The sequence below is a fragment of the Elephas maximus genome, chromosome 17 (assembly GCF_024166365.1).
Source record: "Elephas maximus indicus isolate mEleMax1 chromosome 17, mEleMax1 primary haplotype, whole genome shotgun sequence".
NCBI lineage: Eukaryota > Metazoa > Chordata > Mammalia > Proboscidea > Elephantidae > Elephas > Elephas maximus.
Window position 1 is genome coordinate 18,585,360 of NC_064835.1, and position 72,089 is coordinate 18,657,448.

Genomic DNA, 72,089 nt, shown 5'->3' on the forward strand with positions numbered 1-72,089 from the left:
ACTTTATCATGACAGTGAAAAGGAGAGTAACCAAAGGAAATTTGTGGAAGAAACCGTTACCATCTTTTCTGTCCACTGAGGGAGCAAGCAAAGAGAATGCAGACAGATGATGCTCAAGTTACAACTAAGCAGGGAAGTTTGTTCAAAAGAACATAGGGTCCACCCCTGCTCTAATCGGTATGCTGGCAGAGAGGAAGAATTCCATGGAAATGGAACTGGAGGAAATTGTGTGTATAAGAGAATTAGTTAGGACCATCTTCTAAGACCACATTCATGGTCTCAGTATCCTGAGATTCAGCAGAATAAATCTATTTTTCATGATGTTGAACTTTTGAAAGCAAGAATCAATAGTTGCCTATAAGTTTTGCAAGAAGGATGAAGTTTCAATTCAGAAAATAGCTTCCCCGTCCTACCATGAGCAAGACATTTTCCTATTAATGATTTCCTCATTCATTTTTGTGAAGATTCACTAGTAGGAATTATATTTTTAAGGAAAAAGACATGATATGGTAGAGCAAAAACAGAGAAGGACCCATGGCGGGGAGGGGAGGAAGTTGCTCAATTAGACAAGTATACATTATTTTTTGAACTCAGTCCTTGACCAAAAGTCAAGATTATTATTTTCTGTAACAGCCAAGTCTTACACCACTTACCCATGCTGTCATTCAGCTAGGTAAACATAAAGAAGGGAATGTCTGTCAATTTGCTCTGATTAAAAGAAAAAAAAATATTCTACTTCACTGTTTCTCAAAAGGTAGGAAGTAGTACTATGCAGATTCATCTGGGACAGATTTTTAAAAAAATAAACCTGGCTGATCCTCATCAAGAAACCCTGGTGGTGCAGTCATTAAGAGCTCAGCTGCTAACCAAAAGGTTGGCAGTTTGAATCTACCAGCAGCTCCTTGGAAACCCTATGGGGCAGTTCTATTTTGTCCTATAGGGCAGCTATAAGTCAGAATCAACTTGACAGCAATGGGTTTGTTTGGTTTTGGGTATCCTTACCAAAAAGGATCTACTAAATCTTAATATCATAAAATTTCTTGATCAAAGAATAGATGTATGCATGTCTGTGTGTATACAGTGGTGTGTATGAATGCACAGATTTCAGTAAAAGGGAAACATCTGATAAGTGTAGTGAAAGAAATGAGAAGTGGGTGTTAATTGTAGGAAACAGAAAAAGAAGTTCGCTTTAAGAAAAATAAAGAGGTAGGCTATTTTCATGGCCTTTAGTGGTTCTGATTACTACCCTGGAGTGGGCCATACCTCATACCCATGATTTTGCTGAACACATCCTTTACATCCTTATTCCTCAAGCTATAGATCAAAGGGTTCAACATAGGGATCACTGTGGTATAGAACACAGAGGCCACCTTATCCTGGGCCATGTTGCTGCTGGATGATGGCTTAAAATACATGAATATGATGGATCCATAAAAAACCCCAACAGCTGTAAGATGAGAACCACAGGTACTAAAGGCTTTGGATTTGCCCTCAGCTAAAGGTATTCGAAGAATGTTACACAATATGAAGGCGTAAGAGATTATTATGGCCATAGTTGTTGCAAGCACATTGAATCCGCCTACAAGTATCACCAGAAGTTCATTGATGTAGGTAGTGGAGCATGAGAGCTTTAGGAGAGGAAGTATGTCACAGAAGTAATGGTGGATGACATTGTCCTTACAGAAGAAAAGCATAATCATGGAGATCATGTGGGGCATAGCTCCAATAGATGCCATAATATAGACTCCAGTCACAAGCACATTGCAGACCTTTTGGGACATGGTGACATTGTAGAGCAGTGGACTACAGATAGCTGCACATCTATCATAAGCCATGGCAGTTAGAATATAGGACTCAGCAGTAGCAAAAAAGCAAAAGAAAAAAAGTTGTGTCATACATCCAGGGTAGGAAATAACATTTTTCTCCCTTACAAAGTTTTCCAGGAGTTTGGGAGTAATAACTGAGGAGTAAAAGAGATCTACGGCTGACAAATTGCCAAGAAAAAAATACATGGGAGCTTGGAGCTTGAAACTGCAAGTGATTAGGAAGATCATACCCATATTTCCCACAACGGTGACCCCATAGATCCCTAGAAATAGGAGGAAGAGAGGCAGCTGGAGTTCTGGTTTTTCTGTCAATCCCTCAAGGACAAATTCAGTCACTGTGGAATCATTTTGTCTGGCCATTTCCTTCAGGAAGCAGTGGATATGAAACTAAGAAAAAGAAAATCAAAGGAAGTAAGAAATCTATTTGCCTATGATTAATAATAGTGTTCGGTCTGGGTAATAATAGTGTTATTTGTGTTGTGGCAGAAGAAACAAAATGATCATCAAATTAAGAGTTTAAGGTTGGTCATTATTAAGGTGGTTTATTACCTTAATCATGTCAGGATTGTGTTATTTTTAGTCAAACAACTTCATTCGCTATAGAGAAAAAAAGAATAAATACATTGTGTTCTTTTTCATAATAGGGAGTTTTCTCAATAGGAGAAAGCTGCCAATAATTTTGTACCGTCTGAGATGTTACTAGTGTCTGGAACAAACAGGAACTCAGCTGTTACGGATTGAACCGTGACTACATCTTACTACGCTGGAACTGTTGGTGCCATGGATATCAAGGTTTTATTAGCTTAAGAAAGTTTTAAGAAATCATTTCAGTGTTAATGTTGGGCCTTTCATGCACTGTAGATTGCTGTTGCCCACAGAATACAAAGCCCTCCTCAAGGAGATGCTGGTTAGTAAATGCGTATCTTAGGGTCAAGATTTATAATTTTTAAGGGAAGTGCAGAGGGCAAGCTGCTCCAAATTAAGCAGTTCTTCAACCTAATCCTGGAGTTCTCTGATTCAAATGATTGAATACTCCATTTTATTCGTTTCTTTCTAGGAAGAGCTTTGGAAGCTCTTGTGGGTGCATCTTAGGAAAGCAAGGAAATAGGAAGGAAGAGGAGAAGCTTTTCTGTTGCTCCACTGTGCACACTCACAGGCAACAGAAATTTCTTTTTCTTCAGGTTCAGTTGTATTGGCTTATGTAATAGCTGCATATATTTGTGTCAACAATTGTCTTATTAGATTATATATTGTAATTCCCCTAAGTAATTCCTTTTAAAATAAATGCTTTAGTAAAAGTATACCCAGACTTTGTGTACTTACTTGAATGTTGTCAGGAGTCTCTCTTGTATTTTGAGATAAACTCTCATAGCTTCATGGCAAAATTTATCTGTCCAGAACCTTGTTGATTTGTTTTGAATGAGATGCTATTGGCCCTTAACATCAAAAAATCAAATGGCTTCTACTGGAAAGGAAGAAGAAATATGGACTCTTCTCACAAATTCTAAAACTGTGTTTCTGTTCCAGATGTGTCAGTAATTCCCTGCAAGACTGGGAAATCCATTTCACCTTTCCACTTCTGTTTTTTACAGAAGGATGGAACTGGGCTGAAAATCTCTAACATCTGCAATATAACCTGTAACTCTAATATTTAAAAGTTGACTATGACTGAGCCATAATAAGATCCCATTCTAACTCCAGATCCTCAGATAACTTTTACAAACAAGGGAGTTTTTTTTTATCTTTTATTTTAAGTTCTTTGAACTCCAAGGATGTGTATGAGTATTCCCCTAGGAACACAATTCCTGGGAAGGCTCTCTGAGGTGAAATTCTCCTAAGAAGACAAGCAATTACTGAATTATGCTTGTACTGAGTCATAATGACACTCTCAGACCACTGACATTTCCAATGTCCTGAATTAAATTTTTTGATATTGCCTCTTGGAAGGAGAAAAATTTATGCAATAGAGGAGAATGGTTCCCATATAGAATGATTGTAGGATTATCATAAGCAGATTTTCAGCAGTTTGGCGAGTGTCCTCATTTCAAAAAGCAGAGGTCTAGGCTCTCATCTCTGTGTGTGGTCCTGAAGGAGAACATAATAACTCCTACTTTTAGATTTTTTTAACTCTTTGTACTGTAATTAAGATAAGTTAATAATTATTCTCCTGGGACTCTGAATAAATATCCTGCAGTATCAATGATGACCTAAGTAGGAAGACCAACTTTCCTCCCAAATATACTCCTTACTGGTTTTGATGCAATTATACAGGGGAAAGTACTCATCAGAGCTTAAAACACTCTCCTGTTGACTCCTCCAAAAGCAGAGTCATACACTTGAGATATTGTCATAGGTTCTTAGAGTTAATCTGGAGTTTGCACACTTAGGCCTTGGGACTCCAAGACAGAGTGGTTTCCAACTCAATTCTAGATGCTTTATTTCCTTGGGGAAGATTAGGTACTTCTTTCTTTTGGAAAGATTGTGTACTCTTTAAGATACATAAAGAACATTCTCTGAGATATCAGTTATATATTTTTGATATGTCTCCACAACAACTTCCTCTATTAAATCTCAAAATACTCAAGGCAAGAATGATTTGCAGATAAGTAAGTCTAAAAATGATTTTTTTTTTCAATTTCCAAAGTCACTCATGTTTTAAACAAGAATTACCTTATATTAACTGACTTGGCTTCTATGTATATTAATGGTCCTTTCTACAATTCCAGTGCTGTACTAATGACATTTATATATTTAATTTTATTATTGTTTTGAAAGAAGAAGATTTTTTTTGTAGATCTAGATAGTATTTTCCAGGTAAGCCATGTTGACTAGTTAATAAGGGGACAACTAAACTGAAGTGATAATTATTGACAGCCCATATCCCTTTTTTAACCAGCCATTTAGTGCTACTTTTACTTATCTAATTTTTCTCATAAACCATGGGACATATAGAATCCAATCACTGATTTAAATTTGTTTGCCAAGGGAAATGGTGGCTTTTAAACTCTTTAAAAAATAAATCAATTATTTATTTTTAAACTAAGTATCCTGAACATAGGACTCAATATCCTGAAAATCATTTCAATGTTTTCCTTGACCTACTTATACAAATGTTTTAGCCTTGAATTCAGTAAAACTCATAATGTGAGCTTCGTGCCAAATATCTTCTCAGGACGACTTCAGCATTCACTAGTGGAAGAAATGTGTTGAGCTCTTATATGTGCAGGCCACTATGTTAGTGTCATATCACATCTGCTAACACCTTAAGAGGAGCCCTGGTGGCACAGTGGTTAAGAGCTCAGCTGTGTCAGCAATACAGATCCACCAACCACTCCTTGGAAACCCCATGGGATAGTTCTACTGTGTCCTGTAGGGTCATTATGAGTCAGGATCAACTTGAAGGCAATGGGTAACACCTAAAGAACTGTATTAAATGGTATTCATAAACATTCATAAATAACCTACACTTTTCTTCCTGTATGTAGTGGAAATCTTAACAGGTTTGATTTTTTTTTTTTTTAATTTTTATTCTGCTTTAAGTGAAAGTTTGCAAATCAATTTAGTCTCTCACACAAAAATTTGTATACACCTTGCATACACCTTGCTACGTACTCCCAATTGCTCTCCCTCTAATAAGATAGACCATTCCCTCTCTCCACTCTCTCTTTTTGTGTCCATTTTGCCAGCTTCTAACCCCTCTACCCTCTCATCTCCCCTGCAGGCAGGAGATGCCAACATAGTCTCAAGTGTCCACCTGATGCAAGAAGCTCACTTCTCACCAGCATCAATCTCCAACCAATGTCCAGTCCAATCCATGTCTGAAGAGTTGGCTTCAGGAATGGTTCCTGTCCTGGGGCAACAGAAGGTCTGGGGGCCATGACCACTGGGGTCCTTCCAGTCTCAGACCATTGAGTCTGGTCTTATGAGAATTTGGGTTCTGCATCCCAGTGCTCTCCTGCTCCCTCAGGGGTTCTCTGTCAGGGAAGTCATCGGATGTAGCCGGGCACCATCTAGTTCTTCTGGTCACAGGATGGTGTAGGCTCTGGTTCATGTGGCCCTTTCTGTCTCTTGGGCTCATAATCGCCTTGTGTCCTTGGTGTTCTTCATTCTCCTTTGATCCAGATGGGTTGAGACCAGTTGATGCATCTTAGATGGCTGCTTGCTAGCGTTTAAGACCCCAGAAGCCACTCTTCAAAGTGGGATGCAGAATGTTTTCTTAATAGCTTTTGTTATGCCAATTAACTTAGATGTCCCCTGAAACCATGGCCTGCAGACACCTGCCCCTGCTACGCTGGCCTTTAAAGCATTCAGTTTATTCAGGAAACTTCTTTGCTTTTGGTTTAGTCCAGTTGTGCTGACCTCCCCTGTATTGTGTGCTGTCTTTCCCTTCACTTAAAGTAGTTCTTATCTACTATCTAATTAGTGAATGCCCCTCTCCCACCCTCCCTCCCTCCCCCCTCTCGTAACCACAAAAGAATGCGTTCTTCTCAGTTTAAACTATTTCTCAAGTTCTTGTAATAGTGGTCTTATACAATATTTGTCCTTTTGCAACTAACTTCACTCAGCATAATGCCTTCCAGGTTCCTCCATGTTATGAAATGTTTCATAGATTCCTCACTGTTCTTTATCGATGCGTAGTATTCCATTGAGTGAATATGCCATAATTTATTTATCCCTTCATCCATTGATGGGCATACTGGTTGCTTCCATCTTTTTGCTATTGTAAAAAGTGCTGCAATGAACATGGGTGTGCATATGTCTGTTCATATAAAGGCTCTTATTTTTCTAGGATATATTCCAAGGTGTGGGATTGCTGGATCATATGGTAGTTCTATTTCTAGCTTTTTAAGGAAGCGCCAAATCGATTTCCAAACTGGTTGAACCATTTTACTTTCCCGTCAGCAGTGTAGAAGTATTCCAATCTCTCCACAGCCTCTCCAACAATTATCGTTTTGTGTTTTTTGGATTAATGCCAGCCTTATTGGAGTGAGATGAAATCCCATTGTAATTTTGATTTGCATTTCTCTAATGGCTAATGATAGTGAGCATTTCCTTATGTATCTGTTAGCTACCTGAATGTCTTCTTTAGTAAAGTGTCTGTTCATAACTTGCCCATTTTTTAATTGGGTTATTTATCTTTCTGTAGTTGAGTTTTTGCAGTATCATGTAGATTTTAGAGATCAGGGGCTGATCAGAAATGTCACAGCTGAAAACTTTTTCCCAGTCTGTAGGTAGTCTTTTTACTCTTTTGGTGTTGTCTTTGGATGAGCATAGGTGTTTGATTTTTAGGAGCTCCCAGTTATCTACTTTTTCTTCTGTGTTGTTTGTAATGTTTTGTATAAAGGTTTGATATTAAACGTGTTGTTTTCATTAAGTGTAGCTTTTGTGTAAATTTTTAATATGACTGTCTCCTAAGGTTAAAAATTGGATGTTGAATTTATATTAAATTACTTTTCAATGTTCACTAGTGCAGTAATTCCCACGACGTGTCGTAAGTTTGTCATACTCTGGTGACTAGTGGGTTGCTCTGATACTCGAAGCTTTGCTACCTATGTTTCACTTACCAGCAGGGTCACCCTTGATGGACAGGTTTCAGTGGAGCTTCCAGGCTAAGACAGACTAGGAAGAAGAGCCTGGTAGCCAGCTTCTGATAAAATAAGCCAGTGGAAGCCTTATGAATAGCAGTGAAGAATTGTCTGATGCAGTGACGGAAGATGAGCCTCTCAGGTTGGAAGGCATTCAAAAGATGAAGGGGGAAGAGCTGCCTCCTCAAAGTTGAATTGACCTTAACGACATGAATGGAGTCAAGTTTTTGGGACCTTCATCTGATTATGGTTCAACTCAAAATGGGAAGAAACAGCTGCAAATATCCGTTAATAAATTCAACCTGAAATGTAGGAAGTATGATTCTAGGAAAATTGGAAGTCATCAAAAATGAGATGGAATGCATAAACATCAATATCCTCAGCATTAGCAAGCTTAAGTGTACTGGTATTGGCCATTTTGAATCAGACAATCATATGGTCTACTATGCCAGGAAGGCCAAATTGAAGACTAATAGTGTTGCATTCACTGTCAAAAAGAACACTTTAAGATCTATCCTGAAGTAAAGCACCGTCAGTGATAAGATAATATCCATACACCTACAAGGAAAACCAGTTAATGTGACAATAGTCAGATTTATGAAACAAGCACTAAGGCCAAAGATGAAGAAATTGAAGATTTTTCCAAATAGAAAATGAAATGGAAGAAAGTGCTTGGCATTTCTTAAGCTGAAAGCAATGAAGAAAATCTCAAGCCTCAAGTTGCAATAGCGAAGGGTTCTACAGGGAAAATATTAAATGATGCAGGAAGCATCAAAAGAAGATGGAAGGAAAACGCAGAGTTGGTATACCAAAAAACTGGCCGACATTCAACAATTTCAGGAGGTAGGATATGATCAAGAACAAACAGTACTGAAGGAAGAGGTCCAGGTTGCACTGAAAATATTAGCAAATAACAGGGCTCCAGGAATTGATGGAATATAAATTCAGATGTTTCAACAAATGGATACAGCTCTGGAAGCACTCACTTATCTATGCCAAGAAATTTGGAAGACCTAACTGGCCCACCAACTTGAAGACATCCATATTTGAACCCATTCCAAAGAAAGGTGATCCAACTGAATGCAGAAATCATTGAACAATATCATTAATATCACACATAAGTAAAATTTTGCTGAAGATTATTCAAAAGTGCTTGGAGCAGCACATCAGCAGGGAACAGCCAGAAATTCAAGCCAGATTCAAAAGAGGATGTAGAAGAAGGAATATCATTGCTGATGTCAGATAGATCAAGGCTGAAAGCAGAGAGCACCAGAAAAATGTTTACCTGTCTTTTCTTGACTGTGCAAAGACATTCAACTGTGTGAATCACAAAAAAAAAAAAAAAAAGTAGATAACATTGCAAAGAATGGGAATCCCAGAACACTTAACTGCGTTCATGATGAATCTGTACTTAGACCAAGAAGGAGTCATTCAAACAGAGCAAGGGAATACTTCCTAGTTTCAAGTCAAGAAAGGTGTGTGTCAGGGTTGTATCCTCTCACCATTCTTATTTGATCTGTATGCTGAGCAAAGAATCCGAGAAGCTGGACTGTATGAAGAAGGCAGCATCAGGATTGGAGGAAGACTTATTAGCAATCTGTGATATGCATATGACACAACATGCTTGCTGAAAATGAAGGTGGCTTGAAGCTCTTACTGATGGATCCAGATAGTCTTCAGCATGGATTACACCTCGACACAAAGAAAACAAAATTCCTCACAACTGGACCAATAAGCAACACCATGATAAACACAGAAAATACTGAAGTTTTCAAGGATTTCGTTTTGCTAGGATCCACAATCAACATTCATGGAAGCAGCAGCCAAGAAATCTGATGCAAAAGACCTCTTTAAAGTGTTAAAAAGCAAAGATGTCACTTTAAGGACTAAGGTGTGCCTGAGCCAAGCCAGGGTGTTTTTAATTGCCTCATATGCATGAGAAAGTTGGATAATGAATAGGGAAGACCAAAGAAGAATTGATACCTTTGAATTATGATGTTGGTGAAGAATATTGAATACAGCATGGACTGCCAGAAGAACAAACAGATTCATCTTGGAAGAAGTACACCCAGACGCTCTTCAGAAGTGAAGATGGAGAGACTTCCTCTCTTATACTGTAGACATGTTACCAGGAGGGATCAGTCCCTGGAGAAGGACATCATGCTTGGAAAATAGAGGATCAGGGAGAAAGAGGAAGACCCTCAATGAGATGGACTGACCCAGTGTCTACAACAATGAGTTCAAGCATAACAACGATCATGAAAATGGCTCAGGACAAGGCAGTGTTTCATTTTGTTGTACATAGGGTGGTCATGAGTCAGAAGCCACTAGATGGCTCCTAACAACAACAGCAACAGTGCAGTGACTTATGCTGATAGATTTTTTCAATTTTGAAACTCCTTTGCATTCACAGAATAAATGTATTGCATGGTGATTTAATATATAACATTATGCTTTTTTTTTATGCTTAGTATTAGATTTAGGAGTCATATTGATAACTCTTTGTTCTTTCTTTTCTTTGTTCTTTGACCTATATCCATTTTTACTGTGTTATGACGCTATCATTGTACTGAGTTAAGAAATTTCCACTTTTTTTTTTTTTCCTTGCTCAGGAAAGATGTAAATAATGAAGGAATTATCTGTTCCCTGAAGTTTGCTAGATCTCATTTATAAATGATCCAAACCTTCTGCCTTTTCTAAAGATGTAAATCTGATTAGAGTTCTTATTTCTTTAATAAAAAAAATCATACCAGTTATTTCAGGTATTCCTTATTTTTGTCATATTTGTAAATTTATATTTGTATTCAAAATCATCCATTTCAAGTTTATCTCTGTATGTAATATTCCCTCATACATTTTGTATTCTTAAACATATTTGTGACATTGCCTTCCTGTTTTCTGATCTTATGTACTTGCATTTTTCCTTTGTAATTATTAATTTTTAAAAGATCAATTTATATATGCCATTTTCTAAGGCTATTGCATTTTAATTTAATGATCCGTTCCTGATTTTGTCTTTATTTAGTTATCTTCTTTTTTGTTTGCTTATTTTATCTTGCTCATTTTCTCCCTTCTTAAGCTGAAAGCTTATTTATATTCAACCTTTGTATAGTATAATAAAAGTTTTAAGACCATGACTGTATCTGTGGCCTTATTACATATGTTTTAAAATACTTTATCATACCCTTCTCAATAGCTTTTTTTTTTTTCTTTTTCCTTTTTTTCCTGTCTTTCATTTTGTTTTCCTGTTATTCTCAGTAGTTGTTCAGAAGATTCTCTTTTTTGGTATATTTTCCAACTAATTTTACACTTTAATGTGTTATAGTTACACAATATGGCCTGTGATTTTACTGTTTGTTTTTAATTCCTACTTTTCTTGAATCTTAAAGCTTCTACCTCTCAAACACTATTTTTCTGAATTATATTCTTGCACCCCTGAGTAACATGTTTAAAAAAAGAGTATGCATAATTTGCATACTTTCAAGAATGAAAATACCTTGATTTTGCTTTCACACATATATAATAGCTGGGCTGGACATGTGGTTCTGGATTTAGCACATTTCATACAGTACCCTGTAGTCATTGTCACATTGGCAGGCATAGTATTGCTATGATAAGAAGTTTGATGTCAGTCTTATTCTCATTTCTTTGTAGATAATATGGAGTTGTTCTCTGAAGATTTGGAGAATATTCTCCATGTCTTGGAGTTCATAACTACATGTCATACTTTTTGATGAATTATTTCTTCTCTGCACTTGATGACCCCTTCCAAACTTAAGATTCATGTTTTCAGTCCAGGAAGTTTACTTCTATCATTTTTGTTTCATTTCTTGTTTATTGCTTCTCCTCTGCATTCCTCTTCCAATGTTTCTGGAATTTCTATTAGAAAGCTATTACATTTCTTGTATTTCATCCTTTACTCAATTTTCTTAGCCATGATTATCATTATTTTTTTTAGTGTAATGAAAGGGAATTCCAAAAGTCAGTTTCCAAGCCACCAATTTAGTCTTCTGACACACTCACTGTGCTATTAAATTCTTTTGTATATCCCTATGCAATTTTATTAACACACGTAGATTTGTGTAACCACCACTATAATCAAGATACAACAGTTCTTCCCCACAAATACAATATCTTGTTCTACCTCTTTATACAATACACATCCATCTTTCAGCCTCTACTCTACATTATTTCAAACATATTTATGATTGCTCCTGCCTTCTGCCTGCCCCTGGGTTGGTGCGCTCATTTAGTCTCATTTTATTTTACGGGCCTGTCTAATCTTTGGCTGAAAGGTGAACCTCAGGAGTGACTTCAATGTGGAGTTAAAAGGGAGTCCAGGCCCCATACTCGCAGGGTTTCTCCATTCTGTATCAGACCAGTAAGTCTGGTCTTTGTGTGTGTGTGTGTGTGTGTGTGTGTGTGTATGAGTTAGAAATTCTTCTACATTTTTCTCTAGCTCTGTCCAGGAACTTCTGTTATAATTCCTGTCAGAGCAGTCAGTGGTGGTACCTGGGCACCATCTACTTATGCTGGACTCAGTCTGGTAGAGGCTGTGGTACTTGGGGTCCATTAGTCCTTTGGATTAATCTTTCCCTTGTTTCTTTGGTTTTCTTCATTCTCTGTTGCTCCAGATGGGGTGACACCAGTGGAGTATCTTAGATGGCTGCTCACAAGCTTTTATGATCCCAGACTTTACTCACCAAAGTAGGATGTAGAGGATTTTCTTTATGAACTATGTTATGCTAATTGAGCTGTATGTTCCCCCAAGACCATGGTTCCCAGCGCTCAGCCCAGTAATTCAGTCCCTCTTGAAGTTTTGATGTATAAACCCTGGTGGCATAGTTGTTGTTTTATGGCTGTTAACTGAAGTTCAGCAGTTTGAATCCACCATGGACTCCTTGGAAACTCTGTGGGGCAGTTCTACTCTGTCCTATAGGGTCACTATGAGTTGAAATCGACTCAACGGCAATGGGTTTGGGTTTTTTTGGTAAGGAGCTTCCGTGACCTTGCCTTGGTCAAGTTGTGCTGGTTTTCCCAGTATTGTGTACTGTCTTACCCTTCACCAAAGTTACCACTTACCTATTGTCTAGTTAGTGTTTTTCCCTCCCCATCATTTCCTTCCCTCTTAAGCATCAAAAATTGTTTCTTTTTGTGTGTAAACCTTTTCATTAGTTTTTATAATAGTGGTCTCGTACAATATTTGTCCTTTTGTGATTGACTTATTTCACTCAGCATAATGACCTCCAGATTCATCCATGTTGTGAGAGGTTTTGCACATTCATTATTGTTCTTTGTCATTACATAGTATTCCATTTTGTGTATGTCTCATAGTTTATTTATCCAATCATCTATTGATGGGCACTTGGGTTGTTTCCATCTTTTTGGTATTGAGAATAATACTGCAATGAACATGAGTGTGCATATGTCTATTTGTGTGATGGCTCTTATTTCTCTAGGATACATTCCTAGAAGCCGTATTTCTGGATCATCTGATATGTCTGTTTCTAGCTTTAAAGAAGCACTATATCATTTTCCAAAATTGTGCCATTTTGTATTTCCACCAGCAGGGCATAAGAGTTCCAATCTCCCCATAGCCTCTCCAAAATTTATTATTTTCTTTTTGTTTGTTTTGTGCTAGTAATGTTGGGGTGAGATGGTATCTCACTGTGGCTCCGACTTGCATTTCTCTAATGGCTAGTGGTCATGAGCATTTCACTATATGTCTGTTAGCAACCTGAATGTTTTCTTTGGTGAAGTGTCTGTTCATATCTTTACCAATTTTTTTTTTAACTGGATTATTTTTCTTTTTATTGTAGAAGTGTTGGATTTTCTGGTATATTTCAGTACGGTAGATTTCAGAGATTAAAGCTTTGTCGGATATGCCATAGCCAATTTTTTTTTTTTTTTTTCCCAGTCGGTAGGTTCTCTTTTACTTATTTGGTAGAGTCTTTTGATGAGCATAAATGTTTAATTTTTAGAAAATCACAGTTATCTAGTTTATCTTCTGGTGTTTGTGTATTTTTAATTATGGTTTGTATCCTTTTCATGCTGTGTATTGGGGCCTCTAACATTGGCCTTAATTTTTATTCTATGATCTTTATAGTTTTGGGTTTTATATTTAGGTCTTTGATCACTTTTGAATTAGTTTTTGTGTATAGTGTGAGGTATGGGTCCTGTTTCATTTTTTTGCAAATGAACATCAAGTTTTGCCAGCACCATTTGTTAAAAAGACTGTCTTTTCCCCATTCGATGGACTTTGGGCCCTCATTGAAGATCAGGTGACCATAGGTGGATGCATTTACATCTGGGTTCTTAATTCTGTTCCATGGGTTAATGTATCTGTCCTTGTGCCAGTACCAGGTTGTTTTGACAGATCATCTTATTCTTGGTGTATACTGGGTAATCTTTCTCATTCAAATTAAGAGTTTCCTGGTTCTTGGTGTGATGAGTGATTTTTTTTTATTGTATCCCACACATTAGTGTTTCTTACTATTAGAATCTGCATCTTATTTAAATCTATCTTACATTTATACTGAAACTGAACAAGTCTGGACTTCTGCTGGCAGACATTTTCTACCAGTGGGTGGAGCAAATGGCACCTCATTATTGCTAGGCACAGACAGAGGTCCAGACTCACGACTTGAGGATTGGAGAGAGGGAGAGAGTAACTCATTACATCCAAATGAGGAGGTAGACTCTCCACTCACTTTCCACCTACACCAGATATACAGGAGGGCACCTTGTAAATACTGGGTGGAGTGGAAGACCATGGTCCGCACTTGGTCTCTACTTATTCGGTGGAAGAGAAAAAGGGGATAAAGTCTTTACTTTTAAGTAGAGCTTGACTTTTATAACTCAACTCTGTCTCCACTAATACTATGGAGAGAGTAAGGGGGACCTTACTATGAGGCATGGATGGAAGTCCAGGGTTCCCAGTTGGCCTTTACTGACAATGCAGGACAAGACCAAGGGACTCTGTTACTGCTAGCTGTGGTTTGGAATTCAGACTTGCCATTCAGCTCCTGGCATTGAAGGAAGGGAAGAAGATAATTTTATCCATGATGTTTAGCTGAGTAAAATGAAAATTTCAAAAAAAAAAAAAAATTTCTGACTTTGTATGCAGCTCTTCTAGGTTTTTTGATGAAGTTCAGGCCTTTATTTGGGATTATTTATTTATTTATATTTATCTCTGCCCATTGGTGTTTCCACATTGTTACCTTCTCTACTGCCTAGTCCAAGATATAGAAGGCAAAACAAAACACAGAAAACTCACCACCATGTCATTCCTCTAATTCCATGTTCCTTAATTAGTCTCCTTCTCTCCACCTCACATAAATCAGACTACATCAGCCCGAGGCCAGAAGAACTAGATGGTACCTGGCTACAACTGATGACTGCTGACAGGGAACGGAACAGAGAATCCCTGATGGAGCAGGACAGCAGTGGGAAGCAGACCTCAAATTCTCATAAAAAGAATGGTGCTCCAATAAAAAAAATCCTAATGAGGCCAAAAGGTCAATATTTACCCTAAAACAAAGATGAGAAGATAAAAGGGGCAGGAAACTAGTACACTGGAAGTGGACTAACCAGAACATAATTAAACAGAATGTTGACACATTGTGAAAAATGTAACTAATGTCATTCATCAATTTGTGTGGAAACTGTCAAATGAAAACTAGCAGCTGTGTAAACTTTCACCAAAAAAAAGCAATAAAATACTATTTTCAAAACTCCTTTTGCATTAAAAAAATAAATAAAGATAAATGAAGAGAAAAAAAGAAAAGGTCAAAATGTGCAATGCGGATGCTTGCAGAATACTGGTAATTTTTCCACCTCTGCTTGCCACACTGGTACTAAGAAAGATAATAGTTTACGATGGGCCAGTTCCAGATATTAGAGTGTTGCCAACAATGCCTACTTCCCCTACAGTAATTAATACAGAAAGTATCAAAAGTAGATGACTAAACTGGTAAATGTATGGAGCTGCTACATATTTTATGGTCTGATTTCTGTGTGTCCATGTCTGAGTGTGTTTGCATATATGTATGTACATAACCCATTGCCATCAAGTCAATTCCAACTCATAGCAACCCTATAGGACAAAGTAGAACTGCCCTATAGGATTTTCAAGGAGCACCTGCTGGATTTGAACTGCCAGCCTTTTGGTTAGCCACCCTAGCTCTTAACCACTAAACCACCAGTGTTTCCATGTATTTGCATAGATACAATAAAGCCTTACATAATTTGTTACTGTATCAATCAGTTAATTCCACATAATACCTTATAACAAACAACCACAGAATCTCTGAGGCATACCATAATATTCATTTATTTCTCTCTTGTCTGTGGGTTAGCTGTGGTTTGGCTGGTCTAGGTTGGGCTCGACTGGGTTTGACTTAAAGCTGTGTTTTAGTGTTTTAGGCCTAGTTGACTTCAGTCTCTAAACTGTGGGTTAGGCTCTGGTCTTCACCTTTTTATTTTTTGGCTCCCATTTCTCTCTCACCTCTCTCTTCTTTCCCATACCCAACTTAGCTCCACATATCACAACCCCCCCCCTTCCCTCCTGCCTATCTGCACCATGCCCTGAACATCACACCCTAGAGCAGCACAGGCACAGCCTAAAATACCTGCCCTTCACTGCCCACCATTTTATCTCCAGTGTGTGTCACAAACAACACAGCCCAGCCCTACACTTTCAGCTGAACCTGTTCTGCTGAACCATAGCTGAGTGACTGTCCCTGCACATTGGATAAGGAGGTGAAAAGTATCATGCCCACAGATAAGCAAACAATAAAGAATGCATAGCCTGCCTGATCAGATGTAACCAAATGAAACAAAACAGCAGGAAAAAACAAAGCTACAATCAATAAATGAAGAAAATAAATAATAAATGTCCCAAAGACAGCAGAAAATATCAAAACATATAAACAACAGGACAGGATGGTTTCAGTAGGCAACCAAAATAAAACACTAGATGAGTTTTCAGTAAAAAAAAAAAAAAAAAAAAAAGGCATGGGAACTACCTGATAGGGAATTCATTTCTAATATTTATGGCTATGCAAGAGTTGAAACAAAAAACAGACAAAAATGAGGGGAAACATAGACAAATTCAGGGAAAAGGCAGAAAATTTCATGGAAAAGACAGACAAAATAAAGGAGCAAATCAGACACATAACACAGGAACAAAATGCCAAAATAAATTCGCAACAAGATATCATTAAAAAAAATTAGAAACCCAAAAGATAAACGACAAGGCTTCAGAAATGAACAATGTCATAGAAGAGCTGAGGAGCAGGTTTGAAACGATGGAAAATAGGATCAGCAAAATTGAAGATAAATCTTTGTATACAACTTTGTTTGAGGAAAAATTAGAAAAAAGAACAAAGAAAAATGAAAGCATGAGAATTATGTGGGATACAATCAAATGCAAAAATTTGTTAGTGATTGGGGTTCCAGAAGAGGGAGAGAAAATGGAAAAACTAGAGAGTATCATTGAAGAATTGCTGACAGAAAACTTCCCTAATATCACAAAAGATGAAAAGGTAAGCATCCAAGAAGCTCAATGAACCTCATATAGGAAAGATCCCAAAAGAAAATCACCAAGGCATATCATAATCACACTCACTAAAACCAAAGACAAAGAAAGAATCCTGAGAGCAGCTCAAGAAAAATGAGAAATCACTTACAGAGGGCAAACAATAAGACTAAGCTCTAATTACTAGGCAGAAACCATGCAAGCAAGAAGGCAATGGGATGACATGTATAAAACCTTGAAAGAAAAAATTCCCAATGAAGAATAATATACCCTGCAAAACTCTTCTTCAAATATGATGGTGAAATTAGGACAGTTAAAGATAAACAGAAATTCAGAGAATATGTAAAAACTAAATCAAACAAACAAGAATTATTAAAAAGAGTCCTTCAGTTTGAGAACAAACAACATCAGACAACAGCCTAAATCTAGGATGCAAAATCTCACCAGCCAGATACCAACCTAGGAAATGAATTCTCAAGGACTATTCTTTTTTATTCAAAACCAAAAGATTTACAACGGGGAATCAGAGAGGTTAATTTGTAAATGACAACAATATCAGAACAATAAAAGGGAATAAATGGCGTAGGTATAGAGCTTTCTAATGGAGAGGAAGGCAAATAGAGCTTTCTAATGGAGAGGAAGGCAAGGCAATACCAAGTAATAATAGACTGGCTCAAACCTAGGAAGTTGGTCTCTATTCATCTGGAGTAAAAGAGAAAAAAGGAAACCTAAGAATCAGAGAACGAACTGGACTACGGGACTAATTGTCTCAATTAACCAAAGCTGCTTCTACCTTGAGACCAGAAGAGCTAGATAGTGCCCGGCTACTACTACCAAACATTCTGATCAGTGACACAATTGATGGATCCTGATAGAAAGGGAGAAAAATATGGAACAGAACTTCAAACTCTTAAAGATTCCAGACTTTCTGGACTCATTGAGTCTGGAGGAATCCCTGACTATTGCCCTGAGATACACTTTAACCCTTGAAGCAAAACTATCCCTTGAAGTCATCTTTAAAATAAATAGCCATTAGCTGAAAAAGTGAAAAAAATCACCCTTGCGTACTACACTCTTTAAAAAAAATAACCTATATGAGACCAAACAGACAACTGTTGTTCTAAGTCATCAATGAGAAGTTTAGGGTGTAGTGAGTCTAAGTTAAAGTGTGTAAAACAACTGGAATAGAAATAGTGAGAACGTGGATGCAATGTGGATAATGTAACCAATGTCGCTGAATATCATGTTTAGAACTTATTGAATGGGAGTGTATTTTGCTGTACATATATTAAAAAAAAAAAAGCTTGGCCACATCAACTGTTGTAGAAGCAGTGAACAAATTGGTAACCTTGTAAACTTCTAATAAGAATGTAAGTGGTGCAACCAGTTTGGAAAATAATATAACAGCTTTGAAAAAGTTAAATGTATGCATACTCTGATTCAGTCTTTTCAGTCTCATGTAATTATCCAGAAGGAGTAAAACCATACGCTCAAACACTTGTACATAAATGCTCATAAAACCAAAAAACCAAACACATTGCGTTCAGTCAATTCCAACTCATAGCGACCCTATAGGACAGAGTAGAACTGCCCCCTAGGGTTTCCTGGGAGCTCCTGGTGGATTTGAACTGTCAACATTTTGGTTAGCAGCGGTAGCTCTTAACCACTACACCACCGGGGCTAGCAACTTTTAATTTTAGTTTCAAACTGAAAACAACCCCAATGTCCATTGCTAGGTTAATGTATAAACCTTCTGTGCCATATACATACAATGGAATACTACTTCAACAACAAAAAGGAGTGAACTATTCGTACATGTAACACTGTGGATGAATCTCCAAATAATTCTGATGAATGAAATAAACTCCATACAAAGAAGTACCTACCGTATGATTTAGCTTTTATAAACTACTTGAAAATAAAAACTAGTCTACAGTGACAGAAAGCAGTTCAGTAGTGCCTGGGAGACAGATGAACTGCATGGGAATGTGGGAGGAAGTGTTTCCAAGAGGCGTGAGGAAACATTTAGGGGTGATGGATATATTCATTATACTGATGGTGGTGATGTTTTCATGAATGTATACATATGCCAATACTCATCAAATTGTTCGCTTTGCAAGTTTTTGTATGCCAATTATATCTCAGCAAATCTATTAAAATATGAAATGGAGGGAGGGAGGAACGAAGGGAGGATAGAAGGAAGAAAAGAAGGAAGGAAGAAAGTAAGTGGAAGCACAGAAATTGAGCATATCGATTCCGCCTATCAAACTCGGTTTTCAAATAGTAACTCTTGTTTTTACGGGGATTATTGAGAATTTGGAAACCCTGGTGGCGTAGTGGTTAAGTGCTACAGTTGCTAGCCAAGAGGTCAGCAGTTTGAACCTGCCAGGCGCTCCTTGGAAACTCTATCGGGCAGTTCTAGCCTGTCCTATAGAGTCACCATGAGTTGGAATTGACTGGATGGCAGCGGGTTTTGTTTTTTTTGAATTGAGAATTTAGAGGCATGAATGGAGGTAGATTTATCTTTTTAGCCACTCCACAGGTAAACATGTGACTCTAGAAATGGAGTTCCCATTTTTGATGGTGGAAGTTGGGAAATGAACAGTTGGGAGTTTATGCCTTCAGTGGGTGAGATTTTTGATAAAATCATTAAGTCTTCTGTAAATAATTCCTGGAGACATTAGCCTTTAGACAGGAAGGCCATCTCCTGTAAGCTATTTTTTCTTATGTGGTGTTTGTAAGGGAAATCTAGGTTTCCATTGCACGCATTTTTCCAAGGTTTGAATCTTTTTCATTTATTCTTTCTCCCACAGGAAAATATATTTTTTTGTCAATTCCTGTAATAATAGACACTCTTTAAGAATATAAAAATGTAGGTGGGCTTATGCATGCATGCATGTATAATATATACAGTTTCTTTGTATAGAAAAAGTGTCTTAGGTTGTACTCCCTAGAGAAGCAAAACCAGTGAAGTATATATATAGAGAGAGAGGTTTATCTCAAGAAAATGGCTCACATTGTTATAGAGGCTGGCAAGTCCCCAGTCTGTGGGTTAGGTGTTAGCCTGGAGGCTTCTCCTGACCCAAGTAGCTGGAAGGAGTGACAAACTCAAGATTGCCAGGTCAGATGATGGCAGGCTGCTGACTCAGGGGCTGCAGAAGCTGACAAATCCAAGACAGGAAGGTAAGATGGCAAGATGTGCCTCACAGGCTGCAGAGTCCGATGAATCTCAAGATCAGCAGGAAATACGGCAGGCCACTGGCTTAAGTTACGAGAGTTGGAGGTCAGATGATGACAAGCTGGATTCAGGATGCAGAGTGAGCAAATGTCAGCCAGCTTTGCCAGAATATTCACATATGTTGGATGCAGGCCACACTCCCAGGGAAACTCCCCTTACAGAAGATTGGCTGATCACATCATGGAGGTGATTACATTATATTACAAAATGAAGGATAACTCCATCATACATAACAGCCCATTTACATCATGACATAACTGTTAAACTAGATCATTACGTAACTGCCAAACTATATCAGCACATAACTCCCAAACCACTGAGAATCGTGGCCCAGCCAAGCTGATACAAAATTTTAACCATCATACCAAGTAATAAACAAAAATTTGCAGTTTACTTTTTGTTCTTATAAATACGTTCTTATACCGTAAGTTTTAAAGTAATTTTTTTCATTCCCATTTTTATTTCACTTGTGTTATGACAACTCACAATGAGGGATGACAACTGCCCATCATTTTCCTATTAAATAAAGTTTCTTTTTAAGATAATGCTATAATTCCCATTCTTTTGGTTTTTCCTGAAGTCCCTCTTTGCTTTCAACTACATGTAATTCAAATATTAGCATAAATATCCCTCTTTTATACCAATTATCTATCTTCCTTAGTTAAGATTGCTCTGAATCACCGAAATATTAACATAACTTTTCTTGGTCTACAACAAAAGGTCTTGTGTCATCAGATCCTTGAGAATCTAGAATCCCATCAGGAGAGAAAGAAAAAATGAATGGAATTGCAGAAGCTCAATCCATCTGTCCATTTCAATACCAAACGTGAATAAAATGTACACTACAGATCTTTGTCACTGGAATTCTGCATATATTTCTCATGTTGGGAAACCAAGTAGTTGAATCTCAGAGATAGCTGGCACATTGGGAAAGACACTTGTATCTGCACTTGTACTTGTCTGGGTGGTAGAATGACAATTCTTGATCAGCCTGGTTAGCTGATGTAATAATACAGCTCTGAACTGTATTTAGGAGGCTTGGTGGAGACAGAAGTAAATCTTATGCTGTTTCCTTTGAAATTCACTTTACATTTTTAGATTAGTAACCAGCAAGTTTTTAATGACAGTGAAAAAGAGAATAACTAATAGTACTTTGTGGTACTAAACGCCACCATCTCTTTTGCCCCCTGAGGAATCAGGCAAAAAGAACACCAAATAATAGAAAGGAGACAGACGATGTTCAAGTCAGAATTGGGTGGGGGTTGGGGTTGGGCTTGGGCTTGGGGTGGAACTTAAGATCCATCACAGCTCTAACTGGTATATTTAGAGGAGGAAGAATTCCATGGGAAGTACATTCTGAAAATGGAACAGGAGAAGTGGTTTGCAGAACAGAATTAGTTAGGCCCATCTCCTGGGAACATGTACATGGTCTCAGTGTCCTGAGGTTTCCAAGAGAAAACTATCATTTATGAAGCTTTATTTCTGAATGGAGGGCCCCTGGTGACGCTGTGGTTAAGCATTTGGCTGATAACTGAATTGTTGGCAGTTTGAATCCACTAGCCACTCAGCACGAAATAGATGTGGCAGTCTGCTTCCATAACCGTTACAGCCTTGAAAACCCTAAGGGGCAGGTCTACTCCTACCTATAGTGTCACTAAGTGTCGGAACTGACTTAACAGTAATGGGTGCTTTTGAAAGGCTAATCATAAGTTAAGGAGCCCTGACAGTTCAGTGATTAAAACAATGGAATGTTCAAAACCACCAGTGGCTCCATGGGAGAAATATGTGGCAGTCTGCTTCCATAGAGATTTATAGCCTCGGAAAACCTATGAGGTCACCATGAGTCGGAATTCACTTGATGGCAGTGGATATTGTTTTTTGGTTAATCATAAGCTGCCTTTGAGTTTTACAAGAAGGATAAAGCTTCCTTTCAGAAAATAGCTTCACTGGGCAATGGTTTTACTAAGGGTTCCACTATTAATGATTTCTTCATTGATTTTTATGAAGGCTCATTAATTAGGGAATTATAATTTTAAGGAGAAAGATATATGGTAGAACAAAACCGAATAGCACCCATCAAGGGAACATTAGCCAAGTATACAGTTGTGTTTTGAATTCAGACCAATATCAAGGGTTACTATTATTATTTTCTGCCACTGCCTACACTGATGTCATTTACCCTTAATTTTATCTAAGTAGTTATGAAAGGCATAAGGGAATGACTGTGAATTTACCCAACTGAACGAAAACATATTCTACCTCATTTTTTTTTTTAATATGGAAGGATATAATACTTTCCAGATTCAATTGAGATAGATTTTTTAAAATAACCATGCCTGTTCATCATTAAGTGCCTCCTGAATCATCATAAAGGAGATAGAGGTGTGTGTGTGTGTAACAGAATTCAATCAAAAGGATAACATCTCACAGTTGCAGTGAAAGAGCTGAGATCAGCGTATTAATTTAAGCAATAAAAAGACAAGCTGGTTTTAAGAAAAAAGAAGAAGCAGACTACTATCATGACCTTTAGCGGTTCAGACTACTACCCTGGGGTGGTCCATCACTCTGCTCAACACATTCTTTATATACTTATTCCTCAAGCAGTAGATGAAAGGATTCAGCATAGGGATTACTTGTAGTTTAGAGCACAGAGGCCACAGTCTCCTGAGGCATGTTGCTGCTAGATGCTGGCTTAAAATATATGAATATGGTGGATCTATTAAAAAAAAAAAAGAAACAGTTGTAAATTAAGAGCCACTGGTACTAAATGCTTTAGAAAAGCTCTCTAGTGTGTGTATTTGAAAAATGTTGAAAAGTATGAAGAGTTAAGAGATCATGATGGCCACAGACATTCCTAACACATTGAATCCACCTACAACTATCAACAGAAGCTCATTGATGTAGGTACTGGACCATGAGAGCTTTGGGAGAGGAGGTATGTCACAGAAGTAATGTGGATGACATTGACTCTACAGAAGAAAAGCCTGATCAGGGAGGCAGTGTATGATATAGCTCCAAAAGTCGTCATGATATAGATCTCAGTCACCAACATGTTGCAAACCTTTTAGGACCTGGTGATGTTGTACAGCAATGGACTACAGATAGCTACATATCTGTCATATGCATGGCAGTTAGCGTAGAGCACTTAGCAACAGCAAAAAGACAAAAGAAAAAAAAAAGCTGTGTCATACATTCAGCATAGGAAATAACATTTTGCTTCCCAGGAATTTGGTGGTAACAATGGAGGAATAAAAGAGATCCATGACTGACAGACTACTAAGAAAAAATACATGCGAGATTAGACCTTAGAATTGAAAGTGATGAAGAGGATCATCCCCATGTTTTCCACTACAGTGACCCCATAGATTCCTAAGAGCAAGAGGAAGAGAGGTAGCTGCAGTTCTGGTTTGTCTGTTCGTCCCATAAGGATAAACTCAGTCACTGTGAAATCATTTCGTTTGGCTATTTCCTTCAGGAAACAATGTGAAGCTATGAAAAAGAAAATTACAGGAAGTAAGAAAGCTATTTGCATATTATTAGCAATAGTTTTATTAGTGTTACGACAGAAGAAAAACAACGATCATCAAATTAAAAGAGTTTAAAGGTGGTAAATAATAAGTATATGGTTTTCACCATTTTGATTCAGACAATCATATGATCTACTGTATTAGGAATGACAAAGTGAAGTGGAATGGTGTCACATTTAGAGTCTAAAAGAACAATTCAAGGTTTATTCTCAAGTACAACACTGTCAGTGATAGACTAACATGCATATGTCAACAAGGAAGACTGCTAATCCATAGGTCCGCAGTTCAAATCCACCAGCCACTCCTTAGGAACCTTATGGGGCAGTTCTACTCTGCCCTATAGGGCTGCTATGAGTTGAAATCATCTTGATGGCATCAGCTTTGGTTTTGGGTTATAGATACATAAATGAAATGTAGTCTAGTACATACATATTAGAAAAAAAGACCTAATAAGTATATATGAAATGTGGTCTAATACATACATACATTCCGACTCAGCGACTCCATACGACAGAGTAGAACTGCCCCAAAGAGTTTTCAAGTTGTAATCTTTATGGAAGCAGACTACCACATCTTTCTCCCAAGGATCGACTGATGGGTTTGACCCACCAACCTTTTGGTTAACAGCTGAACGGTTAACCACTGTGCCACCAGGGCTCCATAGTAGTATGTTAACAAGACTGTGGGTAAAAAGACATTTACATACATATCTGGTGGGAATATAAATTTTTAATATCCAAAACATAGGAAATTTTCAATGTCTAACAATATTGCATGTTTGCTTTTTGATCCAGCAATTCCACTAATCCGAATGACCCAGAAGACACATCTCCATTAATATGAAAACATATCACAGAGTATTTTTTACCAATATTGTTTGAAAGGTAAAACATTAGAACAAAATATAGTTTTGCATATTACAAATTATTTGAATATACTATACCTACAAAAAAATTTTGACATTTGGAAAAACTTTATTTTAAAAAAAATCTAAAACACTCAAATGGAAAATAAGCAGAAAACGAATTAATTTAGTTGTATTTTAAATTATTACTGTAAACAAAATGATAACAAAAAACTTTGGATTGTAACTTTGGACAAATTATTTTGACTTTATACCTTCAGAAAAAAAATTATAAAATTGAAAAAATTTGTAAGCCAATATTGAGCTCTACATAGGTTTGTTTTGTGTCATGTTATGGGCTATCAAAAGTCTCAAACTGGTCTCTAATTAATGATCTAAGCCTCCATCTTAAAATAGAAAAATTATCATTAGGGAAATACAAACCTAACCACAATGACATACCACTGGATACCTTTTAAAATGACTAGTGTATGTGCCCCTTTCCGTCTCTTGGGCTCATAATTACGGTGTCTCTTTGGTATTCTTCATTCTCCTTTGCTCCTGGTGGGTTGAGACCAACTGATACATTTAGATGGCTGCTTGCTAGCGTTTAAGACCTCAGACGCCACTCTCCAAAGTGGGATGCAGAATGCTTTCTTAATAAATTTTATTATGCCAATTGACTTAGATGTGCCCTGAAACCATGTTCCCCAAACTCTCGCCCCTGCTACGCTGGCCTTTGAAGCATTCAGTTTATTCAGGAAAATTCTTTGCTTTTGGTTTAGTCCAGTGGTGCTGACCTCTCCTGTATTGTGTGTTGTCTTTCCCTTCACCTGAAATAGTTCTTATCTAATAGCTAATTAGTGAATACTTCTCTCTCTCCCTCTATTCCTCCCCCCTCTCATAACCATCAAAGAATATTTTCTTCTCTATTTAAACTATTTCTCAAGTTCTTTTTTCTTTAATGATTTTTATTGAGCTTTAAGTGAACATTTACAAATCAAGTCAGTCTGTCACATATAAGTTTATAGACACCTTACTCCATACTCCCACTTAATCTCCCCCTAATGAGTCAGCCCTTCCAGTCTCTCCTTTTGTGACAATTTTCCCAGTTTCTAACCCTCTCTACCCTCCTATCTCCCCTCCAGACAGGAGATGCCAACACAGTCTCAAGTGTCCACCTGATACAAGTAGCTCACTCTTCATCACCATCTCTCTCCAAACCATTGTCCAGTCCCGTCCATGTCTGATGAGCTGTCTTCGGGAATGGTTCCTGTCCTGGGCCAACAGAAGTTTTGGGGACCATGACCGCCGGGATTCCTCTAGTCTAGTCCGATCATTAAGTCTGGTCTTTTTATGAGAATTTGGGGTCTGCATCCCACTGATCTCCTGCTCCCTCAGGGGTTCTCTGTTGTGCTCCCTGTCAGAGCAGTCATTGGTTGTGCCGGGCATCATCTAGTTCTTCTGGTCTCAGGATGATGTAAGTCTCTGGTTCAGGTGGCCTTTTCTGTCTCTTGGGCTCATAGTTATTGTGTGACCTTGGTGTTCTTCATTCTCCTTTGATCCAGGTGGGTTGAGACCAACTGATGCATCTTAGATGGCCGCTTGTTAGCATTTAAGACCCCAGACGCCACATTTCAAAGTGAGATGCAGAATGTTTTCATAATAGAATTATTTTCCCAATTGACTTAGAAGTCCCCTTAAGGCATAGTCCCCAAACCCCCGCCCTTGCTCCACTGACCTTTGAAGCATTCAGTTTATCCAGGAAACTTCTTTGCTTGTGGTCCAGTCCAGTTGAACTGATCTTCCATGTATTGAGTATTGTCCTTCCCTTCACCTAAAGTAGTTCTTATCTACTAACTAATCAGTAAACAAACCTCTCCCACCCTCCCTCCCTCCCTCCCCTCCTCGTAACCACAAAAGTATGTGTTCTTCTCAGTTTATACTCTTTCTCAAGATCTTGTAATAGTGGTCTTATACAATATTTGTCCTTTTGCCTCTAATTTTACTCAGCATAATGCCTTCCAGGTTCCTCCATGTTATGAAATGTTTCACAGATTTGTCACTGTTCTTTATCAATACACAGTATTCCATTGTGTGAATATACCACAATTTATTTAACCATTCATCCGTTGATGGACACCTCGGTTGCTTTGAGCTTTTTGCTATTGTAAACAGAGCTGCAATAAACATGGGTGTGCATATATCTGTTCGTGTGAAGGCTCTTATTTCCCTAGGATATATTCCGAGGAGTGGGATTTCTGGGTTGTATGGTAGTTCTATTTCTAACTGTTTAAGATAACGCCAGATAGATTTCCAAAGTGGTTGTACCATTTGACATTCCCATTAGCAGTGTATAAGAGTTCCAATCTCTCCACAGCCTCTCCAACATTTATTATTTTGTGTTTTTTGGATTAATGCCAGCCTTGTTGGAGTGAGATGGAATCTCACCATAGTTTTAATTTGCATTTCTCTAATGGCTAATGATCGAGAGCATTTTCTTATGTATCTGTTAGCTGCCTGAATATCTTCTTTAGTGAAATGCGTGTTCATATTCTTTGCCCACTTCTTGATTGGGTTGTTTGTCTTTTTGTGGTTGAGTTTTAACAGAATCATAAATATTTTAGAGATCAGGCACTGGTCTGAGATGTCACAGCTGAGAATTCTTTCCCAGTCTGTAGGTGGTCTTTTTACTCTTTCGGTGAAGTGTTTAGATGAGCATAGGTGTTTGATTTTTAGGAGCTCCCAGTTATCTGGTTTCTCTTCGTCATGTTTGGTAATGTTTTGTATTCTGTTTATGCCTTGTATTAGGGCTCCTAATGTTGTCCCTATTTTTTTCTTCCATGGTCTTTGTCGTTTTAGTCTTTATGTTTCGGTCTTTGATCCATTTGGAGTTAGTTTTTGTGCATGGTGTGAGGTATGGGTCCTGTTTCATTTTTTTGCAAATGGATATCCAGTTATGCCAGCACCATTTGTTAAAAAGACTATCTTTTCCCCAATTAACTGACACTGGAGCTTTGTCAAATATCAGCTGCTCATATGGATTTATATCTGGGTTCTCAATTCTGTTCCATTGGTCTATGTGTCTGTTGTTGTACCAGTACCAGGCTGTTTTGACTACTGTGGCTGTATAATATGTTCTAAAATCAGGTAGAGTGAGGCCTCCTACTTTCTTCTTCTTTTTCAGTAATGCTTTACTTATCCGAGGCTTCTTTCCCTTCCATATGAAGTGATTTGTTTCTACATCACATTAAAAAATGTCATTGGAATTTGGATCGGAAGTGCATTGTATGTATAGATGGCTTTTGGTAGAAGAGACATTTTTACTATGTTAAGTCTTTCTATCCATGAGCAAGGTATGTTTTTCCGCTTAAGTAGGTCCTTTTTAGTTTCTTGTAGTAGTACTTTCTAGTTTTCTTTGTATAGGTCTTTTACATCTTTGGTAAGATTTATTCCTAAGTATTTTACCTTCTTGGGGGCTACTGTGAATGCTATTGATTTGGTGATTTCCTTTTGGTGATGTTGTTTTTGTTGATGTAGAGGAATCCAAGTGATTTTTGTATGTTTAGCTTACAACCTGAGTCTCTGCCAAACTTTTCTATTAGTTTCAGTAGTTTTTGGGAGGATTCCTTAGGGTTTTCTGGTATAAGATCATGTCATCTGCAAACAGAGATAATTTGACTTCCTCCTTGCCAATCCGGTCTAGCCTAATTGCTCTGGCTAGGACCTCTAGCACAATGTTGAATAAGAGCGGTGATAAAGGGCATCCTTGTCTGGTTCCCGTTGACAAGGAAAATGCTTTCAGGCTCTCTCCAGTTAGAGTGATGTTGGCTGTTGGCTTTGTATAGAAAAAAAAAAATTATTATGTCGAGGAATTTTCCTTCAATTCCTATTTTGCTCAGAGTTTTTATCATAAATGTGTGTTGGACTTTGTCAAATGCCTTTTCTGCATCAATTGATAAGATCATATTGTTTTGTTTTTTGTTTTATTTATATGGTGGATTACATTCATGGTTTTTCTAATATTAAACCAACCTTGCATACCTGGTATAAATCCCACTTGGCCGTGGTGGATTATTTTTCTGATATGTTGTTGAATTCTATTGGCCAGAATTTTGTTGAGGATTTTTGCATCTATGTTCATGAGGGATAGAGTCTGTAATTTTCTTTTTTTGTGGTGTCTTTACCTGGTTTTGCTATCAGGGATATGGTGGCTTCATAGAATGAGTTAGGTAGTATTCCGTCATTTTCTATTCTTTGAAATACCTTTAGTAGTAGTGGTGTTAACTCTTCTCTGAAAGTTTGGTAGAACTCTGCAGTGACACCGTCCGGGCTCGGGCTTTTTTTTGTTGGGAGTTTTTGGATTACCGTTTCAATCTCTTTTTTTGTTATGGGTCTATTTAGTTGTTCTACTTCTGATTGTGTTAGTTTAGGTAGGTAGTGTTTTTCTTGGAATTCATCCATTTCTTCTAGGTTTGCAAATTTATTAAAGTATAATTTTTCACAATAATCTGATATGATTCTTTTAATTTCAGTTGGGTCTGTTGTGATGGGGCCCATCTCGTTTCTTATTCGGTTTCTTTGTTTCCTTTCCTGTATTTCTTCAGTCAGTCTGGCCAATGGTTTATCAATTGCGTTAATTTTTTCAAAGAACCAGCTTTTGGCTTTGTTAATTCTTTCAATTGTTTTTCTGTTCTCTAATTCATTTAGTTCAGCTCTAATTTTTATTATTTGTTTTCTTCTGGTACCTGATGGATTCTTTTGTTGCTCACTTTCTATTTGTTCAAGTTGTAGGGACAATTCTCTGATTTTGGCTCTTTCTTCTTTTTGGATGTGTGCATTTATTGATATAAACTGACCTCTGAGCACTGCTTTTGCTGTGTCCCAGAGGTTTTGATAGGAAGTGTTTTCATTCTCGTTGCATTCTATGAATTTCTTTATTCCCTCCTTAATGTCTTCTACAACCCAGTCTTTTTTCAGCAGGATATTGTTCATTTTCCAAGTATTTGATTTCTTTTCCCTAATTTTTCTGTTATTGATTTCCACTTATATGACCTTATGGTCTGAGAAGATACTTTGTAATATTTTGATATTTTGGATTCTGCAAAGTTTTGTTTTATGACCCAATATGTGATCTATTCTAGAGAATGTTCCATGTGCGCTAGAAAAAAAAGTATACTTTGCAGCTGTTGGGTGGAGTGTTCTGTATAAGTCAATGAGGTCAAGTTGGTTGACTGTAGCAATTAGGTCTTTGTGTCTCTGTTGAGCTTCTTACTGGAAGTCCTGTCCTTCTCTGAAAGTGGTGTGTTGAAGTCTCCTACTATAATTGTGGAGCTGTCTATCTCACTTTTCAGTTCTGTTAAAGTTTGTTTTATGTATCTTGAAGCCCTGTCATTGGGTGCATAAATATTTATTATGGTTATATCTTCCTGGTCAATTGTCCCTTTAATCATTACGTAGTGTCCTTCTTTATCCTTTGTGGTGGATTTAACTTTAAAGTCTGTTTTGTCAGAAATTAATATTGCTACTCCTGCTCTTTTTTGCTTATTGTTTGCTTGATATATTTTTTTCCATCCTTTGAGTTTTACTTTGTTTGTGTCTCTAAGTGTAAAGTGTATCTCTTGTAGACAGCATTTAGATGGATCGTGTTTCTTTATCCAGTCTGAGACTCTCTGTCTCTTTATTGGTGCATTTAGTGTATTTACATTCAGCGTAATTATAGATAAGTATGAGTTTTTTTTTTTTATGAGTTTAGTGCTGTCATTTTGATGCCTTTTTATGTGTATTGTTGACAATTTCATTTTTCCACTTACTTTTTTGTGCTGAGACGTTTTTCTTTGTAAATTGTGTGTTCCTCGTTTTCATAGTATTTGACTTTATGTTTGCTCAGTCGTTGTTTCTCTTGGTTTTTATTTTGAGTTATGGAGTTGTTATACCTCTTTGTGGTTACCTTAATATTTACCCCTATTTTTCTAAGTAAAAACCTAACTTGTATTGTCCTATATCGCCTTGTTCTCCTCTCCATATGGCAGTTCTATGCCACTTGTATTTAGTCCCTCTTTTTGATTATTGTGATCTTTTACATATTGACTTCAATGATTCCCTGTTTTGAGCATTTTTTTCTTTTTAAAATTAATCTTAATTTGTTTTTGTGATTTCCCTATTTGAGTTGATATCAGGATGCTCTGTTCTGTGACCTTGTGTTGTGCTGGTATCTGATATTATTGGTTTTCTGACCAATCAATTTCCTTTAGTATTTCTTGTAGCTTTGGTTTGGTTTTTGCAAATTCTCTAAGTTTGTGTTTATCTGTAAATATTTTAATTTTGCCTTCATATTTTAGGGAGAGTTTTGCTGGATATATGATCCTTGGCTGGCAGTTTTTCTCCTTCAGTGCTCTATATATGTCATCCCATTGCCTTCTTGGCTGCATGGTTTCTGCTGAGTAGTCTGAACTTATTCTTATTGATTCTCCTTCGTAGGAGACCTTTCTTTTATCCCTGGCTGCTTTTAAAATTTTCTCTTTATCTTTGGTTTTGACAAGTTTGATGATGATATGTCTTGGTGGTTTTCTTTTTGGGTCAATCTTAAATGGGGTTCGATAATCATCGTGGATAGATACCCTTTCATCTTCCATGATGCCAGGGAAGTTTTCTGCCAACAGATCTTCAACTATTCTCTCTGTGTTTTCTGTTATCCCTCCCTGTTCTGGAACTCCAATCACAGGCAAGTTATTCTTCTTGATAGAGTCCCACATGATTCTTAGGGTTTCTTCATTTCTCTAATTCTTTTATCTGATTTTTCTTCAACTATATTGTTGTCAATTGCCTTATCCTCCTTCTCTCCCCACTCTGCGTTCCAATTGCTCTATTCTGCTCCTCTGACTTCCATTGTCTAATTCTTTAATTTTACTGTTAATCTTTTGGATTTCTGGATGCTGTCTCTCTATGGATTCTTGCAGCTTATTAATTTTTCTACTATGTTCTTGCACAATCTTTTTGAGTTCTTCAACTGCTTTATCAGTGTATTCCTTGGCTTTTTCTGTAGATTGCCTTATTTCATTTTTGAGGTCATCCCTGATGTCTTGAAGCATTGTGTAAATTAGTTTCTTATATTCTGCATCTGGCAATTCCTGGATTGCCTCTTCATTTGGGAAAGATTTTGGTTCTTTAATTTGGGGAGTTGTAGAAGCAATCATGGTCTGCTTCTTTATGTGGTTTGATATTGACTGCTGTCTCCAAGCCATCTATAAGAAATTGTAATGATTTATTTTATATTTCCTCACAGAGCCTTACCTTCTTGTTTTTTTTTTGTTTCCATATACCAAGATGGGCTACTGGATTGTGCTGTCTTCGTTGTCATAGCCTTTGAATCACTTATGTCCTATTACCAGCTGGTTTGGGATGTTACCAGATATATAAGCCTAAGAGTCCTTTCACTATTCTTGAACAGAATTTGATTTTGGGTCACCAAATGTGTGGTGTAGACTGTCAGCTATTAACTTAGAGGAGTAGTGTTCGTAGTTGTGTGCACCAGATTCCAGTAGCAGCAGGGTGTCATACTCCAGGAGGGGTAGGATGCTGACAGCCTTCCCCGAAGTGCCAGTGAGGTAGGTGTGTCTCTATTCCTGAAGCACTTTGGTGGGTGCACTCTGAAGCTGTACCTTAAGCACCCAATGCATGTACCTCTATAGATTGGTAGGTGTTACTATCCTCAGAACCCTTTGGCAGGAGGCTAGGTGGTTTGAGTGGAGCTTCAGCCCTCAGTTCTTGGTTGTGGATCAGAGAGGGCTCTGTTTAATAGGTAGAGATATCACACCTGGAAGACTTGTCTTTCCAGTGATCCACTAAAACAATTACCTTCAGATCTCTTTCAGAATTGCCTTTGCATTGTAATAGCCACCTTGTTCCCTGTAGGGATGACAGCCCAAGAGTGTGGATCTCATATGCTTGGCTGGAGCTGGTTCTGTATTTTTAGTCCAATTTTGGGAATTCAGGGAAGGATTTTTGATCCCTTGGTTTTTAGTAGCTGCTTCTCTCAGGCCAGGAGAATGGGTTAGGAAAAGACCAAAAAAAAAAAAAAAGCAGAGCACTTCACTCCCTGGTCCAGGAAATTCCAATGTTAATGAAGCCACCTGGGGCAGGGAGGGGAGGGATCAGATGGATATGAGAGAGTAGCACCCCGGAATATAGACAAAGTTAGTTATCTTGCTTGGTGATGGCTGTTTTATCTGAGATTCCAGAGGGGAATGTAGCCTGTGTGTGCTGTCTTGGTCAAGATTGGCCCCGAGGCTCAGGCCCGCGTCCTGTGCTTGTGCTGTCTCATAAGCTGTAGTCAGCTCCTCCACTCCCAGTCCAAAGCTCAGTGCCAAGGTTCCCCGGCTGGGATGCCGCATTCCAGGCTCCAAAACCAGTTGCTGCCTCCTGGTGACTTTTCCTCCTGTCAGCCATGTCATTGCGCTGCCTGTATGCGCTGGCTGGGCTTCCCCCGAGGTCACCTCATGGGGCTAGGGCTGTTTCCCGTGTTGCCCCGTCTCAGAAAGCCATGCTCATCTCCCCTACGCCCAGTACAAAGCCCAGGGCCAAAGCTGTCTGTCTGGGACGCTGGCTCCAGGCTCCAAAAACAGTTGCTGCTTCCCCGTGGTTGCTTGTTCTCTCCTTAACCGTGTCAGTGTGTAGTCTGCTTGCACTGGCTGAGTCCCTACCGAGGTAACCCCAGAGGGTTAGGGGTTAGGGCTGTATCCCATGCCTGCCCCACTTCAGCAAGCTGCAATCAGCCCGACCACTTTGCACTAGGGAACTATGAGGGCTCAAGGCTGTGGCAACAGACGCTGGTTCCAGAGGCTGTTGCTGCTTTAGGATACAGCTTTTCGCTCCCCTTTCACTCAGGTCAACTCTTTAGATCTGTGTTTGATGGTCAGGGTTTGCAGATTGTCAAGTATGTGATCTTTTCACTTGTTTTCCTGAGCATTGTTGCAAGAGGGATCTGAGGTAGCTTCTACCTAGTCAGCCATCTTGGCCCTGCCTCCTGCCTATACAACTTGCAAGACAGATTTGTTTGTTTTTCTGGCATTCCATGTTATATTCAATATTCTTTAACAACATCATAATTCAAAGACATCGGTTCTTCTTGGTTTTCCTTATTCATTGTCAGGTTTCACATGCGTGTGACATGATTGGGTCAGGCTCGCCTTAGTCTTCAAGGTGACGTCTTTGCTTTTTAATACTTCGAAGAGGTCTTTTTAAAATTTTTTTTTTTTTTTTTTTTTTGCAGCAGATTTGCCCAATGCAATGTGATGCTTGATTTTCTGACTGCTACTTCCATGGGCGTTGATTGTGGATCCAAGTAAAGTGAAATCCTTGACAACTTCAATATTTTCTCTGTTTATCATGATGTTGCTTATTGGTCCAACTGTGAGAATATTTATTTTTGTTTGTGTTGAGGTATAATTCATACATATCTTGTAGGAATGTAAATTTTTACAACCCACATAGAGAGGAAAATGGCAGTATCCAACAATATCACATATATTTACTTTTTGATGCAGCAATTAAAATTATTGGAAAGACACAGGAGACACATCTTCAATAACACAAACATGTGTAAGAACAGGGTTTTCATACCAATATTGTTTGTCATAGTAAAACATTAGAAAAAAAGCTAAATGACTGTATATAAGAGATTATTTGAGTAAATTACAGTGCACCCACAAATATGAATTCTGTCTTTTGAAATTATTCTATTTTCACAATCAATAAAATAAAATCATCAACAGTGGGGAAAAACTTTAAAATGAAAAATAAGCTGAAAGTGAGTTAGCTTGACTGTATTTTAAGTTAATAGTGACAGACAAAATAGATTTGGATTGTAATTTTGAATCTTTTTTTTTAATTCATACCGCCAGATGAAAAACAAACAAAAAAGACTTTGTAAAACAATACTGAGCTGTATAAATTGGGTTTCTTTATTTATTTATTGCCTTGTTATGGGTGACCAAAGGTCTCATATCAATGATGTCAGTTTTCATGTTAAGAGACTAGAAGAGTATTCATTACGAAAGTGCTAATTAAATCACAATCACATATTACTAAAAACTGATTAAAATGCTTAGCATTAAAAAGAGTGACCACATCAAAACAGCCTGGTCCTGCTACAACAACAGATACGTGGACCAATGGAACAGAATTGAGAACCCAGACATAAATCCATCCAAATATGAGCAGTTGATATTTGACAAAGTCTCCAAAACAGTTAAATGGGGAAAAGACAGTCTCTTTAACACATGATGCTGACATAACTGGATATCCATCTGCTAAAAAATGAAACAAGACCCATACCTCACTCCATGCACAAAAACTAACTCAAAATGGATCAAAGACCTAAATATAAAATCTAAACGGATAAAGACCATGGAAGAAAAAATAGGGGCAATGTTAGGAGCCCTAATACATGCCATAAACAGTATGCAAAACATTGTAAGGAATGTAGAAGAAAAACTAGATAACTGGGAGCTCCTAAAAGTCAAAACCTATGCTCAACCAAAGACTTCACCAAAAGAGTAAAAAGACTACCTACAGACTGGGAAAAAGTTTTTAGCTATGACATTTCTGATCAGCCCCTGATCTCTAAAATCGACATGATACTGCAAAAACTCAACTGCAAAAATACAAATAACCCTATTAAATAATGGACAAAATATATGAATAGACACTAAAGAAGGCATTCAGGTAGCTAACGGATATATGTGGAAATGTTCACGATCATTAGCCATTAGAGAAATGCAAATCAAAATTACAATGAAATTTCATCTCACTCCAACAAGGCTGGCATTAATCCAAAAAAAACACAAAATATTAAATCTTGGAGAGGCTGTGGAGAGATTGGAACACTTATACACTGCTGGTGGGAATGCAAAATGGTACAACCACTTTGGAAATCGATTTGGTGCTTCTTTAAAAAGTTAGAAATAGAACTACCATACGATCCAGCAATCCCACTCCTATATATCCTAGAAAAATAAGAGCCTTTACACGAACAGATATATGCACACCCATGTTTATTGCAGCACTGTTTACAATAGCAAAAGGATGGAAGCAACCAAGGTGTCAATCAATGGATAAATAGATAAATAAATTATGATATATTCACACAATGTAATACTATGCATTGATAAAGAACAGTGAGGAATCTCTGAAACATTTCATAACATGGAGGAACCTGGAAGGCTTTATGTTGAGTGAAATTAGTCAGTTGCAAAAGGACAAATATTGTATAAGACCACTACTATAAGAACTTGAGAAATAGTTTAAACTGAGAAGAAAACATTTTTTTGTGTGGTTATGAGAAGGGTGAGGGAGGGAGGGTGGGAGAGGGACATTCACTAATTAGATAGTAGATACGAACTACTTTAGGTGAAGAGAAAGACAGCACAAAATACAGGGGAGGTCAGCACAATTGGACTAAACCAAAAGCAAAGAAGTTTCCTGAATAAAATGAATGCTTTGAAGTCCAGCATAGCAGGGGCAGGGGTCTGGGGACCATGGTTTCAGGGGACATCTAAGTCAATTGGCATAATAGAATCTATTAAGAAAACATTCTGCATCCCACTTTGAAGAGTGGTGTCTGGGGTCTTAAATGCTAACAAGCAGCCGTCTAAGATGCATCAATTAGTCTCAACCCACCTGGATCAAAGGAGAATGAAGAACACCAAAGACACAAGGCAATTAGAAACCCAAGAGACAGAAAGGGCCACATGAACCAGTGACTACATCATCCTGAGACCGGAAGAACTAGATGGTGCCCCGCCACAACAGATGACTGCCCTGACAGGGAACACAACAGAGAACCCCTGAGGGAGCACGAGAGCAGTGGGATGCAGACCCCAAATTCTCATAAGACCAGACTTAATGGTCTGACTGAGACTAGAAGGACCCTGGCGGTAAAGGCCCCCAGACCTTCTGTTGCCCCAGTACAGGAACCATTCCTGAAGCCAGCTCTTCAGACATGGATTGGACTGGACAGTGGGTTGGAGAGGGATGCTGGTGAGGAGTGATCTCCTTGGATCAGGTGGACACTTGAGACTATGTTGGCATCTCCTGCCTGGAGGGTAGAAGAGAGGGTGGAGGGGGTTAGAAGCTGATGAAATGGCCACAAAAAGAGAGAGTGGAGGGAGAGAGCAGGCTGTGTCATTAGGGGGAGTGTAACTGGGAGTGTGTAGCAAGGTGTATATGGATTTTTGTGTAAGAGACTGACTTGATTTGTAAACTTTCACTTAAAGCACAATAAAAATTATTAAAAAAAAAAAAAGAGTGGCCACATCAAGTGTTGTTGAGGCAGTGGACAAATTGGCATTCTTATAAACTGCTGATGGGAATATAAAATAGCACAGCCACTTGGGAAAACAGTTTTGCGGTCTCGAAAAAGGTAAATGTATATCTAATGTCATGGAGTGAATTTGTGTCCCCAAAAAATATGTGTCAACTTGGTTAGGCCATAATTCCTACTATTGTGTGGTTCATCTCCATCTTGTGACTGGGTAGAATCGTAACATCCTTACTAAGGTCACATCCCTGATCCAACGTAAAGGGAGTTTCCCTGAGCTGTGACCTGCACCACCATTTATCTTACAAGAGACAAAAAGAAAGGGAAGCAAGCAGAGAGTAGGGGACTTTATATCACCAAGAAAGCAGCACCAGGAGCAGAGCTCATCCTTTCAACTTTGGGACTTTGCACCTGAGAAGCTACTCAACCAGTGGAAGATTAATGAGAAGAACCTTTCTCCAAAGCTGACAGAGAAAGACTTCCCCTGGAGGTGATGCCCTGAATTTGGACTTCTAGCCTACTAGACTGTGAGAAGATAAATTTCTCTTTATTAAAGCCATCTACTTGTGGCATTTCTCTTATAGCAGCACTAGATGACTAAGATGTCTACTATGTTGTTGGATGCCCCCGAGTTATTTTAGACTCGTAGGAACTCCATGTGACAAAGTAGAAATGCCCCATCAGGGTTTCTTGGTTGTAACCTTTATGGAAGCAGATAGGTCTTTCTCCAGTGGAGATGCAGGGTAGGTTTAAATTGCCAGCCTTTTGGTTAACAGTCCAGTGCTTAACAATTGTTCCACCAGGGCTCCTATGTGCTTACTGTTTGATCGAGTTATTCCACTCCCACACAATTATCCAAGAGAATTGAAAGGATGTTCCCATGTGAAGACTTTTGCACAAATGCTCATAGCAACTTTATTCATTATCCCAAACGGGAAACAACCCCAATGTCCGCTGCCAGGTAAATGGATAAACATGTTGTGGTATACACATACAATGGAATACTGCTTTTACAGTAAAAAGGAGTGAACTATTGATACATGCAATAATATGGATGAATCTCAAAATAATCATGCCTCATGAAACAAGCCCCATACAAAGGAGTAATTCCTATATGATTTAATTTGCATAAAATTCTTGAAAAAGAAAACCAATCACTGCCAGAAAGCATAGCAGTGGTTGCTTGAGAAATGGGGAGCATGATAGTGGGGGATGAAGGGATTACCAAGGGGCTTGAGGAAACATTTACATTTATATTGAGGAAACATCTGCTTTGACCTTGATGATGGCTTCTTATATGCATGTATACGTAGGTAAATACACATGAAATTATACCCTTTAAATGTGTGCAGTTTTGAATGCCAATAAGAGCTTGACTGCTAACCAAAAAATCAGCAGTTCAAATCCACCAGCTGCTCCTTAGAAACACTATGGGGTTGTTCTACTCTATCCTGTAGGGTTTCTATGAGTCTGAATCAACTGGAAGACAATGTTTTCTTTTTTTTTTAAGCCATGGGGAGGAAAAAAAAAAAGAGAGATAGAGAAGTAGAAGAAGCATAGGAACTAAGCATGGTCTTTCCTCTATCAAATTCAGTTTTTAAATAGTCTCCTATAGGGTCACTATGAGTTGGAATCAACTCAATGGCAACAGGTGTTTATTTACAGGGAGTATTGAGAGCTGGATAAGGTGAACTGACAGAGAAGTAAGTGCTCTGTTCGGCTTGCAGAGGAAAACATGTGACCCTGGAAATGGAGTTTCTTTTTCACACAGTGGAAGCTCAGGGAAGCACAGCTGTAAAAATATTTTGACATTATCAGTAACTCTTCTGTATCATTCCTAGAGAAATCAGTCTTCAGACTTGAAGGCTATCGGCTACAACCTATTATTTCTATGTGTGTTCTTTTTTTTTTTTTAAAGAGGGATCTGCGTTTCCATAGCATGATTTTTTTCAAGGTTTGAATATTCTTCACTTATTCTTCCTCACACAACAGGCTTTTCTTTTGTAAGTTTATTTAATTATCTAATTTATTTTAGAATATACAAATGTATCAGTGCAAGTGTGTATCCTTGTGTGTGTATGTGTGCAAGTGTCTATAATATGTAGAGTTCTTTTGCATAGACCAAGTAATACAGAGAACTTTGAAGTCTATTTTTTCCTACTACAAAATATTTTCTAATATAAGTTTTAAAGTAGATTTTATTATCTTAATTTTCATTTCACTTGTGTTATGATCCTTCACAATGAGGGATGACCACTGTCCCATATTTTACTATTAAATACTTACAACTTCATTTTAAGATAGGGATATAACTCTTAATTCTTTGATTTTAGCTGATGTCTTCCTTCAGTTTTCACCTACATGAATTTCCAAATTTCAGATATTAACTTATATATCTGTCTTTCTTACAAATTATGTTTTTAGACTAGTTAAGATCGTCCTTAATCAAGTCTAATACTAACATAACTTTGCTTGGTTTGCAACAAAAGGTGTTGAGTCATCAGGACCCTGAGAACCTGGAATCCAACAAGGTGGGAAAGAAAAATGAATGAATTGGCAGAAGCTTCAATTCTAGCTGACCATTTCAATGCAAAATGTGACTACAACGTTCATTATAGATCTGTCACTGGAATTCTGCCAGGTATAGTTTTAGCATTTTTACTCCTCATGATAGAGATTCAAAAAAGTGGACCTCAGAGGAGAGTTGGAATTTTGTGACAGACACATATCTGTTCTTGCACTTGTGTGGATGGGAAAATGGTCTTTCTTGGTCAGCACAGTTAGCTTGTAATCAGACTTGGTGGAGAGAGAGATAAATCTTATGTTGTTCACCTTGAAATTCACTCTTCCTCTTTAGCTTAGTAAATGTCAACTTTGCAATGAAAGCAATAGAAACTCTCACCATCTTTTCTGTCCACTGTGAAAGCAGGCAAAGAGAATGCAAATAATAGCAGTAGGCATATGAAGACCAAGTCAGAATTTGTCAGGGAAGGGGACCTATCACATTTCTAACTGGTATGCTTACAGGGAGAAATAATTTCACAGGAAATTAAAGGTGTTCAAGAAATATTTTTAAACATACATGTACTCAAACACAGTATATTTGTATCAATAATTTTGATAATTATAAAAAATTATTTAGAGTAGCATAATTGTGACAGAGATTAGCTGACTGTTCACTAAATAGGAATTTGTGTGTGGAATATATTACTTAGGGCCATCTCCTAGGAACGTGTCCTTGTTCTCAGTATATTAAGGTTTCCAAAAGAAATCTGTCATTTATGAAGCTCAACTTTTGAATGTCAGAATCGCCAGTTGCCTGAGTTTTGATAGAAACATAAAGCTTCAATTCAGAAAATAGCTGCATTGGCCTACCACGTGTTGGATGTTTCACTATTAATGATTTCTTCACTCGTTTTGGTGAAGGTTCACTAGTTGGAATTATACTTTGGAGGAGAAAGATATATGGCAGAACAAAAATGAAGTAGGACACATGAAGGGAGTTTCATATGAGCCAAGTATAAAATTATGTTATAGACTCAGTCCTTGATTGAGGTTAAGATTATTATTTTTGGTTACAGCCTAGTATGACATGACTTACCTTGAGTGTCATCTACCTAGTTATGAATGACAGAAGTCAATGATTTCAATTTGCACCAACAGAAGGAAAAAATTAATATTCTACCTCAGTTTCTTCAATAGGAAAGAAGAAGATCCTTGGGAAGTATTATTCAAAATATATATGCCTGAGTCTCATCAAGGACCTATGATTCATATCATGGGAGAGTATGCTCAAGGAATAGATTTGTGTGTGTGTGTGTGTGCATGAGCACTGACTTCAATAGAAGGGTAATATCTAACAGCTGTAATTGAAGGAATTTAATTTTAAGAATCAGAAAGTTAAGTTAGTGTTAAGAAAAAGAAAGAAGTAGACTATTGTCATGAAATTTAGTGGTTCTGGTTACTATCATTCCATATTCCATACCTCATAACCATGACTTTGCTGAGCACATTCTTTACATCCTTATTCCTCAAGCTATAGATCAAAGGGTTCAGCATAGGGATCACTGTGGTGTAGAACACAGAAGCTACCTTCTTCTGGGCCATGTTACCGCTGGATGCTGGTTTTAAATACATGAATATCATGGAGCCATATAAAACTCCAACAACTGTAAGATGAGAGCCACATGTACTAAATGCTTTAGACCTGCTCTCAGATGAGGGTATTCGAAGAATGTTGGAGAGTATAAAGACATAAGAGATGATGATGGCCACAGTTGTTACCAACATATTGAATCCACCCCCAGTTATCACCAAAAGCTCATTGATGTAGGTACTGGAGCATGAGAGCTTTAGGAGAGGCAGTATGTCACAGAAATAATGGTGGATAATATTGTCCTCACAGAAGGAAAGCCTGGCCATGAAAATAGTGTGGATCATAGCTCCAAAAGATGCCATGATATAGACTCCACTCACCAGCACATTGCATATCTTTTGGGACATGGTGACATTGTAGAGCAGTGGACTACAAATAGCTACATATCTATCATATGCCATAGCAGTCAGCATATAGCACTCAGCAATCGCAAAAACACAAAAGAAAAACAGCTGAGTCATACATGCAGGATAGGAAATAACATTTTTTTCCTGTACAAAGTTTCCCAGGAGTTTGGGGGTAACCACTGAGGAGTAACACAGATCTAGGAATGACAAATTACCGAGAAAGAAGTACATGGGTGACTGGAGCTTGGAATTGAAAGCGATGAGAAAGATCATACCCAAGTTTCCCACTATAGTGACACCATAGATCCCTAGGAACAGGAGGAAGAGAGGCAGCTGAAGTTCTGGTCTGTCTGTCAGTCCCTCAAGGACAAACTCAGTCACTGTGGAATTATTCTGTCTGGCCATTTCCTTCAGGAAACAGGGGATGTGCAACTAAGAAAAAGAAAAATCACTGAAAGTAAGAAAGCTGTTTGTCCACAAATAGTAATTTTTTTTTTTTTTTTTTTAGTGCTGTGGTAGAAGATAAAATTGATTATCAAATTAAAACAGTTAAGGGTGGTCAATAACAATGTGGTGAATAGCATATTTCATGTCAAGGCTGTTTTACTCAAGGCCTTCATAGCCTATGCAAAAACAAAGAATAAATATAATGTGATCTTTAAAAATAAAAATAATGGGAAAATATCTCAACAGGACAAAGCTGCCAATGTTTGTGTACCCTCTGAGATTTTATTGGTGTCTGAAAGAACTTGGAACTGGGCAGCTATTTTACATATTACAGTGTTGGAACCCTTGGTACGTGAAACATCAAGATATTATTAAATCTTAATAACATTATTTCAGGATTAATGTTGGGCCTTTTGTGTGCACTAGATTGTTGTTGCCCACATAATACAGAACACTCCTCAAAGAGAAACTGGTAAGGGAATGTATATCTTAGGGTCAAGATTCATGGTCTTAAAGGGAAGTGCAGAGACCAGGATGCTCCAAATTAAAGTCTTCAACTTAATCTTGGAGTACTTCGATTCAAATGGATGAGTACTTGTTATATATGTATATATATATATTTTTGTTTCCCTAGGAAGAGCTTTGGAAGCTGTTGTAGGTATACATTAGGAAAGTAATAAATTATGAGGAAATTGAAGAAGAGACCTTCTGTCCACTGCACACCCGATAGGCAGCAGAAAACACCTTTTCTCCAGCTTCAGTTGTGTTGTTGGCTTAAGTAATAGGCGCATGTGTTTTGCTCAACAGTACTTTTATTAAAATAAAAATTTGTAATTCTCCTTAAGTAATTCCATTTCATGATGAACAATTTAGTAGAAGTATGCTCAGGATTATTTGTACTTACTTGAGTGCTCTCCAGAGTAGAAGAGTTGTTGCTCCTACTTAACATTTATTTTCTGTTTTGCAATGTGACTTAAATTCACTTAGATTTATGGCAAACCTGACTAGTCTAGAATCTGGTTGCACTTGTTGAGAGTGTGATGTTATTAGCCTATAACATCAAAAACAAAAACAAATGGTAACCACCTGAAATAAAGAAGAAACATAGCCCTTCTTACAGATTCCAAAGCTGGATACCTGATTCAGCTGTGTTACTAACTCAGTGTGTGACATTGGGGAAGCCATTTCACCTTTACTCTTCTGTAATGGATGGAGTTGGGCTGAAGATCTCTAAAGTCGGTGTAGCTCTAAAATTTCACAACTCTGTGATTCTGTCTTGAGAGGTGATAATAAGACCTTCTTCCAACCTTATTTAAGGCTTTTGTAAGCATGAGTTACTTTGATTTGTTGTTTGAAGTCTTCGATCTCCAGGGAGATGTAAGAGCAAGGTATTCTCCTAGGACCACAAGTCCAGTGGACAATCTTCTCCTCAGAAGGAGAAAAGCAATTACTGGGTTATATTTTCAAGCAAAATAATGACACTCCTGGAATATTGGCATTTGCAATGTTAAGAATTAAAGTTTTGCTTTAACTTCTTAAAAGGAAAGATCTTTATGCAGCAAAGAGTCATCACTCACATCTGGAATTATTGGAGGATGATCATATACAGACATTTGACAGTTTCCTAAGGATGCTGTAACTTAGTTCAATAGCAGAGATTCAGCCTCATGTCTGTGCTCCAATGGAAAAGCATAGTAAATCTTGATTTTAGATTTTTAACTCTTCGTACCATGATTAAGACCAATTAATAATTATTCTCCTAGAATATAAATGTCCAAGTAGTCCCAGTGATGACCTAAATAGGAAGATCCATTTTCCTTCTAAATATTTTCCTTCCTGATTTTGATGTGGTTTTATAGGGGGCAGGGGGTTTCTCATTAGAGTTTAAAAGGAGCTCCATTTGGCTCCTCCAAAAGCAAAGCCACACATTTGAGACATTGTTATAGGCTCTAAGAGTTAGTCTAAGAGCCCTGGTGGCACAGTGCTTAAAGCACTTGGCTGCTAACCAAACAGTCGGAGGTTCAAACCCACCAGCTGCTCCTTGGGAAAGATGTGGCAGTTTTCTTCTGTCAAGATTTACAGCCTTTGAAACCCTATGGACAAGTTGTAATCTCTACTTTAAGGGTCTCTATTATGAGTCAGCATTGATCTGATATCAGTGGGTTTGGTTTGGTTTTGAAAGATTAGTCTAGGCCTTGTACACTTTGGCCTTGGGCCTCCAAGAAAGAATGGTTTCAAATTCACCTCTAAATACTTCATTTCCTTGGAGAAGTTCGGGCACTTTGTTCTCTTGAGAAGATTATTAGGTACTCTTTAAGATACATAAAGAAGACCTTCTGAGACATCAGTAATATACCTTTGATATAAATTTCTACAGAGGTGTCTTAGTCTTCTAGTGCTGCTATAACAGAAATACCACAAGTGGGTGGCTTTAATGAAGAGAAGTTTATTCTCTCACAGTTCAGTAGGCTGCAAGTCCAAATTCAGGGCATCAGCTCCAGGGGAAGGGTTTCTCTCTCTGTTGGCTCTGGAAGAAGGTCCTCGTGATGCAACAGTCATTCTTCTCTTGGTCTGGGAGTATCTCAGTGCAGGAACCTCAGGTGCAAAAGATGGGCTCTGCTCCTGGCACTGCTTATTTGGTGGTATGAGGTCCCACTCTCTGCTGGCTTCCCTTTCTTTTTATCTCTTAAAAGAGATAAAAATGGTGCAGGCCACACCTCAGGGAAACTCCCTTTACATTGGATCAGGGATGTGACCTCGTAAATCCCACCCCAATCCTCTTTAACATAAAATTACAATCACAAAATGGAGCACAACCACAGAATACCAGGAGCCATGGCCTAACAAAGTTGATACACACATTTTTTGGGGGACATAATTCAATCCATGACAAAGGCTTTCCTTATTAAACCTCAAAATGCTCAAGTCAATAAGAATTTATACATGAATAAGGGAGAAAAAGAAATGTTGCTTTTGACTTTGGTTCCAAGGTCATTGATGCTTTGAACAAGAATTAGCTTCTAATACTTGGCTTGGTTTCTACATCTATTAGTGGTCATCTTTTACAATCGAAATGCTGTACTAATCACTTTATTATAATTTTTGTTATTGTTTGGAGAGAGAGAGAATTTGTTATAGAAAAAAATAACTATAAAGGATTTCCCAGGTATACAAGGTTGAGTAGATAATAAACCAACAAGAAAAACCCATTGCTGTCGAGTCCATTCTGACTTATAGTGACGCTACAGGACACAATAGAACTGCCCCTTAGAGTTTCCAGCGAACACCTGGTGGATTCGAACTGCTGACCTTTTGGTTAGCAGCCATAGCACTTAACCACTAGCCACCAGGGTTTCTGAGTAGATAGTAAGGGGGCATTTAAACAATGAATTGATAGTATTGAACAGCTCAGATCAATTTGTTATTAACAATTTGGTTCTACTCTCGCTTATCCAATTTTTCTCATAAACTATAGAGCATATAGAATTTAATCACTTTTTCAGAAGCTATTTGCATATGTTCACAAAAAAGCAGTTTTTTAAACTTTTTAAAACAATACTTCTTTTTTAAACAATGTTTCCTGAACACAGAACTCAATTTCCTGAAAATTATTTCAGTGATTTTCTTGATCTACTTATGCAAATGTTTTACTCTTGAACTTGGTAAAATTCAAAATGTGAGTTTTATTACAAACACCTTGTAAGTACAACTTTAACCTGAGTTAAATGTATTGAGTTCTTATATGTGCAGATCACTGTGCTAGTGTCATATCATATCTGCTAAGACGTTAAATATAATAACTCTAAAAAAAAAACTCGCTGCTTTCAAGTTGATTTTGACTCCATAGCAACCCTATAGGACAGAGTAGAGCCGCCCCATAGAGTTTCCAAGGAGCGCCTGGTGGATTTGAACTGCTGATCTTTTGCTTAGCAGCCTTAGCCCTTAACCACTAAGCCATCAGAGTTTCCTTAAATATAATACGTACATATAAAACAAAAACAACAACAACAAAAACTCATTGCTGTCAAGTAGTGCACTCATAGGACAGAGTAGAACTGCTCCACAGGGTTTCCAAGGGGAAGCTGGTAGATTTATCTGCTGGCTTTTTGGTTAGCAGCCATAGCTTGCCATAGCTCTTAACCACTGCACCACCAGGACTCTTATAAATATATAAAAAGAAAAAAAATACATATATATTAAATTGCTGTTCCTAGGTGCTGTCGAATCGATTTTTGACATTATATGTTAAATTCTTGTTGGTTGGTGCTGTCGGGTCACTTTTTTACTCATGGCAACCCCATTTGTTACAGAATAGAACTGCCCCATTGAGTTTTCTAGGCTGGAATCTTTCTGGGAGCAGGTGGCCAGGTCTTTCTTCCACAGATGGGCTGGGTGGGTTCAGTTAGTAGCCAAGTGCTTAACCATTGCACCAACAGGGCTCCTTATATATTAAATAAATACATAATATCATTTGCAACAAATGATTTAGTAAAAATATACCCAGAATTTTGTGTACTTATTTTTATTTGAATGCCATCAGGAGTAGAACAGTTATTGCTCTTACTTAATTTATATTTTCCTATTTAGCATATTTATACTTAATTTATATACAAATAGAATGTAGTATAACAATAAATATAAATATAATAGTAATAAACATTAATAAGTAATCAACCTACATTCTTCTTCCTGATATAGTGAGAATCTCTTAAAGGTTTCATGTTAAATGTGTTGTTTATATTAAGCTTGGTGTTCCTAGTAAATTTCTGATATGGCTGTCTGCTAAGATTAAAAACAGATTTTCAACCTTTATCAAAAGACTTTTTGGTGTCTATTAATGTAATAAATTGTTTTGACGGACTTTTTTTTTTTTTTCAATTTTGAAACTTCATTGCGTTGTAGAATAAATATATTTTAAGATAATACATATTATTTTATTTAGTATTTTATCTATATTCATGAATACAAATGATGGCTATTTGTTCTTTCTCTTATTTTTCTCTTTGTACATTGTCCTTGTAATGGATTGAATTGTGTCCCCCCAAAATATATGTCAACTAGGTCAGGCCATGTATGGTTGTCCTCCGTTTTGTGATTTTCGTACGTATTACGAATCATAATCTCTGTATGTTGTTAAAAAGGATTAGGGTTGGATGTAACACCCTTGCTCAGGCCATATCCCTGATCCAATGTAAAGGAAGTTTCCTTGGAGTGTGGTCTGCACCACCTTTTATCTCTCAAGAGATAAAAGGAAAGGGAAGCAAGTAGAGAGTTGCAGACCTCATACCACCAAGAAAGCAGTGCCAGGGGCGTCCTTTGGACCTGAGGTTCCTGCACTGAGTTGCTCCCAGACCAAGAGAAGACATGCATCAGGAGGGCCTTCCTCCAGAGCAGACAGAGAGAAAGCCTTCCCCTGGAGCTGGAGTACTGAATTTGGACTTCTAGCCTACTGGACTGTGACAGAATAAACTTCTCTTTGTTAAAGGTATCCATTTGTGGTATTTTTGTTATAGCAGCACTAGATGACTAAGACAGTCCTGTTTTAATTTCAGAGTTATGAAATGCTTATAGTGCTGACAAAGGAATTTTTCATATTTTTTCCCTGCCTGGGAAGAATGTAAATAATGAAGGAATTATCTGTCCGTTGAAGTTTTGCTAGAAATCACATATGAAAAATCCAAAGCTGCCTTTTCTGGGGTTGTCATTCTGATTAATTCCATTGCTGTTGAGTTGATTCTGACTCATAGTGACGCTATAGGACAGATTAGAAGTGCCCCACATCCTGGTGGGTTCAAACTGCTGATCTTTTGGTGAGCAGCCAAGCTCTTAACTGCTGTACCACCAGGGCTCAAATTCTTATTTCTTTAACAATTACCAGTTATTTCAAATATTCCTCATTTTTGTCATTTTTGGAAATTTATATTTGTATTTAAAACCATTCATCTCAAATTCTTTATGTACATACTATGCCCTCATGCATTTTCCAGTCTTTACTGTATTTGTAATTATATTGCTTTTCTGATTTCTAAAGTTATTTACCTACATTTTTCCTTGGTAATTTCTGCTTGAGCTTTGTTATTATTTTTTTAAGAGAACACATGAGACTATTTGTCTTATTTATCAAGTCTATTAAAATTTAATTTCTAATTGATAATTTCCTGATTTTATTTTTATTTAGTGACCTTATTTTTCTTGTTAGTTTTCTATTTTCTGAAGTTGAATGCTTAATTTATATCCAATATTTGCTTAGTGTAATAAAGTTTGAAGGCTCTGTCTGTATCTCTGTACTTCTTACATGGGTTTTAATTTAAAATAATGTTTTCTGTATCATTTTTTGTTAACTTTCATTTTATTTTCCTCTTTATCTGAATAATTCTTCAGAAGGCTGCCTCTTTTGTGTATCTTCTAGCTAATTTTATATTTTAGTGTTTTACATTCAGAGAATGACAAGGTGATAATAGTTGGGCTGGAAATAAAATCCTGGATTGAACATACATTTCATTATGCACCTGTAGCCTTTGCCATAGTAACTGATGGGTCATGGTGTTGCTAATAGAAGTATGATGTCAGTCTAATTCACATTCCTTGGTAGATAGCATGTTATTTCTCTGGAGGCTTGGAAAATGCTCTCCTCATCTTGGAGTTCATGACTAGTTGTGTCACTTTTTTGTTTCATTATTTCTGCTCTGCATTTGATGGTCTCTTCCAAACTAAAAAAGAAAAAAATTTTTTTTCTTTTTTTTTTTCCAAACTAAAGTTTCGAGCTTTCCATCTTGAATGTTTCCTTCTAGCATTTGTGTTTCTTTTCATATTTACTGATTCCCCTCTATATTCCTCTTCCATTCTTTCTGTAATTTCTATTAGGAAGATGTTCCATCTTATGGAATGCATTCTTAACTCTTTATTTTCCTTTCGCATTTCCCAAGTCATGTTTTTATCTGAGATGTGTTGCAGGAGAATTGCATAAGTTGCTTTCCACATCATTGGTTTTGTCTTCTGAAATATTTATTCTACTATTCCTCCCTTGTGTGATTTCATCAACACGTGCAGATTCATGTAACCACCACGACAATCACGATACAGAACAGTTCCATCACCACAAAGAAAGTCCCTTGTTCTGCTTCTTTATTGATGCACATCCACTCCCTACTCTCTACCCTGTAACCCTAATCCCTGGTGTCTTGGTCATCTAGTGCTGCTATAACAGAAGTACCACAAGAGGATGGCTTTAACAAAGACAAATTTATTCTCTCACTGTCTAGTAGGCTACAGGTCTAAATTCAGGTCATCAGCTCCAGGGAAAGGCTTTTTCTCTCTCTATTGGCTCTGGAGGAATGTCTTTGTCATCAATCTTCCCATGGACTGGGAGCATATCAGTGCAGGAACCTCAGGTCCAAAGGTCACACTCTGCTCCCGGAGCTGCTTTCTTGGTGGTATGAAGTCCCCAACTCTCTGCTTGCTTGCCGTTCCTTTTATCTCTTGTAAGATAAAAGATGGTGCAGGCCACACTCCAGGAAAATTCCCTTGACGTTAGTTAGATCAGAGAGGTGACCTGAGCAAGAGTGTTACATCCCACCCTAATCCTTTTAATCACAGGCAGAGATTATGGCTTATAACATGTAAGAAAGTCACAAAACAGAGGACAACCACACATGGCCTAACCAAGTTGACACATATTTTTGGGGGGCACAATACAACCCATTATAACTGGCAACCACTATTATTTTCCCCAGTTCTATAATTTTCTCATTTCAAGAATGTTATATGAATAGAATTATACTGTATGTAACCTTTTGAAATCGGCTTTTTTTTTGTTCCACTCAGCATAATACCCTTGAGATCTCTTCAAGCTGTTTGATCTATCAATAGTCCGTTCCTTTTTTTGCCGAGTAGGACTCATTGTATGGCTGTATCATGGTTTGTTTAATCATTGACCCATTGAAGGACATTTGGGATATTTCCAGTTTTTGTCTATTATTAATAAAGCTGCTACGAACATTTGTGTCCAGGTTTTTGTTGGACATAAATTTTCATTTCTCTGGATAAATGCCCATGACTGCAATTGCTTGAGCTGTTGTTAAATTTCTATCCCTGTGTTTATTAGTCATCAGTGGACCTTTTTGGTAAAATGTATCTTAACTTCTTTTATTTTATTTTTTTAATTTGGATTAAAAAAAAAACTACTTAGTTCTGAGAATACTTTGTATATATTCTAGATATAAATCTACTTTCACATGTGTGGTTTGTAAATATTTTCTCTCATTCTGTAGTTTGTCTTTTCACCTGCTTAACAGGTCTTTCACAAAGCAGAAGTTTTTAATTTTCACTAAGTAGTGTTTAGTATTTTTTGTTATAGATTGTGCTTTTGGTGTTATGTCTAAGAACTCTTTGCCTAGCCTGAAATCTTAAAGAATTTTTCCTGTAATTTCCACTAAAAGTTTTATAATTTTATATTTTTCATTTAAATCTATGATTCATTTTGAGTTAACTTTTGTATAACTTGTTAGGTTTGGGTTGATATTCACTTTTTTACCCTATGGATTACCTAATGCAATTGTTCTAGCACCTATTGTTGAAAAAGCTATCCTTTCCCCATTGTACTGCTTTTTGCTTTTGTCAAAAATCACTTTTTACTTTATGGTGTTTCTAAATACAATTACTGTAATTATTCATATGTTAGTGACAAAGACTGTTGTTTTATTGTTTTCTGATTATGTCCTCTACTTGTCATAACTATATTTTCCTTTTCTGACTTCCTGCAGGTTACACACATGTATTTTAGAATTCTATTTTGATCTATCTATAGTTTTTTGTTTGTTTGTTTAGTATAGCTGTGTTCCTTTTTTTTTTTTTCTCTCTCCCTTTTTTTTCCCCCTCTGGAGATGCTCTTGATATCGCATTACACTTAGATATTTTATCACAATTTACTTGTGTTTCTTTGACATTATACCACTTGGAATGAAATGTAGAAACCTTATCTCCATTTAGATTCCTTTAACTTCCATCCTTTATATTTGTCTTAAATATTTCATCTACACAAATTAATTTTGACACCAGGCAATAATTTTTACTTTTGGTAACACAGTTTACAAAATGCAAAAGGGAGTCTATTATATTTATGCATTATTTTACCATTCCTCTTGTTCTTCCTCCATTCCTGATGTTCCAAATTTTCTTCTTTTATCATCTTCATTTTGCTTTAAAAACTTCCTTTAGCTATTCTTTTAGGGTAGGTCTGTTGGTAAGAAATTCTTTTATATGCCTTGGTCTGACAATCTCTTGATTTTCACTTCATTTCTGAAAGTGATTTTCATGGGGTATAGAATTTTAGGCTGACAGTAATTTTCTTTCAGCACTTGAAAAATGCAGTGATACTTTCTTCTGGCAGCCATGGTTTCTGAGGAGAAATGTGTTGTCCTTCAAATTGTTGTTGCCCTCTGAGTAACGTGCCATTTCACTAATTGTCTTTAACAATTTTTCTTTGTCTTTAATTTCTGAAGTTTCACTATGGTATATTATGTTGTGTGATCATTTGGGTTTATAGTTCACTCAGCTTTTACAATCTGTACGTATAAATCTTTTGCTAAATTTGGAAAATAATTTATCCAGTGTTTCTTTGACATTTTTCAACCCCACAATCTTTGTTCTTGCCTTCTGGGACTCCAATGCCATAAATATTAGATCTTTTGATATTGTTCCTCAGTCCTTTTTACTCTAATTTTTTTTCAGTCTATTTCCTCCATGTTGTTCAGATTGACTAATTTCTCTTGCTCTGTCTTCAAGTTCACTGATCCTGTCCTCTTTTATCCCAATTCTGCTATTGAGCCCTTGCAATGAGTTTGTTTGCTGTTGTCATAGAAAAGTGGACAGACATTACCCAAATATTGTCAGTGTTGTGTTAAATTACTATTGCAAAAAGTGTTACAAATGCTAAGTTGAGGGTTCTATGAATTCATAGGGTAGAAGATGGGTATATTTGTTCCTAGGACTCTGGAAGAAAGAACAAAACTTACAGAATTTACAGAAAATAAATAATCTAAATCCCAAAGATACGTACTGTTACCCAAGTTTGACTGCAGAGCTATTTTGGAGCAGACTAGTCCTGATCTCCTACATCCCAGTACAATGGTTTTCCCCGATTCCTTTGACTGAAGACCCAAAACAATAGAAAGAGAGTACGTTATTTCAATTTTATCTTTCTCCTGTTTTCGATATTGGTCCATCTTTTATGTATTTAGCCTAGTTTTGATCCCAATCTGCTTGCAGGAGAAGAGCTCCATGTTGAATATAAAAACTATTTGAGTAACACATTCCTGTGTGCAACTTAGACTATCATCAGCCATAATCTTCTCACCTTCCTTAGTTCTTTTGGTACTGTTTGATCTCTTTCTTGAAATCTAGAATAATTTTTATTTTTCAATTTTTTTTTTTAGTTATTTGAGCTGATATACAATTAAAATATACAAAACTCTTTGTTTTTGTAAGAAAGACATGATCGTTACATGTGGGTAATCATATGTATGACCACACCAGTTCCTTCTACAGTCTTCCATATTTTTGGAAATTGCAGCTCTATCATTCCAGTTGCTGAGAGTCATTTTCTATTATTCTCTTTCTTTAACAGCCCACACCCTATCCACCAACTAATAATAATCTCTTAATATTCAGAACGTATCTAGACTCCCACCTCTTTTCACTGCCTCCTCTGTTCCTACCCTAGACAAAGCCAAATTCATCTCTCTCCTGGATGAATGTAATAGATTCCTTACTTATCTCCCTAATTTCAGACATATTATACCAGATTTCATTTGGAGTAGAGCAGAGTGATTATATTGTCTTCTGTTTATTATTGTGAATAAATTAAAATCTTTAGAAAAATTGCAAGATTAGATCAATGATCATCTACATATTCTTTACCTGTATTTACCAAATATTAACATTTTGCCATATTTGTTTTTCCCTCTCTCCACACCACACCCCCTACATAGGTGAGTACATGCATTAACACACATGCACACTCACACATACACAAACACATATCCTTAGATACATGTAGACTGTACCATTTGAGAGATGGGTACAGAAATCAGGATGCTTTATCCCTAAATACTTCAGTACATGTCTCCTTAGAATGGAGATATTCTACATAACCACTATACAATTATCAGACTCAGACAATTTACCATTGATGCAATTGTATACTTGAATATATAATCTACATTCAAATTTACTCACTTGTCCCAATAATGTACTACATTTCTTTTTAAAGCCAGAATTTAATCAAGTATGTCACTTAGTTGTTATGTCTCTTTAATCTGTATTAATTAACTAGTTATTCCTAGATGTTTTCTGTCTTTTGTGATATTGTCATTCAAAAGAACCACGGTCAGTTATTTTACAGTTTTCTCTCATTTTGGAGTTGTCTTATTTTTTGCCTATCATGAGATTCAAATTAAGCTTTTTTTTTCTCCCAGATGACTACATAGGTGATACTGTGTTCTTTTCAGAAAATCACATCAGAAGACACATGATGTCAATGTGTCCTGTTATTGGTGGTTAACTTTAATAACTTGTTTTAGATGGTTTTCACCAAATTTTATCATTTTAAGGATGCCTGTTTTCCCTTTGTTATTAATAAGTAATACTTTAAGAGTTTGTGCCTGCATTGTTCTTCTACCCTAATACCTTTTCTTAGTATGGACTTATGAATTCTACAAGCCATTCCTAATATTCATTTTCATGCTCCTATTGTCCTAATTATGGCCAATAGGAGTTCCTTCATAGGAAGCTAATTGTCCCTTTGATGCATTTCCATAAGTCTTGGGCACTTACTTTATGGAATGTTAAGATGTTCCAGACTCATCTTTAATTTTTCATGTCCCATTTTGGGGTCTATCATTTTTCCATGAAGCTCTGGTTTCCTTTAGTGGGTAATGATATCTAGAAATCAAATGCCATTGGGCAATAAGTATTGTTTTTATTGCTTGAATTTCATTACTTTTAGGCCTTTTCAGTGAACAGAGGCAGAACAGTTCTATTTCACATGAATAAAATCAAGTCACTTTTCTATCCAAAGCCTCCAATGGTTTCTCTTTTCACTTACAATGAAAATCAAAGCTGTTAAATTTTCCTGTGAAGCCCTACAAGATCTGTACCACCTCATCCAACTATCTTTCCAATATCACCAACTATCACTCTGCCCTTGATCTCTGCTCTGAGCACACTTTCCAGCTTTCTTCCTTAAATGTGACTGAAGGTACTCCTGCTTTAGAGACAGCATTTGCTATTTCTCTGCCTGAAATTTTCTTCTTTTGGAAAAACACATAGTTTGATTCTCACCTCCATCAGATTTCTACACAAATATCATCTTTCTTAGCATCTAATCTTTGTGTTTAGAGAGCAAACCTCTGCTACTTCAGCACATTAACCCCCTTCTCTGCTTTAGTTTATTATATAACTGTTATACCCTTGTCTATATAACAAAGTCTTGTTCATGTCTTCATTATTTGCTATTCATGAGGGTAGAGATTTTTGTCTGCTTTTGTGCATTATTGTATCCACAGCATCTTGAGCAGTGTCTGGCACATAGTTGCCCAGTAATTAATTATTGAATGAATGAATGAATTGTAATGATGTAGTGAAGATCAGAATTTATTCTGAATAATTAGAGACTAGATAGTTTTTTTAGATAGTAGACAACTAAGGACATCATTCTAGAGGAGGTAATCTTGAGATTCCACAGGAAGAAATATACATCAAAGGATGCAACAAGCTGGGAAAAAAAAGATGCTACATAAAAATTAAAATAACAATTAAAAATCATTTTGTCTCTTTCTGGTAGTCCCTACCTCAATCTTCACTCCATTTCAGACTGTCACAAGATAGATCTTATCTTCAATGGTTATAACAATGTCTGGAAATCTTATGAGGATACTATGTTTCTTGTTTACTAGAAATTAAATTTCCTTGAATTTTTAAGAGTTGTTCATTTCAGAACCCTGTAGTGTATTAAAATGCAAACATTTCTGAGGGGAGTTACACATTCACTCACTATTATATCTTAAAATTTTATTCTATATTTGATCAGGAGTCTTCATTTAAGAACAATTACACAAAGGAAGGGATCTGAAGTAAAAGCAGAAAGGAAGAAAAAAGCTACCTAAGCTTAGACCAGTAGGTGAGAAGACAGCAAGCTAGGAAGTACGAAGACTGTTCCATTAGTGACTAAGAGGTTAGGAAGAATGAAAGGAATCTGTGTGTTGAAAGTTACTGTTGTTAGGTGCCGTCGATTCAGCTCCGACTCATAGTGACCCTGTGTACCACAGAATGAAATGCTGCCCAGTTCTGCTCCATTCTAACAATCTTTGTTATACTTGAGCCCATTGTTGCAGCCACTGTGTCAATCCGTCTTGTTGAAGGTCTCCCCCTTTCCCCTGACCCTGTACTTTACCAAGCATGATGTCCTTCTCCAGGGGCTGATCCCTCCTGACAATGTATCCAAAGTATGTAAGAAGTAGTCTTGCCACCCTTGCTTCTAAGAAGCATTCTGGTTTTACTTCTTCCAAGACAGATTTGTTCGTTCTTTGGCAGTCCATGGTATATTCAATATTCTTCACCAACACCACAATTCAAAGGCATCAATTCTTCTTCGATCTCCCTTATTCATTTTCTAGCTTTCACATGTATATGATGCAACTGAAAATACCATGGCTTGGGTCAAGGGCACCTTAGTCTTCAAGCTGACATCTTTGCTTTTGAATGACTAGGAAGAAGGACTCAGCATTCTACTTCTGAAAATAATTAACCAATGAAAACCTTACGAGTAGCAGCAGAACATTGTGTTGGAAGAAAGGCACTAAACAAGGAAATAAGGATCTCAAAAATAAACAGTACAGACATTGAAGTTTATATTATTGTGGCTGGACTTGAAAGTAATTAGCCACTCTCACAAATAACCATAAACAAAAGACAAAATAAAAGCTATTTTTAGTAGTGCTTTTTCTACAAAGTCTTGGAGAATATCCCATTAGTCAGAATCTTTTTCAGGGCTTCCTTGACATCTTTGTTCCTTAAGCTGTAGATCAGGGGATTAAGCATGGGAATCACTGTGGTATAAAACACAGAGGCCACCTTCTCCTGGGTTGTGTCACTGACAGATGGTGGTTTGAAATACATGAAGATGGTGGAGCCATACAAGAGTCCAACAGCGGCAAGGTGGGAGCTGCAGGTACTGAAGGCTTTGGCCCTGCCTTCAGCTGAGTGGATACATAGGATGCTGGAAAGGATGAAGGCATAAGAGAGGAAGATAGCTATAGCACATATGAATACATTGAATGAAACCAAAATCATCACCAAAAGCTCCTTGGTGTAATCTCTTGAGCAAGAGATACTCAGAAGAGGAAGGATGTCACAGAAGTAATGGTGAATGACATTGGTTCCACAGAAGGAACGACTAGATATGTAGCTGGTGTGAACCAAACCCCCAATAGCCCCTACTATATACACAACAGTGATGAGTAGAAAACAGACTCTGTGGGACATGGTGATATTGTAGAGCAAGGGGTTACAGATGGCAACATAACGGTCATATGCCATAGCTGTCAACATGTAAGAGTCATCAATACCAAAGAAGCAGAAGAAAAAGAGCTGGACCATGCACTCAGGAAAGGAGGTGAAATTCTTCTCTGACATGAAGTTCACCAACATCTTGGGGATTATGACAGAAGAGTAGCAGAGATCTATGAAGGACAAATTACTGAGAAAATAATACATGGGGGTGTGAAGCTGAGAACTGATATTGATTAAAAAAACTAAGCCCAAGTTTCCTGCCATGGAGATGATGTAGATGAAGAGGAACAGGAGAAAGAGGGGGATTTGAAGCCCTGGCTCATCTGTTAATCCCTCAAGGATAAACTCATTTACAGAAGAATGATTTCCTATATCCATTCTTCTCCAAGTTGTGGTAAGTTGAGTTGTTTGGGGAAGAGATTGTCATCAGACAAATATTGTCAATTTGTGAGGAATGACATAATTTCCAACTGAGACAGAATTTCAGAAGTTTCAAACCAAGAGACTTAAAATCTACTTTTAATTGAAGTCTTTTATCAAGATGGTGATGCTTCATTTGGCTTCAGTTTTTATTACTCTCATGTAATTTTAGAGGTGATAATCATTCTGTTTCCATAAAATCAGATTTAGAATCTGCTTTAAAGAAAGAAAGAAAAAAACTTCTGTTATTTAGTCGCTTTTAGAGAAATTGCATGGAGCAGTTTTGCTGGTTTTCTGCCTACAACAATTTGTTTTCTCTTCTGATGCCTTGGATATTGACTTTTCCCTGTTCCTTGAATGTCCTCTTTATGCTTTGACATCTGTAATTTGTTCACTCAGCCCCTGAGTCCAAGTCATAGAGAGTGTTGGGTTCCCTCCAAACTTTCCAGCTCCCTTCTGAGTTACTGGTTTTGAATTTGCCTTAGCCATGCTGGCGACAGTGAGCAGGCAATACCAGAAGGGGAAATTGTTGTCATGTGCTAAAGAAACTGAAGAAATTATATATATATATATGAGCCCTGGTGGCACAGAGGTTAAGAGCTTGTTTGGTAACCAAAAGGTTGGCAGTTCAAATCCACCAGCTGTTCCTTGGAAATCCTGTGGGGCAGTTCTACTCTGACCTGTAAGGTCACTGTAAGTTGGAGTCAAAGTGACGACAGTGGGTTTTTTTTGGAAGCCCTGGTGGCATAGTGGTCAAGTGTTACAGCTGCTAACCAAAAGATTGGCAGTTCAAATCCACCAGGTGCTCCATGAAAACTCCATGGGGCAGTTCTACTCTGTCCTATAGGGTCACTATGAGTTGGAATCAACTCGACTACAATGGGTTTGGTTTTATATATGTATTTTGGTATGTATGTATGTATACATACTTGGGTGGTGCAAAAGATTGGTGGTTCAAAATCACCAGAGGTGCCTCAGAAGACATGCCTGGCAATCTACTTCTGAAAGGTCATAATAGACTCAGTGGCAACCAACAACAACAATAACTATATATATATATATATATATATACCGTCAGGTAAAGAGCTCAGGCTTTGAAGTCAAATGAAATATATATACATTCATTTAATGTTCATAACAACCCTATGAAATATTTCTTTTTTATATGTTACATATTGACTGAGAGAGAAAGAAAGAGGGAGAGAGGGGTTTTAATTAAAAAAAAATTACTTGCTCTAAATTGTAAAGCTTACCTTGAAGACAGTATTATTACTTGTTTTATCAAAAAAAAAACCAGTTGCCATCAAGTAAATCTGATTCATGGTTACTCCATGTGTGTCAGAGTAGAACTGTGCTCCATAAGGTTTTCAGTAGCTGATTTTTTGGAAGTAGATCACCAGGCCTTTCTTCCAAGGTGCCTCTGGGTGGAAGTGAACTGCCAAACAACCTTTTAGTTGATGACTTTATGTAAATTTCCCAAAGTCACGTATCGTTTTGGCAAACTTCGTTAATTGTCTAGTTCATTAAAAAACCAATGCACCCTGTAAATCAATTTTTTTCTTCTGAATCTGAACTCTCATGGCATTTTCTATACAGCTTTTGTTATTACATTGCTTTTATTAATATTACTGTTAAATCATTTTCCTTCATGTTTTCTTCCTGTTTTCAGTACAAGAGTATTATAGTAGTATATCCTAGATTTTGATAAGCACTGAAAACACTTTATATTCAAGTTTAAGAAAAATCTTTTTGTTCCTTCAAGACCCTTAAGACAGAAAAAAATGAAAGGAAAGATGAACATGAGCACACTTGCGTACATGCAAGTTATCCTGTGAAAAAATGACTCTCAGGAATTAGCAATACCAACCACCGCCATAACCACCACCACACCCAGAACAGAAAATATTGAGCATGCCAACTCATTCTTTTAGCACTTCGACTTTGATATGTGGTATGAAATAAAAACATTTCCTCTTTGAATAGAGTAAGGAGAATAGTAAGAAAATAGGACTGCAGTTAGTTTAAAACACTGGGATGAAATAAGACTCAAAATACAAAGACTAGGTAGGAGCCGGTAAAAACGGTAGCAATTGGATAGAGGGCTTGTGAAAAATAATATATTGCTTCTAGGTTCCTTGGGTATGATGTGAGCAGCCTTATTCCCTACCATTTTCGAAACTTTGCTCTGCCTAGTCAAAGCAGACCTACCAGTGTTTTCCAGACTCCCCCACTTTTCTCTCTATTAATTTTGCTCATATTCCTATGCCTGTTTCAACCACCAGGCAAAACCCCACCTTTTTTCAAAGCCATTTTAAAGGTCTTATCCTCCATGAAACTCCTTCTGATTCTGTCGGAAATGTTTTGGCTTTGACTTCTTCCTTCTTGCCAAAGGCACTTTGTAACTCTCTTAGAGCGTATGTCATATAATTTTTTATCAGTGTGTTTTACATATTGTAGAGTGGTAAAGAGCTCAGGCTTTGAAGTCAAATAAAACTAGATTTATTTTCAAGCATGAAACACCTTACCTTGCTTCTATCCTTGTTATCATTCAGATGTAAGAAATATTATGTGACACCAAATACATTACTTCTAGCTATGTGTCCCAGAATATGTTACTTCTCCTATATAAACACCATTTTTCATCCATAAAGTAAACACTAATTCCTGCCATATATAGGTTATATAATGGCTCATTCATTTATTCGCTCAACAGCTCTCTGTTGAGGGTATTCTATATGCCGAAGAGACAATATTGAATGAACAAATTCCTGCTTTCTAAACACAAGCAAACAGATGTAAAATTTAGAGCCAAGTAGTGAGAAATACAAAGAAAAGGAAGTGGTGCAAGAACAGATTGATAATTAGGGAGGGTAGCAAGGGACGAATCTCTAAATAGGTGACATTTAATCTGAGTCTTGACCTGACCTGAATGAATGAGAGACAGCCACACCTGTAACTGGTAGAAGGTTGTTCCAGGCAGAAGGAACATCGAGTGCAAAGGCTGTGAGACAGAACATGCTTGGCATGCTGACAGATAGCCAGGAGGCCAACGCGGCAGCAGTGGATAGAGCAAGGGGTGGAGTTTGTGGATAGAGCTAGTAGCCAGAACCATCTTGGGAAAAATTTGAATCTTATTTTAGATATAAGGCGTCTTGAAAAAGGAGTGCTGGTGGCTTAGTGGTTAAAATGCTTGGCTGCTAACAGAAAAGCCAGCAATTTGAATCCACCAGCCTCTCTGTTTGAGAAAGATGTGTCAGTCTGCTTTTTTAAAGATTAAAAAAAAAAAATACAGCCGTGGAAATCCTGTGGGACACTTCTACTCTGTCACATGGATGTGCTGTGAGTAGAAAATCTACCTAACAATTACAGGTATTTTTCTGCTTTGTACTTATTAATTAAGTTTAAGATGCCTGTGAGATAACCAAATAGATATGTATGTAAGAGGAAATCGGATACCTGAGCCTGGAGTTCATGTAAGGGGTCTGGATGGAACATCATTTTTTGAGTCATCAGCACATATGTGGTATTTAAAACCATGGTGCTGGATGCTTTCAACCAGGTATGATGCATGCAAAGACCTTACAACAGAGCTTGGTGTATGGTACACTCTGGATAAATTTTTTGCAGTATCATTTTGCTTGTTATTACCAAAAATTGAGCTAGACAGGATATTTTCAATCCTCATCTTGATTTTCTTCCTATTCCTTATCATTTATTTACCTCCTTGAAATTTTTATGCAAAAATACACACCTTCTACCTTTGTTTGCCAACCTTGCCATCCTCCCATGAGGTTTCGGAAGCATGATGCACTGATTTTTTTTTTACAGCAACATGCAAAAAACAAACAAAAACTGACATGGCAATGCTTATAAAAATACCTTGTGGGAAGAGGGCAAAGTTGGCAAACAAACATGACAGTTACCCGTTATTTTCTTAACAATACAGTACTCCTTACTGCTATATATCCAGAGTAGTAGTCCAACAGGGCATCTCTCATAATGTCTTGGGAACTTCTACTATAGAATCTGATACCTAGTGGAGACTCTGTACTATTTCTTCTCTCATCCAGCAAATTCTACCTACACATTGACTTCTGCACACTATCTGCTCCTTATTGGTTCCTAATAACCAAATAAAGCAACAAACCCAGACAGACACAAAATGATATTTCCTTTCAATTCTTTGACTTTGCTTTGTTTGCTTTCAATTCTTCACATTCTGTCTTTTCTTAAATACAAAAAAAAAAAATCACCCGCTGCCGTCCAGTTGACGGTGACTCATAACAACCCTACAGGACAGAATAGAACTGCTCCATAGAGTTTCCAAGGAGTGCTTGGTGGATTTGAACTGGTGACCTTTTGGTTAGCAGCCATAGCTCTTAACCACTACTCCAACAGGGTTTCCTTTCTTATATACAGTACCACAAACAGGAACACGATTCAATTAAGTGTCATGTTCTAATTTTCATGTACTTATAAATATACATAAACAAGCATATTTGTCTGTGGACTGTTTCAGTAACAAAAAAATGGTTTGCTCTTTCTCTCCTTGACAAGGCATTAGATCTTTAGCCTCTCCATCAGCCCTGAGTGATGCATCTCTGAGGAGCATGGATGTTTAAAGAAGTAAGTTTGGGAAGTCAGGATGTTCAAGCTGCAAAAAAGAAACATTTGATATTTTTTAGTAGAATAAGTTGATTTACTGAATGTCCTGGAATAGATTTCTCATCCCAGAATCACGAGCACAGGCAAATATTGATTAGTTGAAATAAATGTTAGAGACAACGTTAGAAGCTTGGTCCTTTTACTTTCTAGTCTAGCTTCTGAATTCACCGTTGAGAAAGCGTGAAGTGGGGAAGGCTATCATTCCTAACTCTAAAGATAGCAATTTATGAGTCATATAGAAGTCAGTCACTTGAGTTTTCATTCATAGATTGGACGTTTGCTAACTTAAAGATGTTAGATAAGTAGACTAATGTCAGTATCCTTTTCGTAAAAGAGAAATTTCTGGCCCGCCTCTACATTGTATATTGTAATATTATTTAATGCATGTGAGAATGCTCTGTGAACTTCAAATTAAAATACAAATGAGAGGCATTATTTATACAAATGGGCTTGTCATGAGGAGGAAAGCCAGGAGGTTGAGGACAGAAGAACAAATATACAACCAGTGGAAGGAGAAATGCACTCTTGTGTCTGCCTGCTCGACCTTGTCTATTGGACAAAACAATAGCTCCATCAGTAAGAGAGTAAGTGTAATACAAATTTTTAATCACTTCTCAAAATTCAATTTCAACCGGGATCTTACCAAAGTCAGGTCAAATTTTTGTAACTTACCTGAATAATTTCATCAGGGAAAGTGTTGATGGTTCTTTATGACTTTTTCTTTGGCTTCCCATAATACATGATATACACACACACAAGATTCAAGATAATTTTATCATCAAATATTAACAGCCCAGCATCTTGCTGATCCTAGTAAAAAGGTGGAGTTTATTCTGCATAAGAATTTGAGAAGTATTGATGAAGGGTAACAGTTTAAGACCAATCAGGCGGAGAACAAACAGTAATCCTATTTGTTCACTATTTTTAAAGGGAAATTTTGTTTTCATTTGTGGAGTCTATAAGAGATGATCATGACCAAAAGTGCCCCTTAGGATTCCTTCACCCCAGTAGTTGGACCATAAAGGGAAGAAACAATTACTAAGTACATGTTTGTTGGCAATATATTGACACTCTTATTGATCCCTTGGGTATTTAAAACAAACATTAAACTTTTTTTTTCCTGAGTGTCAGGGAGATTAGTAATTATTCCATAATTAAAAAAAAAAAAAAAAAAAAAAACTTTGCCGTCAAGTCAATTCCGACTCATAGCGGGCCTATAGGACAGAGTAGAACTGCCCCATAGGATTTCCAAGTAGAGGCTGGTGGATTTGAACTGCCAACTTTTTGGTTAGCAGCTAAGCTCTTAATCACTGCACTGCCAGGGGTCCAATTATTCCACAATATATATCAAATTTTTGAGACCCTGTAAAAATTACATTGTTTGTTAAAACCCTGAAACAATATTAGACTTTTCCTTAGCGTTTTTAAATTTTCTATACATCTACCTTGAACCTGCTCTATCATCTCCAAACACAGGAAAATGTAAAAGATTTTTTTTTTTTTTTTAAACCCATCTGGACTGTTTGGAGGATTATACATGAAGAAAAAGAGTAAGTGACTTGTTTCTTTTCTGTAATTTCGAAAGGTGTAACCTGATCTCCAAAAGATTTTCTAGTAAGGTTATATGTCTGTGAAAAGCATATGCTCATACGATTTTCCGGCTCAATATCAATTCCAAATATCTGTCTTTTTGCCAAGTTAAACCATTATGATTGCCCGTTCAATATCTTATCACATTTTTAACATCTTTATTGAAGTGTAATAACATCCAATAAAGAACATATGTTTAAAACATAGTTACATAAGTTTGATAAATGTATTCATTTGTGAAACCAACACCAAAATACAAAAAGAAAAAAGACTATATCTACTCCCAAATTTATCTCATGCTCCTTTGTAATCCCTCCCTCACAGCACTTTTTTCCATCCATCACCAGGCAGCCATAGATCTGCTTTCTGTCATTACACTCGTTTGCGTTTTCAAGAATTGTATATTGAAAATACCACACAATATATATTCTTTTTTGTCCGGCTTCTATTACTCAGCATAATTGTTTTCAGATTCACTCATGGTGTGGCATGTATAACATGTAGGTCTGTTTTTCACTCTATTCTATTCCACTGATCTATTTGTCTCTCTCAATGCCTATTCCACATCGTCTTGGTAAATTAAACTTCATAATATATTTTGCAGCCGGTAGCATAACATAAATTCTCAAACATTATTCTTCTTTATCAAAATTGTTTTGTCTATTCTAGGTGCTTTGAATTTCCTTATGAATTATAGAATCAGCTGGTCAATTTCTACAAAATCCCTACTGAGATTTTTTTTTTTTAACATTTTATTGTGTTTTTGGTGAAAGTTTACACAGCTAATTAGTTTCCCATTCAACAATTCATATGCAGATTGTTCCAAGACATTGGTTGCTATCCCTTAATTTGTCAGCATTCTCCCCATTTTCATCCTGCCTTCCTCATTTCCATCCCTTGAGTTTCCCTGACCATCCTTGCCTTCTCATCTCTGCATTTGCACAAATTGCCTGTTTAGTCTGGTATAGTTGATTATTCTAAGGAGCACATTCCTCAGGGACGTTATTGTTTATTTTATAGGCCAATCTATTACTTGGCTGAAAGATGACCTCTGGGAGTGGTTTCAGTTCCAGGTTAAAAGGGTGTCTTAGGGTGATAAGCTGGTGGATTCGAACTACTGGCCTTTAGATTAGCAGCCAAGTTCTTAACCAGTGTATCATTAAAGCTCCAGGATATAAGTTATCTGTTTCCAAAGTACAATGGTGGAAAAGGCACAAGCTAGACATTTCCATTAAAAATGGGAGAAATTGGAGGGAAAGAAGGGATAACAGGCCCCAAACAAGTCCAAAACCAAGCAGAACGCATTACACTAGCTCTCAAAGTTTGAAAATAATCCTCTGTTCTTTGGGACCATCTGGGCAATGGCTCTGCCCTACAGGCTCTGGGTGTTGGACATGCTCTCTGGCTTCAGGATGGAGGCACCTTGACCCTGGGCTTCAGCTCCATCTTCCACGTTCACCGGAATGGAAGCTCTGCTCCCTTGGCTTTGGGCAGCCCCATTCTCCTAATCCACCTGAGTGGAGATCCCACCCCTTTGGCCCTGGCAGGCCCTGTTCTTCTGCCTCTTGGGCATGGCAGCTCTGCTCCCTCAATTTTGGAAAGCAGCTCTAGCCCCATTCCCCTGGCTGTCATGAATGGCAGCCCCATACTCCAGAACTTAATTGGTGAAGATCTCACTCTGTGAAACCTACGAGGCTGTGGCCCCACTTTCTGAGATCCAGCAGGTTGTGGTTCTACCCTTTGAGACCCCAGAGGTCTTGGCCCTACCATTTGAGACTGAGGCAGGTCTGCTTTCCTCGTGCCTTTTCTCTTCATCTTCTGCTTCCTGGTTCCTTGGCCTCTTGGCCCCTAGGGCTTTTTGGGCTGGCCTGGCTTCTGCCCTGCTCAGGCAAATGTTACAAAGCTCTTTAGCTCTACCAATAAGTGCCCAGAGGCACCCCACTCTACCAGTAAGTCTCTGCCCCAAGTCACTCAGCTCTCTTGCTTTGTTGGTTGTCTCCCCCTTCATCTCATGCCAGTCTCCTGGTTCTGCTGTTGTTTTTCTGTTGCTACTTTTCACTGTCTGCACCATCTCCAGTGTAGCAGCTCTCTTCACTTCCTTCTGAACCCTCACCAGAATTGCCTTTCATGTCCATAATTCCATCAACAGTCTCTTCAAGACAATCTAGGGTTTTACTATTAGGCACATTAAAACTTTTCCAGCCTCTGCCCATTCACAATTTCAAAGCTGCTTCCACATTTTAGATATCTGTTAGAGCAAACCCTGGTGGCATAGTGGTTAAGCGCTATAGCTGCTAACCAAAAAGTTGGCAGTTCAAATCCACTAGGCACTTCTTGGAAACTCTATGGGACAGTTCTACTCTGTCCTGTAGGGTTCCTATGAGTCATCATCAATTCAACAGCAATGGGATTGGTTTTTTGTTTTGTTTTTGGTTAGAGGAACACCCCATTCCTGATACCAAATTCTGTCATAGCTATCTAGTGCTGCTATAACAAAAATACCACAAGTGAATGGATTTAACAAACAGAAATTTATTTTCTCACAACCTAGTAGGCTGGGAGGCCAAATACAGGGTGTCAGCTACCGGGGAAGGTTTTCTTTGTCAGTTCTGGGGAAGATTCTTACCATCGATCTTCCTCTGAATCCAGGAGTTTCTCAGTGCAGGGACCTCAGATCTAAAGGACATTCTCCAATCCTGGTTCTTCTTTCTTGGTGGTAGGATTTCCTCCTGTCTCTGCTCGTTTCTCCCTTTTATATCTCAAAAGTTTGATTTAAGATGCAACCTAATCCTGTAGATTGTGTCCTGCCTCATTAACATAGCTGCCTCTAATACTGATTCGTAAATGTCATAGAAGTCAGGATTTACAACACATAGGATTGTTACATCACATCACAAAGTGGAGAACAACCAGACAATACTAGAAATCATGGCCTAGCCAAGCTGACACACATTTTTGGTGGACACAAAACAATCCATAATGAATATCTTCTCAGGTAGCTGTATTATTGTTTCTTCCTCTGAAAAGTTTTCTTTCGCTTTATTTTCATCACTTGCTTGAGCCATCTTATCTTGCTTTTTTCATATGATTTCTTATTGTCTGCTTTCTCCAAGGCATTAGGTGTTATTTTATTTATTTATGTATGTATTTATTTATTGTATGTTTGTTTTGTCCTGATTTTTTGTTTTGTTTTGTTTTGATGTACACTATGGCTCTATTAGTCCATGTGTGCCAACCACCCTAATGGTCAGGGACCACCGCTGGTGAGTAATCCTGTCTCTGAATTCTGGCTCCCTCCCTACTCTGTGGACCCCAGGATACCTGGAGCTCTCACACTCCTTCCTGTACTTCCCTCAGGTATAGTTTGTGACCCGCTTACCTTGCTTCAGTCCAGGTATGTCTACAGTTTCTCTGTTTCCTATTGGGAATTCTGTGATGTTGCCTTCCTGTGCTCCTCACCCACGATCGTTTCTAGCTTTGTCTCAAGATGGTCATGCTGTGCTGGACCAGCTGTTAGAGCACCTCCTCTCCTTATCTCTCTTTGTTCTCAGTTTTCTTTTAGTTTCTTCTGCCAAGTGGTGTTCAATCTAATTCCTTATCCTTCTGTTTGGTGCTCAGGGCTCCAAATTGTCATCTGTATCTGTTTCGTTTGGCTTCTCAGGTCTTTGCTGTAGGAGGACTGCATGATGTTTCTGACTAAGCTACCATCTTGGGCCATCTCCACCTTACTGAGATTTTGATTGGGATACAGTATATCTGCAAATAATTTGAGGAAAATAGACATCTTAGAAATATTGAGTCTTCTGATGTGGGAACACAATATACCTCCTTATTTTTTCAGCTTTTCTTTAATTTTTATTAGCGAGATTTTGTAGTTTCCCTTAACAACTTTTGTCAGCATTAAGGACTTTGTATTTTTGATAGTTTTGCAAATGGTATTTTTAAAGGGCAGTTCACTGATAAGTGTACTGAAAATGATTGACTTTTGTATTTTGATCTTGTATCCTACAATCTAGTGAAGCTCACTTAATATTTATAGTTGCTTTTTTTGTAGATTCCATATAATTTTCCACTTAGACAATTATGTTGTCTTTGATCAAAAAGTTTTATTCCTTCCTTTCTGAACTGGAAGACTTTTATTAGATTGTTGTTATTATTGTTGTTGTTATTATTATTATGTCTGATTATACTAGCTAGAATTCCTAGTACAGGTTACAGAAGTGTTTCTCTATCCCTAGTTTAGTGAGAGTTTTTTTCATCAATGGGTATTGAATTTTGTTCAATACTTTTTCTGTGTCAGTTTATATAATCACATGATTTTTTGTCTTTAGCTTGTGTCGTGGATAGAATTATGTCCCCCCCTAAAAATGTGTGTGTCAATTTGGCTGGGCCATGATTTCCAGCATTGTGGTGTTGTCCTCCATTTCGTGATGGTAATATTATGTTAAAAGGATTAGGGGGGATTGTAACACCACCCTTACCCAGGTCACATCTCTGATCCAATGTAAAGGGAGTCTCCCTGGGGTATGGCCTGTACCACCTTTTCTCTCTCAAGAGATAAAAAGGAAAGGCAAGCAAGCAGAGAGTTGCCTGCCAAGAAAGCAACACCGGGAGCAGAGTGCATCCTTTGGACACAAGGTTCCTGAGCCTGAGAAGCTCCTCAACCAGGGGAAGATTGAGGACAAGGACCTTCCTCCAGGGCTGACAGAGAAAGCTTTCCCCTGGAGCCAATGCACTGAATTTGGACTTGTAACCTATTGGACTGTGAAAAAATAAACTTCTCTTTGTTAAAGCCATCTACTTGTGGTATTTCTGTTATGGCAACACTAGGTAACCAAGACAGCTTGTTAACCAATATGGTGGATTACCCTGATTGGCTGTCAACATCGAGCCAGGCTTGCATTTCAGGAATAAACCTCGTATGGTTATAATACATAATTCTTTCTAATAAATCTAATTGCTAGATTCTAATTGCTACTTTTTAGCTGAAAATTGTATCTGAGTTCTTGAATGATGTTGATCTAAAAGTTTTTTTTTTTAATTGTCTTATTTTAGCATCAAAATAATACTGGACTCATACAATGAGTTGAGAAGTGTTTTCTCATCTCCTATTTTCTGGAAGAGATTGCATAGAATTAGTACTAACTCTTCTTTAAATTTTTGATGGAACTCTCCTGTCTGGATATTTATTTTCAGAGGTGCTTTACTTGGAATTTCAGTTCATTTAGTAGTTTTAGGAATATTATCTCTTTTTTTTTTTTACTTAGAATTTCAGTTTATTTAGTAGTTTTAGGAATATTATCTCTCTCATATTGGTTAATTTTTGGTAGTTTATAGTTTTTAATGGCTTTATCCATTTCATCTCAGTTGTTGAATTTATGAGCATGAAGCTGTTTCTTGTGTTTAATGGTAATCATGTAATGGCTGCAGGATCTATTGTCATGTCCTCAGTTTTACTCCCAATGTTGGTGATTTATGTCTGCTCTCTTTTTATCTTACTGTCAGTTTGGCTAGAGGCTTACCAATGTTATTGTTGTGGTTTTTCCAAAGAACCACCTTTTCGTTTCATTTTCTCTGTTTTAAATTTCATTGATTTTTGCAGGTATCTTTATTATTTCTTTCTTCTGCTTGTTTTGGGTTTATTTTGCTATTATTTTCCCATTTCTTGAGGTAAGACCTTAGATTATTGGTTTCATATTTACTCTTTTCTAATGTAAGCTTATAATGCTATATATATATATTCTCATTTTCATTCAGTTCTGTGTATTTTTCTATTTCCTTTGAGACTTCACCTTTGACCCATGGGTTATTTAGAAATGTAATATTTAATTCCCAAATGTTTGTATACATTGTGTTGTCTTTCTGTTATTGATTTCTAACTTGATTCCATCATGATCAGATAACACATTTTGTACAATTTTAATCCTTTTAAATCCAATGAGGTTTGTTTAATGGCCAATATATGACCTATCTTGGTGACTGTTCCATGGATGCTTGAAAAAAAATGTGTGTTATGTCATTGGTTGGTGAAATGCTTTATAAATGCAAATTAGATCCTGTTTTTAGTTATTATCTTTTACTCTTCTATATACTTACTGATTCTCTGTTGAATAGTTATATATAAATTCTTAAGAGTGGCGTGAAGAAGTCCATACTATAAATGTAACTTTTTCATTTTTCTTTTCAGTTCTAACAATCTTTTACTTCACATGCTATCTTAGTTATTGTTATGGATTGAATTGTGTCTCCCACCCCCCCACAAAAAAAAGTGTGTCAACTTGGCTAGTCCATGATTCCCAGTATTGTAAGATTGTCCACCATTTTGTCATCAGATATGATTTTCCTATGTGTTGTAAATTTACCTCTATGACGTTACTTCTGTCATGGCAGCACTAGATAACTAAGACAACTAAGACGGTTGCTGCTATAACAGAAATATCATACACAGGTGTCTTTAACAAACAGAAATTTATTCTCTCACAATTTGGGAGGCTAGAAGTCCAAATTCAGAGCACTGTTACTAGGGAAAAGCTTCCTCTCTCTGCCAGCTCTGGAGGAATGTCCTAGTCTCTTCAGCTTTTGCTTCCTGGTTCTTTGGAGGTCTCCATTTGTCTTGGCATCTATCTTACCCTATCTCTGCTTCTCTCATGCTTGTTTAATCTCATTGATATCTCAAAAGAGACGGACTCTAGACACACCCTACATTAATCCTGTCTCATTAACATAGCAAACACTACCCATTCCCAAATGGGATTATAATCACAGGCATAGAGGTTAGGATTTACAAATATTTTGGGGGGACACACTTCAATCCATAACACATACTTCTAAGTTCGGTACATATACATTTAAGATTGTTATGTCCTTTTGGTGAATTGATCTATTTATTATAATGAACTGTCCTTTTTTTTTTTTTTTTCCTAGCATAGTAGACCATATGATTGTCAAATTAAAAATGGCCAATACCAGTCCCTTTCAGCTCACTAATGCCTAGGATATTGATGTTTATGCATTCTATTTCATTTTTGACAATTTCCAATTTTCTTAGATTAATATTTCATACATTCTGATATTAATGGATGTTTGCAGCTGTTTCTTCTCATTTTGAGTCATGCCACATCAGCAAATAAAGGTTCTGAAAGCTTGGCTCCATCCATGTCATTAAGGTCGACTCCACTTTGAAGAGGTAGCTCCTCCTCATTCATACTTTGAATGCCTTCCAACCTGAGAAGCTCATCTTCTGGTACTACATCAGACAAGTTATTACTACCCTCAAATTACAGAGGAGGATACAGAGGCCCACAACTAATAAGTGGCAGACAACATTTTTTAAGATAAATTCCTCTTATTATAGTCTACTTTCCCGGTGATTGATAATTTTCCTAATAAAGATCCACTAGCCCAAAACAGCTCATTTTCTTTTGGACCAAAGCTGTTTGTTACTCTACTTCTCTGCCCTGAACTCGGCCTAAGACAATGATCCATAACTAATTGTTTGTTGAACAAATGGAAAATATAACTGCTGTTATGTTTCTTTAATTTGATAAAAGATCTTTAAAGGAAAGAGCTGTGACTGTCCTTGAAGCTTCATTCCAAGGGATAGAAGACGAATCTGCTCTCAAGACTCTGGAAATGCTAAATAGGTGCAAAATTACTGACAGATGTAGAGACTGAGGTTCTGGCTTATCAGCCACAACAAAAACTCATCTGGAATTCAGACCTTAATTTGCTTAACAAATGGACTGTCAATTCTGTACTGTCAATATTCAAGTGACCATTTTTTGTTGTTATCCTCCCAGTATCTACCTTTTACTCTTAGAAAATGATTTGACAAAACTTTTCCTGACACAATGGATAGATGATTTTCTAAAATCTAGTCGAAAGAATAGAGAAATGAGAAGGTGACTCTGCTTGATACAAGGAAAGTTTCACAAAGAAAATGATATTTGAACTGAGTCTTGAATGAAAAGGATGTGTTTGTCCAGCTGAAGACCCTGGAAAGAACTTTCCAGGAAGGTAGAATAAAAGACATAGAACTGTGAGAGTAGTGAAGGAGCTTTAAAATGATACTCTTACCATGCATGCTGTGAAACCACATTTTTATATGAGCTGTGTTGAGAATCAGTTCAATGCTATGTTACAGCTCATAGGAAAAAAGAATGCTATGATGAATTAAAAAAAATTTTTTTTTTTTTGAATAGTATGAGTAAAATAAGAAGAGATACTGGCATGAGAATCAGAAGTTCTAAAATGTTTCAATGAGTGTAGAGAGAGCTTGAAAGAAAGATATTTCGGTAAGTGAAAAGCTTACCCGTATTTCTCATACTTGATGAAATGAAGGAGCCCCACATATAATTGTAGCTCTGAGGAAGCTAAATTGTGGAGGTATGATTTAATTTCTTTAAATAATATTTTATTGTTTTTTCGGTGAAAGTTTACACAACAAATTAGGTTCCCATTTGACCATTTCTATACCAATTGTTTAGTGACATTAGTTACATTTTTTACAATGTGTCAACATTCTCTCTAATTGCCTTCTGGTTGTCCCATTTCCAGTACTCTGGTTTCCCTACCCCCTTATCTTCTCATCTTCACTTTAGAGTAGTCGTTGACCTTTTGGTCTCATATAGATGGCATGATTTAAATTTACCATCAGAGAGAGAAGAAAGAGAACATGAACCTATTGCAGAACACTGTTCTTCTCCATCTCTTGTTCCTAAGTTACTACGAGGAGATTCACTAACCCAAAGTATGCATAAAACCTGGGTTTCCAGGCCAAATGTGAATAGAAATTTGTATCACTTTTTTCATAAAAATTACTGTACCAATCACTTTTAAAATGATCAAACTCACATAGTGGCACCATGGAAGAAAGGCCTGACGATCTGCTTCTGTAAAGATTACAACCAAGAAAGCTCTATGGCACTCAGTTCTACTCTGTAGAACTGTAACATATGGGCTTGCCATGAATCAGAACCTACTCATTGGCAAGAGGCTTGGTTCCAAACTCAGCTCAAGT

General features: G+C 37.3%; 3 protein-coding genes and 1 pseudogene across 3 annotated transcripts; all 4 read right to left on the minus strand.

Moving 5' to 3' along the window:
• Nucleotides 1-1,226: 1,226 nt before the first annotated feature.
• LOC126061019 (olfactory receptor 8D1-like) lies at nt 1,227-2,186 on the minus strand. Its single transcript, XM_049857408.1, has one exon. The coding sequence runs from the start codon at nt 2,184-2,186 to the stop codon at nt 1,227-1,229; it is 960 nt and encodes a 319-aa protein (XP_049713365.1).
• A 20,641-nt stretch (nt 2,187-22,827) lies between these two features.
• On the minus strand, nt 22,828-40,490 carry LOC126061021 (olfactory receptor 8D1-like; annotated as a pseudogene).
• Nucleotides 40,491-40,825: 335 nt separating this feature from the next.
• LOC126061022 (olfactory receptor 151-like) lies at nt 40,826-41,788 on the minus strand. The gene has a single exon (XM_049857409.1). It carries the CDS (start codon nt 41,783-41,785, stop codon nt 40,826-40,828), a length of 960 nt encoding a protein of 319 aa, XP_049713366.1. The 5' UTR covers nt 41,786-41,788.
• Nucleotides 41,789-55,828: 14,040 nt separating this feature from the next.
• LOC126061023 (olfactory receptor 8D2-like) lies at nt 55,829-56,773 on the minus strand. Its single transcript, XM_049857410.1, has one exon. The coding sequence runs from the start codon at nt 56,771-56,773 to the stop codon at nt 55,829-55,831; it is 945 nt and encodes a 314-aa protein (XP_049713367.1).
• Nucleotides 56,774-72,089: the final 15,316 nt, after the last annotated feature.

Excerpts from the sequence above, each read along its gene's own strand:
- LOC126061023 (XM_049857410.1), bottom strand. The coding sequence starts at position 56,773 with ATGGATATAGGAAATCATTCTTCTGTAAATGAGTTTATCCTTGAGGGA.
- LOC126061022 (XM_049857409.1), bottom strand. The coding sequence starts at position 41,785 with ATGGCCAGACAGAATAATTCCACAGTGACTGAGTTTGTCCTTGAGGGA.
- LOC126061019 (XM_049857408.1), bottom strand. The coding sequence starts at position 2,186 with ATGGCCAGACAAAATGATTCCACAGTGACTGAATTTGTCCTTGAGGGA.